The sequence below is a fragment of the Platalea leucorodia genome, assembly GCF_965183815.1.
Source record: "Platalea leucorodia genome assembly, chromosome: 5".
Lineage (NCBI taxonomy): Eukaryota > Metazoa > Chordata > Aves > Pelecaniformes > Threskiornithidae > Platalea > Platalea leucorodia.
In genome coordinates, this window is record NC_138827.1 from 43,326,235 (window position 1) to 43,397,721 (window position 71,487).

Below are 71,487 nucleotides of genomic sequence, written 5' to 3' on the forward strand. Positions count from 1 at the left end.
GCTGTGGATATAACAATGTCACCCTCAGTAAGTTTGCAGATGACACCAAGTTGAGTAGAAGTGTCGATCTGCTGGAGGGTAGGAAGGCCCTGCAGGGGGACCTGGGCAGGCTGGATTGTTGGGCCGGGGCCAACTGTATGAGATTCAACAAGGCTCAGTGCCGGGTCCTGCACTTGGGTCACAACAACCCCATGCAATGCTACAGGCTTGGGGAGGAGCGGCTGGAGAGCTGCCTGGCAGAAAAGGACCTGGAGGTGCTGGTCGACAGCCACCTGAACATGATTCAGCAGTGTGCCCAGGTGGCCAAGAGGGCCAATGGCATCCTGGCTTGTATCAGGAGTAGTGTGGCCAGCAGGACCAGGGAGGTGATAGTGCCCATGTACTCAGCACTGGTGAGGCCACACCTCGAATCCTGGGTTCAGTTTTGGGCCCCTCACTACAAGAAGGACATCGAGGTGCTGGAACATGTCCAAAGAAGGGCAACAAAGTTGGTGAAGAGCCTAGAGCACAAGTTTTACGAGGAGCGGCTGAGGGAACTAGGGCTTAGTCTGGAGAAGAGGAGGCTGAGGGGAGACCTTAGTGCTCTCTGCAACTACCTGAAAGGAGGTGGTAGCCAGGTGGGGGTCGGTCTCTTCTCCCTAGTAACAAGTGATAGTACAAGAGCAAACGGCCTCAAGCTGCGCCAGGGGAGGTTTAGGTTAGATATTAGGAAAAACTTCTTCACTGAAAGAGTAGTCAGGTACTGGAACAGGCTGCCCAGAGAAGTCTCCATCCCTGGAGGTATTTAAAAGACAGGTAGATGTGGTGCTTAGGGACATGGTTTAGTGGTGGATTTGGCAGTGATAGGTTAAAACGGTTGGACTCAATGATCTCAAGGGTCTTTTCCAACCTTAACAATTCTATGATTCCATGATTCTATGGAGAAGCTGGCATTGTAGTGAAATGTAGGCATTTCCCGATGAGACCCCAGTGTGACTAGCAGATGCTATTTCAGTGAGGGCAAAATAGGCTTTATATACTAATATCTCAAAGAGTGTAGTTTTCTTGCTTACATATTCAAAATAGGATCCAGATCTCTGACTGACAGAAGTGTGCTACATGCATGTCTAGAAGTGGGAAAGGCTGGTTGATATTAAGCTACTTCCAAACCTCTTTTATGCTGGAACTGACAGGCACTGACCTATCTTACAGGCTTAATGGTATAACCTGTTTTCATTCCTGCACTATTTTTGACATATGGGGATCACCTGAATGGAGCCATGCCTTTAATGCTGCTATACAGGAGGTGGCTAGTTGAGTATGCATGCTTTGTCTGCTGCAAACAATTAAACCTTATTGTAGTTAACATTTCCCATAAGAAGATGGAAGACTTACTGCAGAAATTAAAAAGTGTTTGTATGAGTTCATGGAAATGGCAAATGGTAAGAAAACAATTAGCCCACGTGAAAGAATGCTGTTCTTTTGAAATCACTTTGAGAAGATCATCAGTGAAATGGCGTCATCTTTTCAAAGCCTAATGGAGCTTTTGGCTAAGAGATCCAACAGTGTGGACCAAACCACTGCACTTCTTAATACAAAAAGGGGAAAAGACGGCAACAGAAATCAGAAATAATGCCTATGGAAATAAGTAAGGTCATCTCATTTTTTAGCAACAGTTGCAGAACAGAAATGTCACCCTTAATTCTAGATGCAGTTACAGCATAGAAAAATAAATTCTAAACCTGAAACTAAAAATACTATTCTAACTAATCATGTATGACAGATACACGGAAGGAAATATAAATCTCAATTAAATATATCAAATCTCTTCTCAGTACACTTTCCACTTTTGGCAAAAATCTTTACTCAAAGCAGTCCACATCTGCATCTATAGAGAATGTATACACGCACAGCTTCTAGAATCATGTGATATTCTCAGTATTAGTAGAAAGAAGTACTGCTGAGTGATCTATGTGGATTTTTATAAAATATAACTAGTCTATATATGGTAACAGCTACGATGCATGTAAGAACAAGAAAGAAAATACCAATTTTTCATATATGAAAATGCTGCAGAGTTCTATAAAATGAAAGAATAGCAACAAAATGTTTACAGTACAGTATCATTTGCAATTAAGAGTCACAGCATCATCTAGTGGTCAAACATGAAAAGCAGAATTCTAAGTGTATTATCCATTGTTTTGGTACTTTATTCAGACAGAAAAATTAAAAGCATAAAGAAAATGGCTACTTACACTTGAGGGAGCATTGTAGGCAAAACCCAGGAAAGCAGTTACCTGACTTAAGGCTTTCTAAAATATCTACTTTCTCTTTTCTTTTCACAGAAAAGAAATTTAATAAAGCACACTAATAGAGGAGACATCATGTACTCTTACTGGCTTTTTCTTTAGCTGTATTCTTTAGCTGTATATATACTCTGAATGGAAATAAAATCCTCCACAAAATCTACAAGTCATGTGAAATGACATTTAGCAATCAATCTGCAGTCTCTTTGAGGTTATATGTATGCTTACATAGTACCTAACAAAATACAGCTCTTGTCTCTGCCTGAAGCTTCTGTAACATGTATACATGATACGAGCAGTAACAGATATCATGTTGTCAGCAGTATTCTGGTCCTTCTGTGATCTTATTTCTAAGGCTACTTTGTTACACTACACTAGTCATATTAGTATGAAGAAAGTTACAGAACTGCCACCATGAAAATCCAATTTGTCCCCACCAGTTTTGCCAGTTATGCCTCAAAGCTGTTCTTGTGGTTTTCTTTTTTTTCCTTAGTAATTAAAACATTATGTAATACCACCTATACCTCCTATATTTTTGATCTACAGAGTTGTTATTGCAATAATGACCTGGTAATATACGCTCTTACCCTGTAGGCCAGTAAATACAGTATTGCCATTACTAATAATGAGCCACAGGCTTTCACTGAGTTTGCAAAGCCTCAGGACTGAGGCATGTCAGACTTGCTTTGCTTGAATTCATCTAGACCTGTCTGGAGCTTTTTCTTAACTTGTTTAGATGTAGCATCAATTTTTCCTATCAGGTGGCTATGCCTAATTTAATTTACTTTTGTTTACCTCTGTACTGAAAAATAGATTTGATATAAACTGTAGTAACAAGTAGTCATTCTGTATAGAATGAAATATTTATCACTCTAATGCAGAAATACAGGCCTAGTATGACAGCAGAGCCCTTGAAATCAATGAGGTGTATGGAGACATTCTTATCAACTTCTCAATTTGTCTGTAATTGTATGAAAACATACAAGAGCAATTGTAGAAGCTTTGTAGAAACTGGAGTGCTACACAGTATTTGTAACCTGTATTTTGAATCTATCAAGGAAAAGTAAAAGCATATTTCACTGGGAGAACCAGTTGAACAGTCCTGGCTGCACATTCTATAGTTCCGCAAGTCACTGTTTGTATAGTTAAAGATCAGCTGTTTCATGTGGAGTTTGAGAACTAAGATGGAACCTGTACTTTGAAATTATATTAGTCTTTCTTTGACACTTGTCCCAAGAATAAGGCTGAGTACCTAATGTTGGATATGCTTTGATAGAAGCTTCTACTTGTGATGAAGGCATATTTGAGAACTATATGGTTTATTTTCCCATGAGGTACCCATGCTGTTCCACGGAGGAAATATATTTACTTATCAGCCAATTCATAGAATCTACTCTGTACCATGATCCACAGAGAAGTTCTGCTTTAAAGGATGCAATTGCAGAAACAGCAAAGTCAGTACTGATAACATCCTAAAGAACCGCTAACGATGAACAGGTCAACATTTTTGATATTTTGAGAAAATCCATGTATCAGCATACAATTGGAATGCAATGAAATTTATGTATAGCTTTGAATGTCTTTGGTTTCTTGTGCCAAACACTTGGTATGCAAATATTAAAGTCACTAGACACTTTTAACACTGAAGTCAGAGAAATGATGTCACCAAATCCTACATGATGAATTAATGCTGATTCACAGGTAATAAATGTACTATACTAGACAGTCTTTGATTAAACCAAGTCTCTTTTGATGGGTTTTGAAATAAGGCAGAAAACATACGAATTAAAAAAACAGGATGAGAGTGAAAGAATGAATTTTGACAAGTGCCAAATTTGCAACTCTGGAGAACTAAAATGATATTCCTGTGGATGGTATCATTCTAAAAGCCATTTGCTTGTTATACATTCCTCTCTCTGAAGGAAAACAAAGATTCCCCCTCCCCCAGCTATTTTTTGTCACCTATATCTATTTCTCACATATCCATAGATATCATTCCACAAGGCAGGAGGGACAGAAAGAGGGGAAGCTGCAGATTGCAATTGCCAGATCTTGCGGTGTCAAACAGCTTGCTGAAAGTAAAACATCAATTACTTCTGGAATAGCAGTGTATAACTGAGTGTACAGGCTCTTCATTTCAATATAAGGCAGCATGTCTGAAAACTCATAGCCCAATGATCTAGAATGAAGTTATACTTGCATATAAAGTATTGATTGTATTTGGTGGAAAAAGACACTAAGTGTCTGACACAGAAGTATAAAACACAATAAGGCATTGGTCCTGAACCTGACCCCTGTGGGTAAAAAAGACAGGCACTCATCTTATGCACAGGCATATTTTATGCTTTCACCAGAAAGGTTGTTGACACTTGCTTTAAGATATGCAATACATCACCTTAGCATTAGACATGTAACCTGAGAGCTGACTTTGAAAACTGATGACATGCAGCATGTAATTCTTCACCTCAACATATCAAGTGAAAGGTAATTTGTTTTGACTGACACTTCATTGTTAAAATGTAGCACTTTATAATAAAGGGAAAGTGTTACACTGAATGGTTTCTTACTCCTGTGCTGCAAGACATGCTTAAACATGCAGATGCCATTACAAAAATTTTTATTCAAACAAAGGCTTGGAGGAAAAGCAACCAGAACAAAACTACGTAGGGAAAGAAAGGCAAAAGGCACCACTGTTAGAACAAACTCTGTGAACTTTGTTTAAAAAGTAAAGATATTATTAGAACTTGCTGCTGAGGCTTCTCAGTGTGCAGGGATAAATCTTTCCTTATTGTGATACTGGAATTCCAGTTGCCACAGTCTGGATAATGTTACAGAATATATAGAGAGTACCAAAAGTCTTTCATGTGTTTCATTAAAGGCAGAAAAACACCCAAGAAAAACAATTGTATCATTTGAAAAAAAAATAACTGAGGAAAGCATTTTTTTCTTCCCTTTAGTGAAGAGATTGTTTTCTTTAAAAAAGCCTTTTCTGACAGCCTCTCAAATTATATTAAAAGTTTTGACTGTTCTTTCCAGGGGAAGGAACTTGAACTAAGGTTATTTGGAGTTGCTGCTGTCATAATCTGAAGGTTTTTTCTTGTATCAGTAAAGGATGAATGCAAAACCAGAAGAGTGAGTAAATTCAATTGTACGGTCTTTCTGTAGAGCTAACTCTAATATGTGGTTTCATTAATGAAAGAATGTGACCCCATTATACAGTGCTATGTATTCTGTGGATTGTGCAACCAGTTTTGGGGGCCATTTATAACTCTGCTTCTGGTGGCCTTTCTAGTCCTAGCCATACAAGAGAGTTCCAAAATATTAGGTTGCCCTTGGAGATTCATTTAAGTACATGGGTATACAGTATTTTGTAGACAAGGCAAAGCAAGCCATAATACCTTGGGCTTATCTTCATGCTAACACAGCTACTTGTGTCCTCACTCAGAGCTTGCTTGTGTCCAGCCAACTGCAACATCTACTGGAAACAACAGAAAATACCTAGAGGCCTATTAAAAAAAAACAAAAACATAATTAATCATGATGATAATGATAACAGCAGGGTCTAGAAATCCCACACTGCAGCTTTTCTTCAACATTTAGCCTCTTTCTGGTCTCACTTTATCAGGATGGTGATCTACCAGCATCTTGTGTATCTTAATTGCTCCAAGAAACAGTAGCATTGCTGCTCTCATAATAATGCTCACCTTTCCCTGTTTAAGGATACAGATAAGTACTTTCTAAAAAATTGTCAGCCTGCTAGCTCATGCCATCCAAAAGTAACTCATCTATTTCAAGTGGTCCCTTACATATTGTTTTTTATAAATTTAAATAAACCAGTTATCATTCAATGTGTCATTGATTTGCTGCTTTCATAAATAACTGTAAAGGACAGGCTGAGTTGGACTTCTATTACTTTGGACAACTGTATCTGCCCCTGGCCACTGCTGATTTGATGTCACTAATGGACAACTTTATGGAGTGGGTAATGGATAGTGTGCAAAACATCAGGGTATTCTACAAAGCTTGCTTTCTTGATTTTTTTCAAACTTGTATTTCTTACCAACTCAATAAATTTTAATTGGGAATTTGAAATTTTGTCTTTATGAAGTTACCACACATGATACTCTGTTAAACCTCTGCTCTAGAGATGTTCAGCTTCAAGGGCCCAGTCCATCAGGACGAACAGAGTTTTAAAAAGTTTTTCTCTTTCTTTGAGGGTGATTCTGTGCTGAGAGGGACAGGTGGGCTAAACAGCCATGAGATATTAGAGTTGTTTCCAGTGAAATTGTTCTTGTCACTTTAGTGTTCAACATCACTAGAAAATACATATTTTTCTCAGCCTACCCTGACTGGAACTGAGAACAGTGTTTCTTAGTTCTGAGGGGAAAACATATTTGAAGTTATATCATTATTTCACCATCTGGTGACTGATGTGCAGATTAATAGTTGGAATGTACTAGAGAGCTACAAGGGAAACAGGGAAATTTGGTTTGCCTACAAGTTTCATGGACCTGCTGCATAAAAAGTTCTCCTATGTCACTACCCAGGAGTGAGCTCAAAGTCAGGCCAATTTAAACAGGATGCAGCAGAACAGCCACCACAGACTTGCTTTTGCAATCCTGATGCTCCCATCTGCTACAGTTGCATGTTGACCAGCATATGCCAGAAAGTTGTCTGGACTTTATACAAACCACAGGCCACACACGGAACTTACTAGACTGGCCAGTGTTACTTTTAAAGTTTCAACAGCCTCAGAAAAAACAGTACTGCTGGTATCATCAAGAAAGTACACTGCTGTATTTGCATACTGTGCCAATTCTTCCACCCATTTCCAAGTTCATAGGCATTTACTAGTTTATACTAATGACAGCAACAAAAATGCAGGAATGGATCCCGTAAGAAATTGCTGCTAAATTTCTGATTTTCCCCTAGACCCCTTTTGAACATCCTGTGCTTCCCCAGTCTTTTTTCCCAACTCCTTCCCAAACCCATCTGGATGAACTTGGACTGTCATCTGATCTACCCAGTGAGACCACTGTGACCACCCACAATGGCCAGATCTTGCCCCAAACTGTCCGTGTTCGGTCACAAAATGAGCATGGCTCAAGACCCTTCAGGTGTACTGCACACACAGTGCCAGGTCCATCATGACTCTTCAAGGAAAAGAAGCAGCCTTGGGGACTTTATGGACTGAAGGCCATACTTGTTCTATTCAAAGATGCAATAAACAATCATTCCCTATTCACCAGGTACACTGCACAGCCTACAAAACATTTCTTCTCTGTGTCTGGTTTCAGTCCACCCTGGACACCAGTCCCAGAGCTTGGATCTCCCTCAGTGGCACGGCAAGTCCTTCAGGCTCTGCACGATGGTATCAGGTGCTATGCCTCTGTCCGACCCAGAGCCAGTGGGAACAGTGATCTAGGCAGGCGGTGCTTTTGACAGCCAGCAGCCAGCTAATTAGATATTGTAACACCTGAGATTTCATCAGCCAAGTTTGGGGATTTTTTTTCCTCCTTTTGAGGTCACAGCCGCTGGCCTGTGAAAAAAAAGGCTGGCTCTGGATCAGTCTGTCTGGTTTCAGTAGGAGCTGGCTGGTAACTGCCTCTGTACTCACTGCTCACGCTGCAGAATCCCCTCGCATGCCCATAATTACGGGCTGCAATTATGGCTGCGCTTCACCCATGCTGCTTGCCTTTGCCAAACACTCAACATCTGCTATCCTGAGGCAGCATATTAATGTCTATGCCAGAAAGACCTTAATACCTTGCTCTTCAGGTAAAATGACAGGAGAAAAAGAGCAGTCTCTTCAGCTAAAGGCTGAATGAGAATGGTATTTTGAAAACAATACAACTTCTTACAATTCAGTCTGAAGACAAGCTCTTAACTGTTAAGGGAGAGGAAGAGGGCAAGCATCATCTCTCCCTTTGGAGCATTATTTCAGATTTGACTACGGCAGATTTTGTACATCATCTGTCTAAGGCATCACCTGACTGAGACATGGCCCTGGAAGAACGACTCCCGGGCAGCCCACCACAGCGCACAGGGCAAGCGAGACCGAGGGGGCGGGCAGACCCCGACAGCTGCCCCAGGCTGATGCTCCGGCCGCCGGCCCGCCAGCACAGGGGCCAGAGGAGCCGCAGAGCCAGCCGCAGCAGCTTACCGCGGCACCCCGTCCGCCCCCAGCTGCCGGCAAACCCAGCCCGCCGCCATCGCCCCCACCCGCCCCAACAACCGCCTCGCCGCGCGCTTCCCGCCCTTCTCGCCAGCGATCGCACACCCCGCGGCCCCGCCAGTCTCGCGAGACTTGCGGACCAAGTCCCCGCCTCCGCTCTCGCGTGATTTGTCCCTTTGCTTCCGGGTGCGCGCGGCCGTGGCTCCGGCCGTACGCGCTGCAATGGCGGCGCCGGGCTGTGAGGAGGCGCGGGCGGCCGGCGCTGGGCTGGGTGCCGGCCCGCCGCTGGGTGCCGGCCCGCCGCACCCCGGCGTCCCGCCGCACCCCGGCGTGGCCCGGCGGCGGGGCCGGACGCTGCTGGTGCGGCACCTGCCCGCCGAGCTGACGGCGGCGGAGAAGGAGGATCTGCTGAAGCACTTCGGAGCGGTGTCCGTGCGCGTCCTATCGGACCACGGGCGGCTGGTGAGGGCCGGGGCCGGGGCCTGGGGCTGCTCCGGCGGTGAGGGCGGGAGGAGAGCCCTGCCGCCGCCCTGGGCCGTCTGCCGCGCTGCAGGGAGGTGGTGAGCCTGTTTGCCGGGCCAGAGCTCTTCCTTCTCCCCGCTGGGCCCAGGCGGGGCGCGCCGGAGAGCGGCTGGCACCGGGGTGCCGTCTCCCCGCCGGCTGCGAGTCCCGTGCCCTGGGCCGCAGCTTTGGCCTCGCTTGCTGTTAGGAACAAGGCTGTGGAAAAGCAGTGCAGAAGGGTCTGTTGGTAGGTGTAGGGATGCAGTTTCACAGGTCTATCTCTTGAAATCGCTATTTTATTTTTTTCTTTCTCCAAATTATAAAAACGTAGTATCTGTCTGGTGATGAATGCTGTTTGGAAAGAGCCTTGCAGTCCTGCAGAACTGCAGATAAATGATGTCTGCATCTTGTGTCAGGGTCATGCTTTCTTTTATAGGAGATTAAAAATACTGACTTTGTTACAATGATTTTCCTGATAGGTGCTCTTAGAACAGTATTAATGATTTGGGTTTTTAATATGGAATCATGTGGTGGCAAGATGAAGTAATAAAGCTTGAACAGTAATGAAGATGAACAAATTTAAGATGAACTGTGTATTCTGTGAGGACTTAATCTAATTTGGAAAGCTTAAGGTTTTTTTTAAACTTATGAAGTAAGGGAAAATGTTAGTTAGAAACCATCCAAACTTTCAGAGCACAACAACAGTTACGACTTTTGTAGCAGGAAAAGTATTAATTTTAGGAGTTGCTTTGATGAAAATGTTCTGCTGAGAGGTGCTGAAATAAATTTCCTTTTCTGAAAAGAGGATTAAACTTCTTTATCAATACGTACTTTCTTGTAGTTTAGGATGGCTTTTGCTCACTAGAAAAAAATACTTTGTATTCCCAAACTGCTGAGTTCCTATCTTAATTTTTGACTGCAGGAGGTGCTTGTCTTAAATTCTTAAGAAAAATGATCTCTAGTCCTTCACCTTTGCCACACATGGGAGCTAGGTGGCTACTATCTGGAAGCTTTCAAATATGTAAACATGAACTTATGAATTACTTGTGGGTATATGTTTTTACATGCAATTTGTTATCTTTTTGATTTGAATTCAGTATGACAATTTTTTTTGTTTGTTTTCTAGAAACATACTGCTTTTGCTACGTTTCCCAGTGAAAATGCAGCTGTGAAGGTTTGTATTGAGTTTGTTGCTGAATATTTTAGCAAAGCACTTTTCTGAATTGCTAGTTGTGCTCTAAAATGTCTTACACATTATCTAGTACTCGGTGTCAGGAAAAAGGATTCTGAGTGATGTAATATTAGAGTTCTGTTTCAAGAGGTGCTTGAAGGATTTGATAAAAGGAACGCTTCTGTAGAGTCATAAGAAAGGTGGGTTGGAAGGGGCTTGTGGAATTAATCTGATCCAACCTGTCACTTAGAGCATGGCAAATTTACATGAGTTGAGACTGATCAGGGCCTTGTCTAGGATGTGTGTGCATTTATATATAAACTGTAAACCAAAAAGAATTTGTCTCCTGCATAATTGCATATTTGCCATAAAATTCAGACATAGTGATGTACGCAATTCAAGACTGCCTTGAATGCCCAACTTTGATAAGAAAAAGAAAACTACCATGTTAATGGGGGACATGGATGCCAAAAAGGTAACACTAATAATGCTTTCTAAATATGAATCTGGTAAAAAGCCTGTGTCCTGAATTTCTCTCTTATGCCCTGTTTTTTTTGGTGTTGCTTTTATTTTTTTTTAGGCCATGCTGTAAAGTACTAGTCAAAAAAGTTACAAAGACCATGTGAGGTGAACAGTGCTGAATTTAGGTTGCTTTGTGTCAATTGTTAGCAGCCTATCGGGATCTGGACTTATAGAATGCTGGAGCTTCCTAGTGTTACTGTTAAGAATCCCTATTTTAAAATTCCCAGCTATTAGTAGTGGACTTCAGCATATTTGTAGTTCATGAGCAAGAGGTTGGTTACTTGAAATCACAGAGATTTACTAGGCTATGTAATAAGTGTCATTGTTAAGGCTGCAGTCTTGCTGCTGTGTTCAGATGACCTAAGTCTCTGCAGTGGTTCTGGCTGTGCAACCTCGTCTTTTTCCTTCCTGCTAGCAGGAGAGAGGCTGCTAAAAGCAGGAATGTGAAGGCAGGGATGGTGCAGAACTACCAGTGTCTGTAGTGGCACAGACTTAGCTTAAAGCAGTTGGGACTGCATCTTATGGCTAGTGTACCAGCCAAAGAAAAAACAGTTATGCTTTGAAATAGTTCTGATGTTTTTTCCTTTTCCCTTTCTTTCTTTTCTCCATTATAATTATTTGAAGGCTTTGTCAAGACTGCATCAGCTGAAGCTTTTAGGTCACACCTTAGTTGTTGAATTTGCGAAGGAGCAAGATAGTGTGCAGGTACTTAGCCAGCCTTCTGTCTCAGAGAAGTGTAAAAGGTATGTGCATAATAATTTAGTTTCTGTGTTTGTGGTCAAGGAAAGGAAATTCCGTATTCATGATCCTTTCGTAGTACTGTTAAGTCAAAGGATAAATCATAATCATTTAGAAGTGTTAACAGGCAAGTTCAGATCTATAGATAAGTGACTGCATTCCTCCCATTAGTATTGTTTCATTCAGTATCACCATGAAATAATTCCCATCCTTATTCCTATAGTTATTAATATCTTTAATCAGCAGATGGTCCTGTTTGTTCTCATTTACAGAGCAAGACTCCAGTCTGCGTAAGCTGACCTCTGTGTTGCACAGGTTCCCTGTGTTTAAAAAAAAGACTCTTCTACTTGTCTTTTGTGTCAGGATTATAATTTTCTTTTGCTGTTAAACAGTGCATGCAATGCTTTCCTGATGTTTCTTTCTAATCTAATCAAGAGTCAGGCAGAATTGACACCTGCTAGCACAATTGTATAAGACTATACTATTATAGCTACTGGCTTCTAAGCTGGAGCTGATTTGCATGTATCTAGCTTGAAGCATGAGCACAACAAACATAAAACTGTCCAAGTCTCTCTTCAAATAGTTAAAGAATATGTAATATTTAAAAATAAATATAAATAATAATAAAAAAAAAAAATCAATGAATCCTAATGCTAGTGTGACCAAGAACTGTGATAGTTTGGGTTTCAATTGTCTGTCAGGTGCTTAATTAAAAAAATAAGTTGCATATTTAGGCTTTCAAGTTTACCTGTATATTATGTAACTAAGTGATAGAAGCTATGTGATAGCGCTTAATTAAAATCAACTAGAGAGGTTTTAAGTTATTTATTCCACTCTCTGGGTATGAACAAGTTAATAATTTAATACCTTTGCTTTTATACAGTCTCTGAACAGAGAGTAACATGAAATAATTTTAGTTCTTTTCCTGTAAGTAGATTTAAGTCAGAAGTGTTTGAGTATGGGAGGACCTACTTAAAACTGCATAAATATTTATTTTAGAAGTCTGGCTACTATAATTATCCACATGTATTAATTCCTAAGAATTAATAATGGCTGTAGTAATACCATTGATGAAAGATGTTAAAAATACTATACTAATCTATTGCTTATATTTTTAATAGATGAATTAAGCATATTTCATACATTATGTAAGACACGTAAATTTTGCCCTGTTTTAATTAATGCTAAATTAATGTTCAGTTCAGAAGAACCAGTGAAAGAAGAAGAGAAGAAAGAACCAAGTTGTGTTAAAATAGAGAATGGAATTGCACCCAACCATGGGTTAGTGGAGTTTTTTTTTTAACTATTTTATTCTGTTAAAGTTTATTTTGAAATAAGTGTTACACACTATTGAACAAGAGAGACTGCAGTATGCTGCATTCTCTCTTGTTTTGTTTCACAGTATGCTACTGTTCTACATGCATAGCTGTAGGAATTGTCATAAAGATGAAATTTTAGTTCTTCAAGTTTAGAACTCACAGTTGAGTAGTGACTGGTGCTTTGAGCCGTGAAGTTGTGGATCGCATAATAGCCTTCTAGCACTATGCATTGCTTTCTCAGGAAGAGTTTGAGGACTGGGTAGGTTGTCTCAGTGTTAACAGCAGAATACTGTTGACTTTTGTTTGTCCAGAGGTTTCTTGTTCTTTTATTCCCCCATGTGCATTTTTGCATACATGAAGAATAACTTTCTTTTGGGGCTAACAGATCTGGCACTTTGAGCATTGAGTTTATGATGTTTGTACAGCATGCTATGCTGTGCTTTTGGTTTTGGACAAGTTGATTGTTTCTGTGTACTTTAGGCTTTCTGCATGTGTTGGTACTTTCATTGTGCCCAAGCCCAGTAAGTCTGCCATGCATTAGGGGACTGCTCCCTGGTGTTAAAGACATAATGTAAGTGGCCCAAAACTGTTCTAGGGGAAATAATAATATTTCAGTAATACTTCAGATGTAATGAATAGTTAAACTTCTAGTAATCATTAATTGTTATCAGTCATTATGTGGCAGTGGTGCTAAGATGTCTTGTTTTTAATCTTTTTTCCTCAGCCTCACCTTTCCCATCAATTCTTGCCTAAAATATTTGTATCCACCACCTTCAAGTACAATTCTAGCAAATATAGCAAATGCCTTGGCAAGTGTGCCCAAATTTTATGTCCAGGTAAGTAAAAAATGGCAAAAAATGAAATTATAAAAATAAAAACGTCTCCTTTTTCATCTTTTAATGATCCACAGAAATAATTTTGTCATAGTAAATATTAAATTAGTTTTCCTGTGATAGTGTTAACCAATGTTAATTTTTTACGATGTTGAGATAATAAGATTTCATTGACCAGAAGTAACTTACTTCATATCCACTTAAGTCTTCAGTGTCAATGATCTTCCTAATTAGATGTGACTTGAGTACTTGGAATTTCATTGTGAGAAGATGTTTTACTTTTTTTGATTAGCCTTTTTAGGGTGTTGCTCATATTTACTGTTAGTGTTGGATCTCAAGTGCAGGCTTTCACATTGTTTAATAGCCAATGTAGTTGTGTCTTCATTAAAACTATGCTGATTGACACCTGCCAGAAGTTATCGGCTATGATACCTAGCAAGGAACTATTTTTATTGATTGATTTATTTAAAGGAAATCTTACTTATCTTGAATCATTTCAGGTACTTCATCTTATGAATAAGATGAATCTTCCTCCACCTTTTGGACCAATTACTGCTCGCCCTCCCATGGTAACTTTTTTAATACGTGTTTTAAGTACTGTAAAACAGATTCACAATTTAAAATGTTAGCAACATCGTAGGAGATATAAGTTCAAACTTCTAAAAGTTGGAGAAATCTCTAGAGGATAGCAAATACTGCTCCATTTCATTGGGCAAGATGTGCATGTTAGTCTTCTAAAGAAATCTTTATAACTGTACTTAGAACAAAGATATATGTGTGTAACAGTAGCACTGGAATATTTAAAACTGAGTATTATAAAAAAGGGACGTTATAGCATCATGTTACACATACAGGAAATAAAGGATACCATTAGCCCGTTGCCTTACAAAGATGTGTTAAGTTCTTTGATCTGTGTGTTTCTTTGGAGTTCTGATTAGATTCAAATTGTTAATGAGATTATGCAGCACTTCTGGATTTAACTTGCTCTGTCTCCAGGATATTTTTGGAAAGAGGCAAGATGGAGGGAAACTGGCAGAGGCTTAAGGGGAGCTGTTTCTGAAGGGAAATAGAAATACCAGCTCTGTGGTCTGAGTTCTGTGTTGCTGTGGTAGAGTAGTTTGACTGCCAGTGGAAGATAGAGCAAGTGAGGATTTGCATTAATAATGATAGCTGCAGTATTTGGATATAGTGAAGTTGTGCTCCACTACACTTTCTGTATGCCCTAACAGAACACCTGCTTCTAATAACAGGGGAGCTAGCTGGTAAAGAAAACTATGAAATAAATCTATCAAATAAATGAATGCACACTGATTTTCTGGGAATAATTTTATTTGTTGCCTGGCATTGGGCCAGATTAAGCACTGTGAATTTAATGGTCATGCAAAAAAGAGTAGTAAGGTAAGAAGCTAGTCCTCAAAATTCCTAGAGCAGTTTCTAAAGGGCACAGAGTATTCTTGATGCCAGAAGACATCAGTGCCTTGTGGAACTGATGGTACATAAAAGTAGCTGTTAAGTGTAGTAAGATTGTTGAAAGTGGGGCTAGAGATGATTTTGTACATAGGGAGTTCCTTATATGTGTTTTTTTTGCAGTCTCAATGAAAAAACTGAGTCCTTTCATGAAATCCTCACTCCTTACAGAAATAGAAATGCAACTTTGATAGGTGGTGGAAGGTTCAGTGTAGAAATTGAGATGGCTTGGGAGCTTAGGCCTCCTCCCACATATTTTGACCATATTCTTCTCTGGCAAAGTCCTTAAAGCTGAGTGCAAAGTAAAAATCCAGGGCTATGGCTGCTATTTTTTTTTTTTTTTCCAACTCCTCAAATTAAAAGAATGAAAGCATTTACTATTACGCTTCAGAAAGCACCAATTTTTTTTTTCTTGTGGAAAGTTTTCATTAGTAATGTAATTTAGCAAATTAGCATCTAGAATCCCTATAAACATACTTTAAAAAATGCTTCTTGTCATCTTCTAATTTATTGATTGTTTTTGTTATGTAAAGGAAAAGAAGATATGCAATTTTTTTTCTTAAAGTGTTACTTTTTTTTTTTAACTTTTTCCCCATAATTAGTATGAAGAATATTTACCAGTGCCTGTGCCACCTCCCCCAATCCCACCTCTGCCTCCTGAAGAGCCTCCTTTGCCTGAAGAGGAAGAAGAACAAGTATCTAGTGGAGATGAATCAGAATATGAAAGTGATAATGAGGAGGAAAAGGAGAGGTATGCATTTTACAGTCATTTGCAAGCTTTGGGGCTCTTTTAAAGTGGTGTCTTTACTTTTCTAGCTTCTAGTTCAGCAAATGGTGGAATCTGTTAACGTTTGCAGTATATAGATAATCTTCCCAGATGCTAAGGAAGCTCCAGAGTGACAAACACAGAAAGACAGTGCTGTTTTGAATCACAGTAAGAGAAGGAAAATGGCCAAATGGTATGCAAATTATCATTTGTTCCCATGTCCAAAAAACAAAAACCCAACAAAACAAAAACTCAGAATGAAGAGAGAGTGCAGATATAAGGAAGCAATAATTAGTTTGTTTTCTTCATTTTTCCCCATCTTTACTGAGTAAACTACTCAGCCTGAATCATGTGCACTCTGACTTCCAAAATGTTCTTTGTACCTGTGTGTATTGCTAGCAGTAATAATAATGGGAGGTTGTGTGTGCTGAGGATTTTCTTGCAGTTTTGGGACTGAATTACATCATAGCTGTTTTTTTAGATCTTTAATAGTAAATGAAGAAGCAATTTTCTTTATTTGCTATTTAAGCTGAAAAGTAAATCAGAAAGTCCCTATGCTATATTCAGAAAAATATATGCATTTGAAAAAAGGCAGTCCTGTTGAGTGGAAATAGTATTATTAAAAAAAAAAAAAAAAAAAAAAGGTTTAGCTTGGGGCTTCTTAGCATTTCTACAGCTTCAGTGTCCTAATTAGGTGCATGCTTGGGGAGGGAAGGGGCGCCATTGAACTCATTATGATTTTGGTGGGTCACTTAAGTGCTCTGTGTATATCGATTTGCTATGTGTTATAGTTTATTAATGTAGTTTTGGTCTTAAGGTAGCTAGGTTTATAACCATATTCTGTAAAGTTCTATTTCAAGGGCTTTAAGGAAGGGGTTTTCAAAATGAGTATTTTCAAATAAACTGTAAACCATTTTGCTTCTCTTTTAAATTTTGTTTAAAATAGAATGACCAAGTTGATGGAATTAGCAACCCTTCAGCCTAAAAGACCAATAAACACAAAGAGGCGTGGTGTTAGAAAAAAGCAAAGAATTAAAGACTTATTGAATGTTCCCGTGTGTACTCCTCACAGGTTTGTATTATTTCTGTGGTTTTTGTACTTTTTCAGAAGATTATTCCTTTTACTAAATGATGTTCTCTCTCTGTTTGCTTTAGTGTTGCTGTTTTAAAAACAAGCATTCTTCACTGATAGGTAAATTTGGTAGTGGAGTTGGTCTTCCCTTATCCTCATGCTTGGTTTTATTACTCTAAAGGTCCAAATTTTCATGTAATTTGAACTCAAGTCTGCTCAATAACCTTAATCTGTAAAGTGTGCCTGGTTCAAGCTCTGTGTTTCTCTTGCTAGCAAACTAATAAAAATCACTTTTTCATGAAAAAGAAAAACTATTTCATATCACAGCCCTGACAGAAGCCATCTGGATTTATTGTTTGGGATACTTCTTAAAATAAAATTTTAAAATAAAAAAAAAGAAGGATGATACTGGAAGAATAAAAACTGATTTGGTTTGAAATAAGTTTGGTTTTTGAAATTGCACTGCTATGGCACAGTAGACACCAATGTAGTATTTCTATGTAGTGATGACCAATTGTGAATGCATTTTTACTAATAGCCTTCCTTCTCCTCCAAATGATTTGCTATATTTTTTGAAAATGTGGTGTATTTTATACACTATGTGAGAGTGGCAGCAAGGCCAGTTATTTTTTGTATTTTAAGTTACTGATGAAGTTTTTCATAAGTGCCTGTCTATACTGTAATGCAGTATGTAATTCTTGGTTTTGCTCTCACTACCAGCCATGCCTACTGTATTTGCAGTGTTTTAATCAACTTGAACTGTATTGGGTGAAATTTATGAAATGGAGAACTCATGTACTTGTGGTAAAAAGCAGCATAAAATCTATCTGGAAGAAATCTTGTATTTGACTATGCACTCATCAGTGTCTGAATCTTTAATTAACATGTTGTTGTTTTAAACAGTAATTTGCACCCTGCACTGTCACCTTCAGATGTCTTTGAGCAGCCACAGCATGTAGGTCATAAAAAAATTGAGTTCCATATTACTACTGACATCCCAGCTGTTCTTCAGATAAACTCAGAAAAAGAAGAAAAAAATGGTAAGAGAGTCGTACTTCAAATGTATTTAATATTAAATTTGTGTGGTTTCAATGTGTAGAAGGCTGCTGAAATTTAGGCCAGGGAATTCTTTTCTTCTTTTGTATTGGAGCTTTCATAAATAGTATACATCAGGGATTGTTTAAGAACACCAACTTGTGTCTTGTCTGCATTTGCTGTTTTTCCCATGTTAAAGCACACAACTGTGCTTTGGTACGGTAAAGGATCTAGAGGAATCTAAAGGTCTCTTTCTCTCCTATGTGATCTGTGTATTTACAGTGAATTGCACTGTCTTTTAAATGTTAAGGTGTTTTTGGCAAATATTTTACAAATGCATTCTCGATATTATATAGTGCAATTGAATATATCAGGCTAATTTCAGATTTTCCTTTTCCAGCTCTTAGAGAGCAACATGCAAGTGATTGCCAACTCCTTCTCTGTGATGCACTGATTATCTGCTATAAAAATGCTGGGCGATAATAGCAATGAGGTGTGATGGTTTCTTAGAGGGTTATGGTCAGTCTGTGTTTCTTGGTACTTTACAGTAATGTACAGTTTCTTTGAATGAAAATTAGGTAAACCGTTGAAATGGATCCAGGCTTGAGCAGCAAGGCTAGTTTTACCTTAACTGGCATGTGCTGTCGCTTTTATTTGTAGTACAGTTGATTTTATATGACCATATATAGCAGGTGTGTTTGTCAACCCAGGGATTAAGACACATTTCTTTAAGGATGAGTTCAAATTGCTTTACAAAGTCTACTATATTAAAATGTTACTGGAAGGAGTATACTTTTTTGCTTGCTGTTGATCCTCTTGTGAATAAACATACAAACTACTTCTATAATGTGTTGAAATTTCAGACCTTTATTCAACAACAGAAGAAATCAATAATACAGGCTTTGGAAGGATTTTCCCAGCTCCTAGCTCAAATGATAAAATGGAAACTGAAGAGGAGGATGATGAAATACCATCAGAATTCATTTCTAGAAGGGATCTAGAAAAAAACAGACTTTCTAGAGAAGGTATAACTGTGAGAATAAATTATCTAATAATAGCTATTTGATTTGTTGCAACAGATAGTTTAAATAAGTATTTCCTTTATTAATTGATCATATATTACATTTATTTATTTATTTTATACTGAGCAAAAATACAAAGTAAGTAAATGAGCTAAAACATTGTTTTTTTGTCTTCAAGAAATGGAAAAATATTCTGTTTTCAAAAACTATGAGCCAGGTGATCCAAATTGCAGGATATATGTGAAGAATTTAGCTAAACAAGTTCAAGAAAAGGTAGGTAAACAAGCAAATTAAATATTTATCAGAAGAGCTTTTTATCAGCTTTCCTCTTATACCTACCCTTTAATTTCAGGATCTCAAGTTCATTTTTGGAAGATATGTTGACTTCCAGTCAGAAGTGGAACGAAATATGTAAGTTACTTTGGTACTTGGTTAAAATTAAGCCTTTTTATGTTAACTTCAATAATACTGGTGAAAATTGTGATTTAAAAACTAGTCATCTTTACTTTTTTTCTTTATGCTTCTGCATAAAGAAAAAATGCGTTGCATCTGAAAATCTTCATTTATCACAAGTACAGAAATAGTATTATTTTTTGAACAGTGTCTGAAGACCCTACTATTTTGCCCATATTTTTTCATTACCAAATTTACTGTTTATTGGCTGAGCGACACAGAATGAACAGTGTAGATGATTGTGTTTATCTGATTATTTTGCATATGTCATATTTACTACAGTTGCACATCCATTTGCTATCCTGCAGTCTAAGGTCACTTTTTACTAAATGGTTCCCCCAGGCAAAATGGTCTCCAGTGACATAATTCCTGCTTGTAGGCTCTGCTCCCATTTCTGCTAGTTTTCCAACTCAAAGCATGATAATTATATTTCTACTGTGAAATATGAAAGTGTGGTTAAATATGAGTAGTTCCCAATTCTCATTTTTGCCTCTAGGTTTGATATACGTTTGATGAAAGAAGGCCGTATGAAGGGACAGGCTTTCATTGGACTTCCTAATGAAAAAGCAGCTGCTAAAGCTTTAAAAGAAGCAAATGGATATGTCTTATTTGAAAAACCCATGGTGGTTGTATCTTTTTCTTCAAACATTTACATTATATTCTTTGTAATCCGTCTGTCAATCTCTAGTTTTGCTGTCATAGTTTTCTACTTACTAGAAATTTGTGGAAAGAGGAAGTACCTTAAGAAGACCAGGCAGCATAGCATAGTGCACTATTGTTAATTTTATGATAACTGAAAAATATATTGAGGCACCTCTTCTGAAATAGGAAAGTTAAATGTGCTTCATTTAAGACAATAAAATTGTCTTCTCTGGTCTTAGCTCTTTGATCCTGTAAACCCAATACAAAAGGTAATTTAGCTTGTATGCCCATTGTATTTAAATTAAGTAGGCTTTTTGACTTGGTTAAGCCTGCGTTTACAGAATTAAGAACCTAAAGAAATGTTCCTGTCAGGGTCAGTGGTCTCTATTGAGACTGCTTCTCCAGCTGGATCTGTCAGTTACTTTTTGGGCCTGTGTTGGGATTTCTACACTTTTTGATTGCATTGCCCTGTTTTTTGTCTGTAAGTCCTTTCTTATTTTTCACTTAAATATTTCATAGTTTATTTCCTTTTCTTTGTACTCCTGTTCACTGCAACCTCTGTTCCTTTTAGCTTTTTTCCTCCCAAATAGTTACTGAGACATCAAAGTTATGGAATTAACATGCTGGGATGGAGGATTGTAAATATCAAGCATTTATCCTGCTGTAGTTACTCTGTTTGCACCTAACCCTTTCCTGGTTAGTCGTATCTTGGACAGGCTCTCTTAAAATTTTTTGTACTGCACATCAGTGAGGTCCTAATCTTTGACTAGTAGACGCTATTCTTATAATATTTAATACTGCAGTAGAATTGATTCACGGATAAAGGCCACTTTTTAAACTATCTTTTGCTGAAATAATGCTTCTTTTTTTGCTTCTGGATTGGCTTCTATTTATCATTGACACTTGTAGTCCTTAACAGAATCTCAGCAATTTGCTCGTTCAGCTAGACCAAAACAGGATGCCAATGAAGGGAAAAGAAAAAAGTAGAACACTGCACAAGGTATGGATTCTCTGCCCGGAAGTAAAACTAAATAGGCTGGGGTTTTTTGTTCATTTGTTTTGTTGGGTTTTTTTGTTTGTTTTTATTTATTATCTTTTTAATGGCTTCTTTAGGAATAGTGATGGTGGAGGGGAAATGTTCCATACAATTTTCTTTTCTTAAATGTGGACTTAGATCAGAAAACCAGAATGCAAGGTATATCGTTGTTGCAAGTTTAAAATGTTGCCTCTTCCTCTGTTTAGAAACTCAGAGACTGTCTTTTCCTTAATCCTAATATCCTAGGGTAGTTGTCAGTTTCTCTAATCCTTAATCTGGGGAGCTAAGAAGAATAAGTCTGTGGAATCGGACCACTTACCTTTTAGTAACCTTCTGGGGTTTTGGCTTTGAAAAGAGTTGCCTCTTTTCTCCTTCCCTTTCCTCTCCACCACTGTAAAGTGATCCTGAAGAACCGTTTCCAGCAATAAACTCACTTCTGCTAGCTCTGTAAAGGACCTTTGGCTTTGCTAACTTTGGAAAATGAGATCTTAGTGCTGTTGCAGCATCCTTTAAACCTGTCTGATTTAGGAAAGGATATTGTGTCAGAAAGTGCTACTTAATGTTGCGTTGATCAAGTCACCCTTTGTTGTGGAATGCATAGGTCCTGGTTTTTGGCATTATTGTCTAAACTTGATGGGAAGGTAACTTTTAGCAGAAAGTAATCACCATTTAACTTTATTTCCTATCATATAGCCTTGCTTTGCTACTGCTTACTCTAAGTATTTGCTTTACATGAGAGTAACTCAAGCAAAATCAGCTCTAATTTAACTGTGAGGGCTTTCATGGCCTAAAAACATTTGAGTAGTGAACTGTCTCAAATTAGCATGTGAAGTAACTGGTGCAAGAATTAGAAGCACTTGTTTTTCAATCTACACCCTCTGATAGATTGGCTAGCTCAAATTTAAAGGGCATTTAAGTTAATTACAGAATACAGTTGCGCATCGCTCTGGTTATGCCTCCACCTAAGACCAAATGAACTCAAAGCTTAGGCTGAATGCTTCCAAAAATTCTGCTTAATCCATGATGTGTTTTTAATCTGGATGTTTTGATCATTCTTACTTCGGAAAAACCCGTGAAGCTTGAAATAAAGGATGTGAACAGCAGTTTTTGATTTTTAAAAATTGGTAGGAGGCCCCGCAGTATGGCTATTGTGAGGGTAGTATTTCTATTTATAACAGTTACTTCAATTGTAGGTTTCTTCTGTCAGTTGTCTAAGGATTTTTTCATCAGATTATATTTGAGCTTGTTTCCCTCATTTCTGAGAAGCTATTTGGTCTTACCAGTTCCTATTTTGAGTTATTGATTTGTGATTTGCAAAATCTGTATTTTATTTTATCAAATTAAAGATCACTTGTACAGACCTTCTTCTGTATTGGTCATTGAAAAGAGACAAATGAGCCTTGGCTAAAGTATTCTATGAGGAACAAGGGTTTATGGGAATGTTTCAATCTTGTTTCTTACTCTGTCCTTGTTAGGAAAAAAAAAACAAAAAAAAACAAAAAAAAAACAAAAAACACACAACTAACTTGTACTTGTATTATTTTATCCAGTGTCTAATAAGAAGAAAATTACTAAGGTTTCTTTAAATGCAAAAAAGAAACCTGAAGTATTTTAGCTATTGGAAAGCCTTATAAATGAAGTCTGAACACTTTTATTCTTTTAGGAATTCCATGTCTTTCCAACTAATTTTGTACATTAAATCTAATTCTGACTTCACTAAACATGCTAAATAATACTTGAATTATATAAAGAAAATAACGAGGTGCTTATTTGGTTGTTAATCATGTTGATGGTTTACCCAGAAGCTTTTTTTAGAGTGAGCAAACACGTACTTATGCAAGACTTATTTGTGCACCTGAAAGTCTCACATGAGTTACCTTGGTGTCATTGGTTTAATGTATCATGGGGAGAACTTCTTCCTTACCTTGACCATTTATATGTAAGGGTCACAGAATGTGACTAATACAGATTTCTAGGGATCCATGAGGTTTAATTAAAAATATTTATTTCACTTCCCAACTAATGATGAAACTGAACCCTATTTCTGCATGACTATGTTTTCCTGTTGCTGCTGGAATATTGATGGATGCTGATTTATGATGCAAAATTCCACGATAGAAATCTGAGTCTGTAAGGAAGAACAGTGTCAGAATCTCATTTGAAACATAAATATGCATATAAACAAGTTTATGCAAACATTTGAGGGACTTCAAATTTGATCTGTATCCTGTGTCTCAATGTTGTTTTGTTTGTTTGTTTTTTAAACAACTAAATTGACATAAGTTAAACTCTTGATTATTTTTAAACAGGAAGAAGCTATGTTAAATTCATCAATGTTATTGCAAATATTTTCATTGTTTTTTAGTATTTTCTCTACAAAGGTTTTATCCTTTGTAGAGAAAATAATACATATGGTTTATAAAAATACTATGCAATTCCTTGCTGGCTGAAATGTCTTTTTCTTGATGGACTGGCAAAAATTTCAGTTAGTATTTGGGGTGACTATTTTTTCTGTAGCTAAAATACAGCTTTTTGGGAGAAAGGTTATGTAGAAGAAACTGATGTTGAGAGGTCTCCAGCTTCTTCATAGGGAAGAAGTGACTTGAAAGCCTGCATTGAATGGAAACATGGTTGGGTTTTGGACCTGATGGAAAAAGTGAGTCTGTAAAATGGCAAAGACTTGAACGAGAATTAATGAGACACAAAAATCTGTTGTTGTCCTGGTAGTTCAAGTTATCAAAAGATGTATTTAGTTTTGAATATGGAGTTTAGTATTGGTGGACTCATCAGCCCTCATTAAATCTCATAAGGGGTCAAAACTGTAATTTATCAGAGAGGCGTATTTGCTTTTGATAGGTAGCATAAAGTTATATGTATGCAATACTGAGAATCAAGTAAAATTAAACCACATTCTGCTGTTCTTCTTTAGAAACATTCCTGCGTAAATACTGCAGTAATACTGTCATGCAGAGTGTATCCTTTCTTGTTGTATCCTTTTTTTGTGCAATGTTTCCCGTAGCACTCAACTACATTTAAGTTTTCGTATAGAGTAGGTGTGGGGAGGAGTTTACGTGTGTTAGAGCTTGAACTAATTCGGGAATTTTAAAAGCAAAGGGCACTTTTTCAGGGGGAAAAAAAAAAAAAAAAGAGTTGTCTGTGTTGCGTGAATAGACACAATGAAGGTTCCTAGTCTTAAAAGGTGGCCTCCACCTTCTTCCTCAAAGGTCATATAACTTGCTAATTTGTGGTCCAATTCCTTAGCTCGCATGAGCTAGAAGTGTTCCACTGACGTGCGTGGAGCTGTGCTGAGCGCACACCGAGGATATCTTCTTGTTTTTCTTTAAATAAATATAGTAATAATAATATGTTGGTTAAAATATGTTGCAGAGCAATTCTTAATAATATTAAAGGGTTGACCAGTATTTTAGATGATTACTGTTGTCCTGGTATGTGAGAAACAATCTGTAGGTGACTGTTTGTTGTCCTTACTTTTTCTTTTTTGAGTAGAGAAGAAAATCCAACAATATCTCGCAATGAAGTATTTGGAATTGAACTATTAATCACTGCTACCTTTTTGTTGGGTTGGTTTTTTTTTAGATTGTTCTCTGCACTGAGGTAGTGTTGTTGCCAGTGTCTTATATTTTCCTTGTGGGTTTCATATTACGTTAATGTTTAACTTACTGTAATATAAAGTTAATACAGCCTGTATCTATTGTCAGATTTTTTTTTTTTTCCAGACATTCAGCACTTTTCTAAATACTAAGCATCTTTCAATTTAGTTGCCAAAAGAAAGCGTAACACTACTATTTTCTGGTTGTTCTTACTTTTAACATGCCTTTGTGATGTTCCAGGTCCCTTTTGTGTTCCATCTCTTTCAAGTATTATCAAGCTGAGGGAAGAAGCAGTGTAATCATCGGGACTCTTGAACTGTGCGTAGTAGCATTTCTAAAGTATTTAAGGCAGAGTATAAATTTTCTCATCTTAAAGATTCCAGATATCTTTAAACTGTCACGAGACTTACATGATAAATGTATGTTAGTTCGCTTGTGAAATCTCTAATAAATTATTTCCTTTCTCTTCTTTTTGCCTTATTCTCTTCATTTTGACTTTTGTTTTGTTGTGGGGTTTGGGAGTGGGAAGGAGGAGGAAGGCAGTGAATTCTTTCCTTCTTGAGTGTGATGTTTAGCTGTTAGTGTTTCAGGGTAAAAAGATAAGAAAATCTAAGGATAATCGCATTTTAGTGTAAATCTTTTTCTTATCTTGGGGACTAAGCAGGTCTAGTGCACGAATTGCACTGTGAAATTGGGCACTGTTTTTTCCTCAGTAATTAACTTTCATTGTTCATCCACATCTTGAAAAATATCGCTAGTGAGACTAAAGTCATTAAAACAAGAGTAGCAGTTAAGACAGTGTTAAACCAGCGTAGGTGTGATCCTTGCCCTGTTGAACTGTGTTTAATAAAAAACAACGCTGTGGAGATCACACAGTAAGATTTGTTACATACTAGGAAGATTAGTGTAACTTTCTAAAACCACGTGGGAAACATTGCAATGACATTTACTCGGCAAGAGGGTCCAATGGATTTAAGGAGAAACTTATTCCATAAGATACTAATTCATAGTTGATGGTGTGGTAACGGGCTCTTGTTTTGTTATCATTCCAGCTGCAAACAGCCTAAATCACTAGTATTGATTGCTGGATAAGTGTATCTTTGCTGTTTTTTCAATATGAACTGGCTTAGCAGATTACTTTAAAATGCTTTTACTGGAATTCTTCTTAGCTTATTTGGTGTGTTCCCATGTGGAATGTGTAGTTGTTCGTTAGTTTGTCTTATCTGTATTTGGAGTAGTAGGCCAGGAAAAATACACTGAGAGAGGATGTTTTATGAGAACTTCTGAAGGGTTTATGACGCTTAGAAGAGAGAAAAAAGTGGCTTAAAAAAAAAAAAATTTTGACTGTTCTGTTGCTATTCCATTATGAATAAAGCTCAAGCTGTGTTCTTGATGGGGTTGTATTATTAAAGAAAAAATAAAACTTATTCCCTACTATCCTATACTGATAATCTATCAAGGAAACTTCTGCAATCACCAGTTGAGAGAACTTTTTTTAAGGTCAGAAGGCAAAGCTTTCATTCCCTTAAAACAACTGGGTTTTTTGTATACCTGTTTCTGCTGTTTTTTTTTTTTGTTTGTTTGTTTGTTTGGTTTTCTCCCTTTCCCTTGGAATGTCTGTTCTGTTTGATCTGATATTTCAGGTCAAACAACTTTTTTTTTTTTTTTTTTTTTTAAACAAGTCATTAGGGCTGGTTTCTGAGATTGCACATAAGCAGTGAATGCTGGCTTATTTTACAATTTTTCTTCATTGGCTAATGGCATATAGACACAGCAACATTTCTTACTTAATTAAACTTTTGAATATACTCATCACTATAATTTTCAAGGTGAGGCTGACTCAGATAATCTAACAATCATGAATTTTACTATAGTGCTCTTGTATAAATTGACTCCTTGATACAGCAAAGATTTTGTGATAGCAGAAGCTAAATTAGATTTATTTTCTATATATAAATGTGAGTTGTGTGCCTTGTCAGAATTTTCTTTGAAAGCCAAATTCAGAAGGTCATTTTAATATGCTTTTAATTCTAAGGAGACAGATTTTAAAAAAGCATGCACATTTCTCCAGTGTCCTCAGTGTGAGTTTGATATATAAGGATCATTTTCAGTTCCAGTCTTTTGGGTGTTTTTTTTTTTTTTTTCCCCTCAAAAACTTTGAATTTTAGGGACTTCACTATATGGTAGTGAAATTTTGGTTTTGAGAAGGTAAAAATAATAATATTATCTGCAAAGTGGAGTTAATGTGCATTCAGAAATGAACAGTTTCTAGCTAAATTATCCTTATAACAACAGTAACTTGGAAAATTCACTAAGTCATTTCACATGATATGTAGTTTGCATCTCTCTCTTCCCTTCACATCTTTGGAAGTTGACAGCTAAGAGAGGACCTAATGTCAAACAGAATCACTTTTCATTTAGTATTTTCTAGGACATTTCCAACTGCTTCCAGTTTTTCCTTAAATGTATCTTCCTACTTGATCGAAGACTGAAGAGAACACATTTGCCACTGTAAATATATTGGTTTCCTTAAGTAGCTTATGTTGGAGCTGCTCCTGTTGTAGGACAAAACATTTGAGGCCTGTGACACCTGCCTGAGTCTTTTACTCCAGCCTAGCAAGCAGCTTCTGGCATGAGATCCTTTTATGTTACATACAGACAAATATTTACTCTAGTTGGGGTTTTGATTGTTCCTGGAGAAAAGAAACATTATTCTGATAATGACAGGCTCCATTTGCTAGTTCGTATGGCACAGCCACTGTGTAGCAACATTAAAGTAGAAAACAGTAGTTACTCCACTGTAGCCTTCAAATATCATAGAATCATTTATGTTGGAAAAGACCTTTAAGATCATCAAGTCCAACCCTTAAGCTAGCACTGCCAACTCCACCACTAAACCATGTCCCTAAGCACCACAGCTGCCCGTCTTTTAAATACCTCCAGGGATGGGGACTCAGCCACTTCCCTGGGCAGCCTCTTCCAGGGCCTGACTACCCTTTCAGGGAAGAAGTTTTTCCTAATATCTAACCTAAACCTCCCCTGGCGCATCTTGAGGCCGTTTGCTCTTGTACTATCACTTGTTACTAGGGAGAAGAGACCGACCCCCACCTGGCTACCACCTCCTTTCAGGTAGTTGCAGAGAGCACTAAGGTCTCCCCTCAGCCTCCTCTTCTCCAGACTAAGCCCTAGTTCCCTCAGCCGCTCCTCGTAAAACTTGTGCTCTAGGCTCTTCACCAACTTTGTTGCCCTTCTTTGGACATGTTCCAGCACCTCGATGTCCTTCTTGTAGTGAGGGGCCCAAAACTGAACCCAGGATTCGAGGTGTGGCCTCACCAGTGCTGAGTACATGGGCACTATCACCTCCCTGGTCCTGCTGGCCACACTATTCCTGATACAAGCCAGGATGCCATTGGCCTTCTTGGCCACCTGGGCACACTGCTGGCTCATGTTCAGGTGGCTGTCGACCAGCACCCCCAGGTCCTTTTCTGCCAGGCAGCTCTCCAGCCACTCCTCCCCAAGCCTGTAGCATTGCATGGGGTTGTTGTGACCCAAGTGCAGGACCTGGCACTGAGCCTTGTTGAACCTCATACAATTGGCCTCAGCCCATCGATCCAGCCTGTCCAGGTCCCTCTGTAGGGCCTTCCTACCCTCCAGCAGATCAACACTTGTACTCAACTTGGTGTCATCTGCAAATTTACTGAGGGAGCACTCAATCCCCTCATCCAGATCATTGATAAAGATATTAAACAGAACTGGCCCCAGTACCGAGCCCTGGGGAACACCACTTGGGACCGGCTGCCAACTGGATTGAACTCCATTCACCACAACTTTTTGGGCTCAGCCATCCAGCCAGGTTTTACCCATAGAAGCATATGCCTGTCCAAGCCATGAGCAGCCAGTTTCTTCAGGAGAATGCTGTGGGAAACTGTGTCAAAGGCCTTACTCAAGTCCAGGTAGACAACATCCACATCTTTTCCTTCATCCACTAAGCGGGTCACCTTGTCATAGGAGGAGATCAGGTTAGTCAAGCAGGACCTGCCTTTCATAAACCCACGCTGGCTGCACCTGATCACCTGGTTGTCCCATACGTGCCACCTGGTGGCACTCAGGATGATCTGCTCCATAACCTTCCCCAGCACCGAGGTCAGGCTGACAGGCCTGTAGTTCCCCAGATCCTCAGTCCGGCTCTTCTGGTAGATGGGCTAACCTCCAGTCAACTGGCACCTCCCTGGCTGGCCAGGACTGCTGATAAAGGATTGAAAGTGTCTTGGTGAGCACCTCCGCCAGCTCCCTCAGTACCCTTGGGTGGATCCCATCCAGCCCCATAGACTTGTGAGAGTCTAAGTGGTGTAGCCGGTCGCTGACCATTTCCCCTTGGATTATGGGGGCTTCATTCTGCTCCCCATCCCTGTCTTCCAGCTCAGGGGGCTGGATACCCTGAGAACATCTGGTCTGACTATTAAAGACTGAGGCAAAGAAGGCTTTAAGTACCTCAGCCTTTTCCTTGTCCTCTGTCACTATGTTTCCCCCCACATCCAAGAAAGGATGGAGATTCTCCTTAGCTCTCCTTTTGTTGCTAATGTATTTATAGAAGCATTTTTTATTGTCTTGTACAGCAGTAGCCAGATTAAGTTCCAGCTGGGCTTTGGCCCTTCTAATCCTCTCCCTGCATAACCTCACAACATCCTTGTAGTCTTCTGAGTTGCCTGCCCCTTCTTCCAAAGGCTGTAAACTCTCCTTTTAGTCCTGAGTTCCAGCCAAAGCTCTCTGTTCAGCCAGGCCGGCCTTCTTGCCTGCCGGCTCGTCTTTTGGTACCTGGGGACAGTCTGCTCCTGCACCTGTAAGATGTCCTTCCTGAAGAATGTCCAGCCTTCCTGGACTCCTTTGCCCTTCAGGACTGCCTCCCAAGGGACTCTGTCAACCAGGCTCCTAAGCAGGCCAAAGTCTGCCCTCTGAAAGACCAAGGTGGCAGTTCTGCTGACCCTGCTCCTTATTTCTCCCAGAATCGAAAACTCTATCATTTCATGATCACTATGCCCAGGATGGCCTCCAACCATCACATCACCACCAGGCCTTCTCTGTTCACGAACAAGAGGTCCAGCGGGTGCCTTCCCTAGCTGGCTCCCTCACCAGCTGTGTCAGGCAGTTCTCTTCCACTCACTCCAGGAACCTCCTAGATTGTTTCCTCTTTGCTGTATTGTATTTCCAGCAGTCACCTGGTACGTTGAAGTCCACCACAAGAACAAGGGCTAGCGATCGTGAGACTTCTCCCAGCTGCTTATGTGGAACCCTTCCCTGTGCTACTGCACTTTTTAGTCTGTATCTGGATGGAGGCACGTTACAAAGCTTTGTGACTCTGTTGCACATAAAAAGGTATATAACAGAGGAAACATGCAATACAGCCCAACACCCACGAGAACTTAGAAGTACAGGACCAAGCTATTAAAATATTGCATAAAAGGCCAACTAAGTTTTCAAAGCAGTGAAGCAGGGTAACAGCAAGGTGGCGCTATACTCAAAGACAAAAATACTTTATTTAAAAAAAAGTGAGGTAAGTGCATCTGCATATATGCAGAGAGATTTCCTTTCTCAAATCTCGCGAACAAATACATTCCAGGCTGTAGTTTTATCTTGAATCAACATAATCACGTATAACACAAAGCTTTTAGATAAACCGGTTTATTTTACCGTGTAACAGTTATTCGCTGGCAGGCCTGGCGCGGGGCTGGACCTTGCTTCCCCAGGCGGCAGCGGCGCGGGGCCCCGCGGCCCCGCTCCCCTCCGCCCCGCCCCGCCCCGGCGGAAAGGGCGGGGCCCCGTCGCTGCCGCGCCGGCGGCGCTCGGCGGACGGGGTGATGCTGCGGGAGTCCGCCGGAAGTGACGCAGGCCTGCCCCGAAATGTGCGTATGGCGGTGCGCTGCTGGCTGTGGGTACGGTTACTGCCCGGAGGCGCCGCGGGGCCCCGGCAGGGCCGGCGGTCGGGTGAGGTGCTCCCGGCGAGGGCTGCGTGAGCTGCGTCCCCAGAGGAGGTGCCGAAGCGGAGCTGCTTCCTCCCTATGGAGCAGGCAGCTGCTGAGGGAGGCTCTGTGGGAGGCACTGGAAGTTCGCATGGAGACTGCGTTCCTCTCTCAGTCTTTAACGTCCGAAGCTTCAGCAGGCCTGCGTCAAACCTCTCGCAAATTTAAATATTGTAGTGTTTTGGAGATAGCAGCTGAGTTTGGTACCTCAGACTTTAACCCAGCAGAAGACAAGCTGACCTGAGTTCTCAGGTTGTCCAAGGCAGCAATAGCATTCTTCAGAAACGATTCTCTCCCGTCTTCTTTGAATTACAATCAGTTGTGTTCTCTTTTCTTCCATAGACAAATATAGGCCTCTCCTTTTTTTCCAAGTTTCAAAAGGATTTTGAAGCTAGAGCCTTCAGAGTGCGTTGGGGATTTCAACATCTCCATTCTCTTAGTATTGCTTGTACTGAAGCCAGAGCAGCTGTAAACCTATTTCAAAGAAATGAAAATCTGTGTTGAGTCTTCTCTCCAAGCACTAGGCCTTGGAGCTGGTTGGGCCAAAATATGTTAATTCTTACTGCTTTGTGTGCTTACTGCTGTACATAAAAATTGCCAATCCGATAAATGGCTTCTCTCATCAGAGAAGATCGAACTTTTCTTAGCTCATTTTCTGTTAATGCATACTCTTCCTATCAGGGCAAATAAGCATTCTTTCATGAAAATGGAAGCACACAGAACAACTGCTTACAGCTGAAATTTATCTGTATACTCTACTGAAAAGCTACCAGTAAATAAGTTCATTAAAATTGTTTTGTTCACAAGCAGAAAAACAAGCTAAATTTATCAAATGATTCATTCGAAATAACTCTGGCTGCCTGTGAAGTACAGTGACAGCTGATAGCAACAGGCTCTGGAAGGCAGGTTCTACACTTTATAAACTGGCATATTTTGTGCTTGAATTTGCTCTAAAGAGTGCAGCTCCACTGACTCTGAAATATGGATCGTCCTTTCTCTGAAATAAAAATGAGAGAGGGAGGGTTGTTTTGTAGAAATCATGTAAGATTTTATATAAACTTTTTTTTTTTGTTATCTGTATCATAGCAGGTTGGAGTTTTTAGCTATGCACTCCTAAATGTGTATTAAATCAGGAAAGGGTGCAGGTTTCTTTCATGTAGCAAACCTGAAGGCCCATGTGTTCATGTTTAAACTTTCCCTGAAGTGCTGTGACAGCAGCCAGGGATCTCCTTATTACCTCTTTGCCCTGTGTTGTTTATGTGTTACGATAGCTTTTTACAAAGGCTAGATACTTAGAAGAAAGTAACAAGATTCTGTGTTTTGTTATTTAAGGGAAGTAATAGTTCAGCCTTTTGTTTGCAGAAGATCTCCTTGTAGGACTGCTTTGTATCGCAGACTCTAAATCAACTTCTAAACATGAAGAGTGAAAAATGAGATCCTAAATAGTGTAATGTAAACCTTGATAGTTGTTTAACTTCTGGTTTGTTATAAATTGTGTAGTTGTTTAGATGAGAAAAAGGTGAGGCAGTTTTAATAGGCTTGTCATCTTTGTTCATATATAAGTAAATACGTATACAATACGAATGGGAAAGTATAATTCCTAGCCTAGCTTATCAGAAGGTAATGCAGCTGGTTTTCCTCCTTTGGAATGCTCCTTCAGTGCCTTTGCAGAACTCTGTACCTAGTCATGATATATGCCATGCGTGTCACGAATGACAGACTCACATATGTTAGACCTCCAAAATACCTGGGGTTTTGTGGCAACTCAGGATAAGAAACGTGCTGCTTCTCCAAGGCCCTGTCTAAATATGCACAAGTCATAGTAACACAGATTGAAAAAAAGATGCCTCTCGAGGGTAAATAGGAATGTAAAGTATTATACATGAAAATGAGAAATTAAATGTCCATTTCATTCTATATAAGTACTCCTTTGCCTTTTGGGGTTGTTTTTGGCTTTGTACTAATAAAAACACAACTTTTGGACACTAGAGACAGCCTGTATTAGACAATGGCTGAATTTTAACTTCAGAAAAACAAAGTTACCGTTAGTATGGGGGGGTTGATATAGCTTAGAACCCAATTCTCAAACAAAATGATGATCAAATAAAGTTAAATAAATATGATGCCAGAGATGGGCATTTACTTTTAAATGTGTATTTTGTAATGTGTACTTTACCCTCTTGCAGGAACATAAATAGGCAGTAAGAAGAGAGCGACTGATCACAGAGCACAGGATGGGTATCTGTTTTCTTCTGTTAATTGTAGGGTTTTGCTGGGCGCAGCACAACCCCAGTACTCTCTCTGGGAGGACGTCTATTGTACATCTCTTTGAATGGCGCTGGGCGGATATTGCTCTTGAGTGTGAACGCTATTTAGCTCCTAATGGATTTGGAGGAGTTCAGGTACGTCTGTTCCTATCAGTAGGTAGTAAAATTGCTACATAGATGATAATCTGTTTTTCAGAGAAAATGTTCAATTCACCAAAGGACAGGTACTGAGAAAGAAAAATAGAAATTGGTAATGGAAGTAGTAAATGCTGACAAATATATTCTTCAGCCATCATCATGTAAGCGTGAATTTATTTCATCGCTCCAAAGTGCATGTTTTGCGCTCCGTGCTATTACATTTAGATGAATTAGAATTGCATATCACTGGCTAAATCTTTTTTTTACTGCTGTGAAGAGTAACCTACGTTTATCTGCTTGATATTATTTAAGTCAAGGGAAGCTGTTAAGAGCTAGGTAAACATAAAGTGAAACTATGACTGAAAAAAAGGTCTCCCAAAGAGAATACCGAAGCGCTAAAGGTTTTAAATAAATAGATATAAAAGGCTGCTAATTGTGTTCACCCAAACTGGCAAGTTTCTCTCTGTAAAACCTAGTGTCGGAGTAAGCCGTTAAGAGACCGTTCTTTGCAGGAACCTGGGGTGAGCAGGCAGAAATGAACTGAACACAGGTTCTGGTGGAGGTGTGTCGATGTGAATCTGTTTCGTCTGAACAACAGACACTGTTCCTGTGGAACCAGTAGTGTCAGATGGGTGGGGTGGTACGGCTGGAGAGCAGTCACCTATTAAACTATTTCAGTTTGTTTGTCAGATTGCTCAGGAAAAATCGGTGAGAGAAGTCTGCCTGTCTGTCTCTTGCAGCCCAGGAGTTTGCAAGTTGGCCTGAGTGAGAACTTTCCCATAATTTTCAAATAAGACATATTTTCTCTGCAACCTTCTTTGCAGGCACAGAGGCCTGATTAATTTTAAACTGATTTCTCAGACGTTGGTTTGGATGTCTTTTTAATCCACGCTTTGACAGGGTCGCAGAAAGAAAGTTTGTTGAGATGATTTGCTGAGCTGGTCAAAAAGGTGTGGCAGCTAAGCAGGCTGCAGCCTAGGGGTCTTTGTGAGAAATGGTGGGATTGGGCAGTTATGCCCAGAGACTTGGAGGTAGCAGCTAAAGCTTGTGGCCTCAAAAGTATCCTGGAAAGAGTCTATGAAAGGAAGAGGTATAGCTTATCTGGAAACTGTGACAAGTCTCATGTCGAGAATGCTTTTATCCAAAACGTTACAAAAATAGGGAGTCGGATCAATTTTAAGGGCAGGATGTTACGTCAGTTGTTCTGCAGTCAGTTTCTTCCTGATTCTGGGCTATCTCTGCTGACCTAGTCCTTCAGATTTCAGACCCTTCTTTTGATCTTTGAGGCCTGCATTTGCAAAGATAATTAGGACACTATGTCCATGGACATAATTTTTATAGTATGTTTCTACCTGCTGAAGGTCCAGGCCCAAGTCTTTTATTTCCAGCCTGCTATAGTGTAAGCAGAGGATAGTGAGGATCTAAGTGGGTTAGGTATTGTGAGCATCTTCCATTAAAGGGACCCAATTTTCTGGTTTTATGTTCTTTCTCTAACAATACTGAGCAAACAAATAAACCATTATCAGTATCCTGTTACCAAGAGACACCATCTTATTCACAGATTTCACCTCCAAATGAAAATGTTATCATTACTGACCCCTGGCAACCATGGTGGGAAAGATACCAGCCCGTCAGCTACAAGCTGTGCACACGATCTGGAAATGAAACTGAATTTAGAGACATGGTGACCAGGTGCAACAATGTTGGAGTAAGTGCTTTGAAGACCTTCTGGTGTTAACAACGCAAGGATATAGACAACTGGTAATTTAGAAGGGAAGACGTGGTAGCACTGGAGTGAAGATGGGGGTTTTTTCTGCCTATCATCTGTTGAGTTGCATGTTGTATCAGCATTGCTATATGTTAATAAAAGAGGAATATTTTAAATAATCGCAAGCAAGCAGAAATAGGGGGATAGGGCAGGAGGTAAGAGAGAGAGAATGTTAATTAGTGGTGCTGTGGGAAATAGCTTTCTCAAATTGAAATGTGAATACTATTCTCTAGGTACATATTTATGTGGATGCAGTAATCAACCATATGTGCGGAGCTAATGCTGGTGCTGGCGACCATGCTACTTGTGGAAGCTATTTCAATGCAAAGACTAAAGATTTTCCAGCTGTGCCATATTCTGGCTGGGACTTTAATGATGGTAAATGTAAATCTAGAAGTGGAGACATTGAGAATTATCATGATATATATCAGGTAAACCTAGAACTATAAATGTATTTTTCATGTACATCTGTTCCTGGGCTGTGGTTTCTTTGCTACTGTCAGACATTTTTTAAAAACAAAACAAAAACCCTCATGGAAAACCATCCAAATTGATAATAGAGGTTAGTGTTGCTATAACACCCACTTCTTAAAGGGATAGCTCTACTTCAGGCAATGGCTTAATTTCAGATTTAGACATATGTGCTTAGGTACTTTATAAAGACAGTTTTAAAGCTCATAAAGTCTATCTGAGGATTATCTTGGGGGGGGGTTTTGTGTTTTAAAAGAAGTAAGAGTTATTTTTTGCCCTTTATGGTAATTTGGAAATTTTCTTTGGTCTCAATTTCAGGAGAGAGAGATTAGGATTTCATAAAGAAAAACAGTAATGCTAAAATCTTGAGAATCAGCCTTCTGTTTAGAGATTTCTCTTCCTAGGAGTCTATCTGTTGCTCTTTATCAGATTACGAGGTCAGGACTTTAAAACTACCACAGAATGAAAACTTGTTCTATAAAGATAAATATGAATAAAGTCTTATGCCTTTCAAATGCATTCGATCTTTCCTGAATCTAAGTTGAGGGGAGAAGGGTTTTGGAGAAATGGCAGATGAAGGGGAGACTTTAAATGTCCCTGAATTCTTGAGCTGTTCTTTTTATAGCCAATTCTTTAGTACAGTTTGCAACATAGGCTGATGCACCTTGCTCTCTCCAGGCAGATGTGCATAGCCATGGAAATGCATCATAAGAATTATTAAAAAAAAGCATTTCAGTATATTCAGTGTATGTTTACAGTATTCTTTTGATGAAAATCGATGCCCATCATTTTGTATTTACAGGAAACAGGCAAAAAGGGGACAGAAAACAAGAGTTTAATGTTTCATAAGGCTATAATAACTCAAGATTTTTAAAAGATTTAGAAATATAATTTCTAGAAATCTTTCCTACATCAGAGAAGAAATGAGTGCACTTGAAATAGTAATGAATCTGTTCCTTAATACACTGGAGTAAAAATAATTTATCATATTTTTACCCCATACTTGCATTAAAAAGCTGATTATATATTTAATGGTTTGACACTCTGTTATAATCCCTCAGCACCTACAGCTGTGTAAGCTGGGTGAGTGCAGACTTCTTAATGCTCATTCTGTGTAGATGACTGTACAAGATAACTGTCCAAGGCAAAGATATGCATTGTGAACAATGGCTAGTAAAGGTTTTATTTTGGCATTGTGATGTACATAACAAAATTCAAAATGTACATAGAACACTACATTTAGTTTATTAGGTGAAAAATGTTTCATTTCAGAATTTTTATATAGGTCCGAGACTGCCGCTTGGTTAGCCTTCTTGATCTGGCCCTGGAGAAGGACTATGTACGCTCAAAAGTTGCTGAATACATGAACTACCTCATTGATATTGGGGTAGCAGGCTTCCGGATTGATGCTGCCAAGCATATGTGGCCTGGGGATGTGAAGGCGATTTTAGACAAGCTGAGAGATCTAAATACTAAATGGTTTTCTGCAGGAACTAAGCCTTTCATTTACCAGGAGGTAATCTTTATTTTTTTTAACTGTACTTTACAAACATATTTCTTGCAGGCACAGTATAGACTCAGTCCCACACTGGAAGTGATACTTTCCTTGAGCTGGGCCTGGGCCTGGACCTGAGCAGCTTTCAGACTCAAGATCTATGGAAATCGTCATGAAGATTTAATAACCATAATTTACAAATATCTAATTTGCCCACAAATGGTCATTGACAGGCAAAATACCCAGTTGTTTTGAATCTTCTGGAACTAGGTAACCTGGAAATTTCACTGGAGATGAAATTTGCTGCATCGAAGTTAGTGTGAAAATTCTAGTGGTTTAAAAAAGACATTTCACTCCCTGAATTTTAAATTCTGGGTAATAAATTGCATCAGAAGATATAAGCGGTGATTACGGTCTGCAACTTTGTTTTCCAGTGGCGTAACCAGTGTTACTTGACATTCCCAATTTGTATTTTGCATTTGAATAACCAATCCTAACAAGACCCAAGAAGCAGGTAATTGTTGGTTTCAGTCAGCAGAAACTGAAGTTGTTAGACACGTTTTATTAAATCTGTATGTTGCCTGCAAGGCCTAGGGCAAATAGTGAAATGTTCTTTAGCTACACAGTGAAATGAGGTTGCCCATGTGCTGGAAGCAGAGGCATTGGTGACTAGACTAAATGTAAAGTTGGTACAGCGCAAGCCTTAATTATGCCGTAGTGATCAATCAGGCTAAGGAGATTTACGATGGAGATGGAAAACAAGTTCACAGCTAGGCCGAGGTAAAATGAAGAAAATAGCTCTAAATACCATTTTGCAAGTAAGCCAAATAATATACTTAGCTCAAGTAGTCCCTCTTCCTTAGAAGAATGTCTAGTGCAATGCCTTTTACTTGTTTGGTTTTTTAAGTAGAAAGGAATACTCTGTCTTTCCTCTGCCAGGTGATTGACTTGGGCGGAGAGCCAATCAAAGGCAGTGACTACTTTGGAAACGGGCGAGTGACAGAATTCAAATATGGTGCAAAACTGGGGACAGTGATCCGCAAGTGGAACGGAGAAAAGATGGCCTACTTAAAGTAAGGATGAAGATCCTGTGACTTTTTTGGGATGTGCTGGATGTGCCAGTTGGCAGGGTAGCTTCAAGTCGTCTTTGTGTTTTTGGCTAGGAACTGGGGAGAAGGGTGGGGCTTTGTGCCTTCCGACAGAGCCCTGGTCTTTGTGGACAATCACGACAACCAGCGGGGGCACGGGGCCGGTGGAGCTTCCATTCTGACCTTCTGGGACCCCAGGTAAGGGATTGCTCTTGTCTGGGTGACGCTTCTTCCTTTTGCTTGTTTGTCTGTCGGTTCCCTGGCATGGTTTCTCTTTCCACATCTCATTCCTTTTTTTGTCTACCGAACAGGCCTTACAAAATGGCAGTTGGTTTCATGCTTGCTCATCCGTATGGGTTCACACGTGTGATGTCGAGTTTTCGCTGGCCGAGATATTTTGTAGATGGACGGGTAAGCTTGTAATGCTGAAGAGCAAATCACGGTGAATAAGGATCCGAACAGGTCCAGAGAAGCAGTCCAGTGCATTTAAATTTGTTAAGAGATTTCTCTGTCCCGTGTTGGATCTAGCAGGTGCAAATTTGATGCTCCATCTAGCTTTTCTCTACAGATGATAGGTTCTCTGCATTTTCAGTAAGAAGTTTTAATCTTCTCTTTTCAATTACAGGATGTCAATGACTGGATGGGACCACCAAGTTACTCAGATGGATCAACAAAGCCCGTTACAATCAATGCAGACACTACCTGTGGCAACGACTGGGTTTGCGAACATCGCTGGCGTCAAATAAAGTAGGACGCTGTGGAGAAAAAATAAGTGAAAGGAGTTGCTTTTGCTTCATGTTCCTCGTGGCTTTAGAGCCCTTGCAGCCACAGTGACAGCCATTCCTTGCATTTTCAGGAACATGGTTATCTTCCGTAATGTGGTGGATGGTCAGCCTTTCTCCAACTGGTGGGACAATGGCAGCAATCAAGTAGCTTTTGGCCGTGGTAATAAAGGCTTCATCGTTTTCAATAATGATGACTGGTAAGTAAGAATGGAATAGATTATAATTCTTCTAGTTAGAAGAGAAAGCTTTTAAGGTGTTGCGAGCTCCAACAGAACTTTGTAACAAATGCTTCCTCTGTCTCAGTTGTTCCCTGCTTAAACTTAAGCTTCTTCAGTCTACCAGGAGCACTCTTCACTGTCCAGGGTTAGGCCTTGTGCTGTGCTATTGCTGTTTCCCAGTTCCTGGAGTTGGCTGTACCAATGAAGAGCATGGTCAGCCAGCAGCATCTGAACTTATAGAAATGAGGGAACTTGGCGACTAGGGGATCTAGTCTAAAAGTGGCAGTTTTAAAAACTGTGTTGCAGTCTTGTAAGCAAGATTGAGGTGATTTAGGAGACTGGGAGTGTGTCAGGGCTGTAATAATGAGAAGTAGGTTGGGGTGATGAGCAATTTGAAGGATGTAGTGTTTGAGTTCTGAGTAACTTTGTCTTCCAGCCTACTGTGCTCTCCTTCACAACAGTTCCTTTTGGACATCCTGCAAAGACTTGAGAGGAGTTTTATTAGGGCTGACAGGTTTTTAGGCTCTTTTGGTATGTTCTTCTAGGGTACTGTGATGTCAGGAATACAATATCTGTGTGGAATCTGGCATTTCTCAAGTACCTTTAAGCTCCTGAAAAAATAGGTTACTAGCAGAGACATTTCTGAGAACTTGTAATGGGATGGTCTGAAAAAGCTAACTGGGTTTGGTAGAAAAAAATGAAAATTGCACTAGAGAGCAATTTGAAGTTCTGGAGTTCAAGTCCTAAAGTTCCTGGAGAATGAGAACACCCAAGCTTCCTGTCATTGCTGGTGAATACTTAAATACTACTATATTAATTTATTTACGTAATTATTTTTCTTCATTGTAAAGGAGCGTAATTCTGTGTGATTAGAACCAAATTCCTTTAAGTGCCCATAAAGTAAAAGAGCTCACATGAAAAATTATTATAACTAGTGTGTGTTGACCAGCCTTATGATGCCTGAGCACAGCATGAACCTTTGGTGGTTTTCTAGGCTCCTCGCTTGGTAGTCCTAGAGTATTGTCATTTTGTGGGAGAATAGATTCTGGAGGGTCCAGAAGAACTCCAGAATTACCTAGCAGCTTAGAAGGCCTCTAACATGAGTTGCAAAGCATTTGAGAGTCCAAATAATCCTTATCGCATTTCAATATTTTCCAAAGGTCTTTGAATGTAGCTCTGCAGACTGGTCTGCCTCCTGGCACTTACTGCGATGTCATTTCTGGGCAAAAGAAAGGTGACTACTGTACCGCGGTTGAAGTTCATGTTGCTGCTGATGGCATGGCTAATTTCCTGATTAGTAATGAGAATGAAGACCCATTCATTGCAATTCATGTTGACGCTAAATTGTAACGAGATCTGTTGTGCACGTGTTGATTGTTCTCTTCTGTATTTTTGCTAATGGCATACAAGGTGGTCTGATTCTCTTGGCTGTCCAGCACCAAATGAACCGTGGTAGAGCAAAGTGTATTAGCTTATATTAATGAAATACTGAGTAGCTGCTATATAGGGACAAGAGCTAGTGGTGCTAGTGTAGATCTGGAAGAGGCAGTATACGCCTGTTTGCCTTTGTAATTGCGCTTCATTCAGTTAAAGTACTAATAAAAAATGAAAGGAGAAAATTGAAATTACTTAATTTTAAATTGTGCTGCTCTGTGCATAAGTGGAAATGTCGTTCTCTTTATGGGGAAGCTGGAATTAACAGCATGTCCGAAAAGCAAAAGAAGACACCTTTGGGCTGAAACATGGTGCAATTCCAGTTAATGCCAAGTTATAACTCAGTTGAAAATGTGTTTCTTCCATTGGTCTGTATATTTACTGTTTCCCCCACATGTGATTCCCTGGTATTCGAGCATGAGTGATTCTCTGTAGTGAATAATAAATGGCAATCAAATTGAAAAGTGATGTTTTTTCCCTTAATGAGTTGGACTGTAACTTTATCACGTCATAACTAGTGGCAATGCAGCGGTGAGTTTTAAGGCAATCCAGCACTCCATTTCCCACATCACAGAAACACAGGAGAAAATAAAATCAATCAAACAAACAAACAAACAAACAAACCAAACCCAACACCTAAGTTAAAATGCAATGTTTCCAAGGCCGGTACATACACACACATCTGTATCCCAGAGCGGCCACATTGAGGGCAGTCACCTATGAGCGGTGCCCACGCACGCAGACAGTTTATCCGTTTCTAGTGACAAACCAAAGCCGGGGTCTGGGTCATCAGAGGAAGCTGGGCCGCACCAATCAATTATTCCAGCCTATGATACACCCAAGCGAGCGGGTTGCCTGGTTCACAGTCAGCTTGTGCCTGTACAAATCAAAACCACAGATCTTCCATCGTTAACGCCAGTGTCTTGCTGCAAACTAGCGTTCACGGTGGCTGTTCCAAAGGCGTCTGAGAAATGAGCTGTATAGCCAAGCATTGCTTAGACCTCGTGACAGAGGCTGAAGCACAGCATATTCTTGTCTCTGTGGTGCGTTAGGCTTGCTTATTCTGTAATAGCTCGGAGAATTACGCAGATGGAGCACCGACTTGGCGGCTTTCCCAATTTCATTGTCAGTCGTGAGAAAATGCCGAGGTAAATGTGAGAGTGCAGCCCTTGTGTTAAATCAGGATGTCTGCTTGGCCAAAAGTACTCGTTGCGACCCGTTCTGGAGGGGCAAATGGAAGAGGACCGCTCGGATTCAGTGTTTTTGAGGTCAAGGTGTACTTTTTAGGGCTGTTTCCCTTTTGCGATGGGAGAGAGAGCGGATGGGTGCTGGGGGCGGATATTGGCTGTGCGTGTGCCCGAGGGCTGAGGGTGCCTGGCAAGGCGGTGAGGGTGTGGGAGGAAGGGGCCAGGTAGCGTCCCTGGCCCAGAGGCTGGACCTGCCATCGGTCTCCCTTGCTCGCTGTGGCCAGCTCCGCCGTGCTGAGGGCAGGGGGCCTGCTGGCAGAACGCAGCCCCTGGATCTGCTCACTGGAGCGGTGTCAAAGGTTGGGAGACCCATGTGGCAGGAGGTTAGCAGCCATTGCAAACCTGTTGGCTACCCCAGGCTCAGGTCAGGGAGCCCTCCTGCCCCGTTGAACCAGACTAGCTCCACTTGTTTGTGCAAACTGGGGTGACAAAGGAATGGGTTCACATCCCTGTTATGCTAGAATGTCTCTGAAGTCAATTTTCAGGAAAGCTGGTTTAAAAGCATGATGTCTCATGTAATGCCTGATAGTGGCAGTATCCTGGCTGCTGAAAATTTACAATCAAGATGATGTATAGGTCTCTGCTGTGGAAACTGGCATAATTTCTTAGGTCCTACAGCTAAGATACCTTAATCTTTTCTTGTACTGGCTCTTTCTCTGCTTCTCTGAAACCACTGTTGGCCACCCTTCCTGGGATTTGCAGTGGACTTGCTATCGGAGGTACCACTGAAATTTGAGAACTGTTTCTTTCCTGAGAGGAGGACAATCTCAACTTTGTAGCATGTTATGATACTCACCTGTCTGGTGAGTAGCAATAAATGTAGACATGTTCTTTTTTTTAAAGATGATAATTCAAGTCTAATATTTCTGAGTATCTTTAAGACTGTCATCTCCCTTAGTCTTTTATGTTGTTTTTAATAACTTGTCTGGAAATGGTTAAATTCTGCGTTTAATACACAAGTACACTTAACTGCATTTTCATACCTTTCAAGCCATTTTTATGACAGAGCACAACAATATTGGTTATTCATTTGGTCAAGCTAAATAGCAGCGAGATAAATGATTGCATTGAGATTGCTCTGACTATATCAGAGTCCAGTACTTTCTGACCAGCTTCTTTTAGATATCCCACATGTGGAGGGTGTAATATTTAATGTCATATTTACTTATTTGAAGATAGTTGATGCTAGATACTTTTTCTGACTTAGCAGAGTGGTACAAAATATACTGCAATCACAATACAAATGTAAGTAAGTTACACTTAGCAAAATATAACAATTGCAATATGCAGTTCAATCACAATATCGACATGATCATCTCCATTACTGGTGTCTACAATATACTCACCAGCAGGATGCAGGGTGTCCCCAGTCACTGGAAAGGAATATGTGGGTTGAAACCAGCTAATGCCCGTTGCTATCTTCAAAAATCTTTTGTTCATTCTTTAGTTTTTATAATCTCTGTTGTGCTGAGCCATGTGTACACTCCTCCCCATGCTGGTCTGCCTAAACCAGGGAGACATTCACACTCTTTCAGTTAACTCAGGGATAAACAGTTATGCTACAAGCTGATGCACTCAACTGACATAGCTGTTTATCTAAAATAAAGGCCACCCTCCAGCCCTCTTTGTGTTGAGATAAAGTCAGCGTTCTTTGCAATACCTGTGGACAGTTACAGCCTGCATTATTCCCTGAGCTTCACGGGCAAGTCACTCTTGCCTGTCTCCTCTGAGCCTTCTTCCTTTGGAGGGCTTTATTGGTCTGTCACATGCTGGTAGGTCTTGAGTACGCATTGACACCACAGCAGTGTATTGGGAAAATGCTGCCGTTGCAGCATGGTATCGACTGTGTATTCGATTGACAGAGCTGTGCTGTGACCACATAGGGACATATAAAAGCAGGCCTGCTTTTTTAGGTTTGCAGTGTAAAAGCTTGCAAATAAAAGGGTCTAGTTTCGATGTCTAGAAGCCACATCCTCCAGTTCTTCACAACCAGGTTTCCAATGATACTGGGGGATCAAATGAATTAAAACACAGGATTTCAAAAGAAAGCCAAACCCCTCCAATGTCTTGTCTGCCCAAAGCTTCAACTCCTCTAAAATTCCCCTGGAAATCAGAACCAATTTGTTAGGCACCTGGCATTTTTACCGTACCAAAAGAGATGCTGTGTTTGAAACTGCACATTAAATACTTTCTACTTGGGGTTATACTTCAGAAAGACTCATAAATCGTCAGTGCTGGATGGCCACCTTCTCTCCTGCCCTCATGCATTTCCTCAGCATGCTAAAATACTGCAGCCTCTTCAGCTTGAGCTGCTGAGTAGCCTGTCACGTGAGGGCTCCCCGTCTCCTGGCCAGTGGGTTGGCCATCCATTGCATCGGGCTATCAAGGACGAGTTTTTACTCTCCTTGGCTGATAGCAGTGTGTTTCAGTGGAAAACGCATGTCACTCATTGGAAACTGAATGTTATGCAGTGACATGCCATCACATCAGTGGAACCCCACAGGGAATGGTGATGTAAAAATTAATGTCAGGCACATCTGGTTGCTCTCGGTAATACTGAGGAATGGGGGGGTTGGTGCTTACTGAATTGGTAGTCACGAGGTGCAGTCATCTCACTGGTTCCCTGCTGTTAGCGAGTAGGCAAGGTCAGTCACAGTAATTTACTATTTCATTGTTGTAGTGGAAAAAGAGACCTTGATAAGGTCTGTGATATGAAAATGAACAGGTGGGCAAATGAGACCTGCTTCTGTGTTTCGTCCTTGAAGACACATTCTGGGAAAGAGAAGGATGCATGTGACATATTCAATGGCATGGCTAGTTTCAGAAGGAACACACTAGAGGCAGTTCAGGTACAAAGCGCACTGCGGTTTCGTTTTGCTTGGAGTGGGTGTGCTCTTTTGTGGACTTCTTTTTTTTCTCACAGATATTCATCAAATATCAGGGATTTTCTGGTCTTCGTATTCTCTCAGAGTGTTGTTTTATCATTGGCATGACTCGAGCTTATTCATGGAGTGTTGTTGTTGAGACCTTGATCTTATAAGTCAGTTCCAAACGAAGACCTGAAAGTATGTCATGAGCAAAAATGAGAAGGTCGTTTTGAAGGAGGAAATTGTAGGAAAAGCCAGAAGGGGCTTGGTCAACAGCTCTGGCTTTCAAATTCAGTTTTATGTCAGGCAGCTAAAACTCATCTGCAGTGTCACTTTACATCTGATTTTGGGTTTCCTTCCTTGACTGAGATGAATCATTGGTCATTTAAAGTGAGATGAAACCTTGTGCAGAGTCTCTGTTGGAGAGGAAAACGCTTGCAGCTTTGATCACTTTCAGTCAGGTAGAGCAACAGTTGCTCTGCACGACTGTGTGAAGAAAACCAATAACAGTTCCTAGCAGGGACTGGGCAATGACGCTAGAAAAACTTCAGGCATGAAAAGGGGTCAGTTTCCAGTTACCGGTGTAATTCACCTGGCGAAGACCCACGACGTGTTGTGTGACACATCTGTTATTGACTGAGTGTGGCTGATCAGGTACCTTGGTTTGAGCTTGGACTAATCCTGGCAGCTAGATGCCTCTGAATGCTAGCAAATACATTCATCTTTGTTTACATGATTGGAAAGAGTACAATTCTGTATTTAGGTGCACTGCCCACACACTGATTGGTTTATGATAATTTATAATCATTGTGAAAAGGTATTTTATCTTCAGTTGTTGGGCAATCCAGGAAAAAACAAAACAGAAGAATGATATTGAGCTAGTTAGCTAAATAATAACTGATAGCATTGATCTGTGTGAATTTTGACAGCTGGAATAGGAACTTTGTCATCTTGCAGGAGTATAAATTGCCAGTGGAGAGACCGCAGCCTTATACTGAAGGCATCATGCAAGTCCTCCTCCTACTCGCAGCTGTAGGGTTTTGCTGGGCGCAGTACAACCCCAATACTCTCTCTGGGAGGACGTCTATTGTACATCTCTTTGAATGGCGCTGGGCGGATATTGCTCTTGAGTGTGAACGCTATTTAGCTCCTAATGGATTTGGAGGAGTTCAGGTAAGTTGTTTCCTGTGAGTAGGTAGGAAAGTGGTATTGTAGCATTTGATTAATAAATCAAAATGCCTGAATCGGAGACAGCCAGCTGCAAGTAACTTTGGTGATGGAAAGGGGAGGATGGAAGTAATAACTGCTGTTAGACACAACCCTAGATCCTGCAGGGCCAATGAATGATATTGTGTCTCTAGCAGATCAGTTACGAAGGGGCACACTTTCCTCTGAAACATTTCCCCTGCAAACCTGTTTTCCTCTTTACCTTGTTCTGAGGGAAATGCGTAAGCATGGCATTTTGGCTTTCCTAAGGATGTCACTATTCCAGGTAAAAATAATTCCTGTGGCTTCAGCCCTCCCATGTGCGTGTCCTTGAAAGCAGGCCCATGCTGGACATGGGCAGCCCAGAGGAACAAAAGAAAACTTCTTTCTTGCCAGTCTACAAGACAGGCATCTCACAGACCTAAGCTTATGCTGTGGGAGAGAGAGACTGGCTTGGGTGCCAGCCTGCCTCTGAAGGCAAAGGTGCTGAGCGCAGATTTTGCCTTTAAAACATTGAAATAAACCCAACTGATTTCTTATCAAAGTACATCATTTCATCTGCAGGTTTCACCTCCAAGTGAAAATATTGTCATTACTAACCCGAACAGACCCTGGTGGGAAAGATACCAGCCCATCAGCTACAAGCTCTGCACTCGGTCAGGAAACGAAAATGAATTCAGAGACATGGTGACCAGATGCAACAACGTTGGAGTAAGTGCCTTGAAAAGCTGTATCTGATACAGCAAGAAGTGCTGTTTCAGTTGAAGGAAGTTACTGCTGCTGTCCTCAAAGGAGGCATAAACTGAGAATAAACTGAAAGGGAAAAAAAGATCAAATTAATACGGATATGGTAAAGCTCTGGCTATTACTTCACCATCATTACAAAACATACTGAAATGCCCTTATGACTTTTCCAGGTTCATATTTACGTGGATGCTGTTGTCAACCACATGTGTGGGGCTGCGGGTGGTGCAGGCACCCATTCTACCTGTGGAAGCTATTTTAATGCTGGGAACAGGGATTTTCCAGCTGTGCCATACTCTGGCTGGGATTTCAATGATGGCAGATGTCGAACTGGAAGTGGAGAAATTGAAAATTATGGTGATATGTACCAGGTAACATTCTCTGGCAAAAGTTTGAAATCTTTTTCTTTTTTTTTTTTTTTCTTTTAACCTGTTGTGTAAACATTACAGTAAGGCAAAACTACAAAGGGAGTAGTTTCTCACAAAACTTGTGCTTAGTCACCTGACAAGTGAATGAAGTAGTGAACATAGGTACAGGAAATGTACTCGTGGTGCAAAATATTCTAAGTACTGAGAAATCAAGAACCCTCCCCACATGTTTTCCATGGGTGTGTGCAGGAGTTTGCTCCTGAAGTGATCCCAGTGTACTTGGCTCAGCCGGTGAGCTCTTTCTTACCGCTTGTAAACACAGCTGATCTTGATAAGGAGCCCCCTTGGAAAACTGACAGCAGTGCAAGGTGGTACCCTGGTTGAATGACTTACTCTTTTTTGTAGATGGAATGTGCAGCAGTTCTTTCTCAAGGTTATGGCTCTTCCTTTGGCCACTTTGCAACAATACACCATGCCGTTTCTCATCCTCAATTCTGACGACATCTGCGCAGGGAGGTGATATCCTTCACCAACTGTCCTAACTTGAGTAGTGAGCTATATAGTAAATTTATCTATGTCTTGGTGCAGACCTTGGCATAATTCTCTTCTATGCAAATTATATATCCAAACAGAATCATTTTATGGCTCAAAACATGCAAACTTTTCATTGAAAGGTTTTACAGGCAGACAGAGTGGCACCTCGAAACTTTATTTTTTTTTTCATTACACAGGTCCGAGACTGCCGCTTGGTTAGCCTTCTTGATCTGGCCCTGGAGAAGGACTATGTACGCTCAAAAGTTGCTGAGTACATGAACCATCTCATTGATATTGGTGTAGCAGGCTTCCGGATTGATGCTGCCAAGCATATGTGGCCTGGGGACATAAGAGCATTTCTGGACAAGCTGAAAAATCTAAATACTAAATGGTTTTCTGCAGGAACAAAACCTTTCATTTACCAGGAGGTAATCTCCATGTTTTTTCCTTTATGTTTGTCTTTGTCTTTGGTATCTCTTTTACCTTCCTCCTTCAGAGGAATTGCGGTAATACATCTTCATCCAGCTTTACCCCAGAAAGAGCTAGCCGTTTCTTTGGAGCAGCCCTGCAGAAATAAGTAGTTTTGCTTTTTAAAAATGGCTCCACAACAAATTGTCATTCAACTTTACCTTTTCTTTCTTCAATCATGTTTTTACATGTATGCATCATGTATTATACCGACTTTGGGTTGATCTACACAGCAGAAATAAACATACTTTAATATTTTCCCTCTCAGTGTAAAGCAAGAACTAATGTTCAGGACAGTACACTGCATTTTTTGTTTCTGGGAGATGTGAACAGATGCACAGTTTCTCCTTTGTCTGCCAGGTGATTGACTTGGGCGGAGAGCCGATCAAAGGCAGTGACTACTTTGGAAACGGGCGAGTGACAGAATTCAAATATGGTGCAAAACTGGGGACAGTGATCCGCAAGTGGAACGGAGAAAAGATGGCCTACTTAAAGTAAGGATGAAGATCCTGTGACTTTTTTGGGATGTGCTGGATGTGCCAGTTGGCAGGGTAGCTTCAAGTCGTCTTTGTGTTTTTGGCTAGGAACTGGGGAGAAGGGTGGGGCTTTGTGCCTTCCGACAGAGCCCTGGTCTTTGTGGACAATCACGACAACCAGCGGGGGCACGGGGCCGGTGGAGCTTCCATTCTGACCTTCTGGGACCCCAGGTAAGGGATTGCTCTTGTCTGGGTGACGCTTCTTCCTTTTGCTTGTTTGTCTGTCGGTTCCCTGGCACGGTTTCTCTTTCCACATCTCATTCCTTTTTTTGTCTACCGAACAGGCCTTACAAAATGGCAGTTGGTTTCATGCTTGCTCATCCGTATGGGTTCACACGTGTGATGTCGAGTTTTCGCTGGCCGAGATATTTTGTAGATGGACGGGTAAGCTTGTAATGCTGAAGAGCAAATCACGGTGAATAAGGATCCGAACAGGTCCAGAGAAGCAGTCCAGTGCATTTAAATTTGTTAAGAGATTTCTCTGTCCCGTGTTGGATCTAGCAGGTGCAAATTTGATGCTCCATCTAGCTTTTCTGTACAGATGATAGGTTCTCTGCATTTTCAGTAAGAAGTTTTAAACTTCTCTTTTCAATTACAGGATGTCAATGACTGGATGGGACCACCAAGTTACTCAGATGGATCAACAAAGCCCGTTACAATCAATGCAGACACTACCTGTGGCAACGACTGGGTTTGCGAACATCGCTGGCGTCAAATAAAGTAGGACGCTGTGGAGAAAAAATAAGTGAAAGGAGTTGCTTTTGCTTCATGTTCCTCGTGGCTTTAGAGCCCTTGCAGCCACAGTGACAGCCATTCCTTGCATTTTCAGGAACATGGTTATCTTCCGTAATGTGGTGGATGGTCAGCCTTTCTCCAACTGGTGGGACAATGGCAGCAATCAAGTAGCTTTTGGCCGTGGTAATAAAGGCTTCATCGTTTTCAATAATGATGACTGGTAAGTCAGTGGGAGAGACCGTGTCCCCAGAGAGAAATATAGCATCCCTCATCAGCAATACTGATGCGAAGGCGAGTGTCCGCTTCTCCTTACAAGAGCAGTCACTACAGCCTGAGCTAGAGTCATGCCCTTGCATGCCACATCTAGAGAGCCAAAACAGGAGTGTAGGGAGCGAAGCAGGGATAGGATCAGAAAGCTCACACTTTACATTGCCCTTCAAAGTAAGGGTGTAGCATCAGGTTCAAAAATCCTACACCCAGTTTGAAATGTCTGTTTTGAAAACAATGGATAAATAGCGTTCACTTATATTCACATAGGAATATGAACGTCAATTTGCAAACTGGACTGCCTGCTGGTACCTACTGTGATGTTATTTCTGGACAAAAGGAGGGCAATAAATGTACTGGAAAACAGGTGTACGTTTCTGGTGATGGAATGGCTAATTTCCAGATTAGTAACAATGCTGAAGATCCATTCGTTGCAATTCACGTTAATGCCAAGTTATAAATCTCCTTCTCTGTATGATCTGTGCATTGCTGTTTCCCCCACATGCAATTCCCTGGTATTTGAGCATGAGTGATTCTCTGTAGTGAATAATAAATGGCAATCAAATTGAAAAGTGATGTTTTTTCCCTTAATGAGTTGGACTGTAACTTTATCACGTCATAACTAGTGGCAATGCAGTGGTGAGTTTTAAGGCAATCCAGCACTCCATTTCCCACATCACAGAAACACAGGAGAAAATAAAATCAATCAAACAAACAAACAAACAAACAAACCAAACCCAACACCTAAGTTAAAATGCAATGTTTCCAAGGCCGGTACATACACACACATCTGTATCCCAGAGCGGCCACATTGAGGGCAGTCACCTATGAGCGGTGCCCACGCACGCAGACAGTTTATCCGTTTCTAGTGACAAACCAAAGCCGGGGTCTGGGTCATCAGAGGAAGCTGGGCCGCACCAATCAATTATTCCAGCCTATGATACACCCAAGCGAGCGGGTTGCCTGGTTCACAGTCAGCTTGTGCCTGTACAAATCAAAACCACAGATCTTCCATCGTTAACGCCAGTGTCTTGCTGCAAACTAGCATTCACGGTGGCTGTTCCAAAGGCGTCTGAGAAATGAGCTGTATAGCCAAGCATTGCTTAGACCTCGTGACAGAGGCTGAAGCACAGCATATTCTTGTCTCTGTGGTGCGTTAGGCTTGCTTATTCTGTAATAGCTCGGAGAATTACGCAGATGGAGCACCGACTTGGCGGCTTTCCCAATTTCATTGTCAGTCGTGAGAAAATGCCGAGGTAAATGTGAGAGTGCAGCCCTTGTGTTAAATCAGGATGTCTGCTTGGCCAAAAGTACTCGTTGCGACCCGTTCTGGAGGGGCAAATGGAAGAGGACCGCTCGGATTCAGTGTTTTTGAGGTCATGGTGTACTTTTTAGGGCTGTTTCCCTTTTGCGATGGGAGAGAGAGCGGACGGGTGCTGGGGGCGGATATTGGCTGTGCGTGTGCCCGAGGGCTGAGGGTGCCTGGCAAGGCGGTGAGGGTGTGGGAGGAAGGGGCCAGGTAGCGTCCCTGGCCCAGAGGCTGGACCTGCCATCGGTCTCCCTTGCTCGCTGTGGCCAGCTCCGCCGTGCTGAGGGCAGGGGGCCTGCTGGCAGAACGCAGCCCCTGGATCTGCTCACTGGAGCGGTGTCAAAGGTTGGGAGACCTATGTGGCAGGAGGTTAGCAGCCATTGCAAACCTGTTGGCTACCCCAGGCTCAGGTCAGGGAGCCCTCCTGCCCCGTTGAAATAGATTGGCACTGCCTGCTCTTTCTGGGTTACTGTACCGTTGTTTGTTTAAGCCATGTATTCTGCTCTAACCCTCAGAAACTATGATTCTATGCTAGCTGTTATTCAGACCTTACCTAATCTCAAATGTAACAGTCAGTCTACCCTCAAAATTACAAATCCTCCTCCAAGCCCCCCAGCTGTGGTGGCAAATGTTTGAAATGACAGACATTGATCTGAGGTGTCCATAAATAAACAGGAGGTGCTGAATATGGAGAAGGATATGTGTGTGCCTGTGAACATATGTGGATCCACTTTTCAATTATGCTGGAGTGCAGTGAGGGTTTTGCCTGATGTAGATTCAGTCGGCTCTGCATTTAACAGGGGAATGAAATACAACATGGAGAAAAAAAACGAGACAATTTCCTTCAGTGTAAGCAAAACTTTGTGGGCCAGATGTTCACTGCTTTGAAAGGACCAGACCTGCATCCAGACTTTGTTTTTTGTTCCTTTTATTTCAAGCTTTTTGGCACATTGCCTGATAATTTTAGCACAAAGAAGATGCAGAAAACAACAGTGTCATTCAGAGCAACACCAGGTCTTTCTGATGAGTCATGAAACCCAGAGTTACAGTCAGCTTTTCTGTTGATTTTTAAGTTTTTCAAAAAATTATTAGCACTAGGAAATTTTTATCATTATTTTTATCATTTTTATTGCTACTCTTATATGGAAAGTGATGTCACTAAGGTCTTAATTTTGTATGCCAGTAATGAATGAAAATTTGAAGTCCTGTTATGAAATTTATCAAGTTTAAAGTAAGGTATTTGCTGGGGTGCAACACGATGTCTAACAAACAGATTTGCTGACGGGTAAGATTTTAGAATTTTGCGGACGTTATGCAATATTTCATTTTCTGTTGCAAAGTAGTCCTCACTTTCATTGGCCAAACGGTGAGTTTTGAGTAATGTCAAAACCTGTTATAGGCTGATATTCTAAATTTTGTTGCAATATTGTCAGTCTCAAGCATTCCAAAATAATATCTCAAACCCTAGAAATCTGAGATTTGGTTTGGAGTTGTTTTTTTATTTTCACTCCAAGTTTTGCATCTTCCAGGTACACTCTCTTCTTGTTTTTATATTTTATTTTGAAATTTGATCTAGAATTTAAGCATGGAAAAAACTTCCAAACTTAACCAGTGGGGATTAAGCACAGAAAAAGAAATATTTCCATTTTTAGGGATATACCATGTAGCTGATGATTGGAAGAACCTTGACTATGAGCAAAGGTAAATATTGTTACCTTTTTCACATAGTATGAGGTTAACAGACTGGTTTTAAAGTGAATGGAAGAAAGATGATAGATAGTAATAGATTATTCTTCCTTTGGGATCTGTGAGATTTCTCTTCCAGAGAAATTTAAGTAGTTCCGTTATACAATTTCTTTTTCAGTTCCTTCACTGCGGAAGAGAAGTTTTGCTTTTCCTGCTCTTCTGCCTCTTTTTTCACATGCCAAGTACCATTTCAAATCTAGTCAGCTCTTCCTTTGTGCTCTATGGAGAGCTCAGAGGAACTGTGTTAGATTCAGGCAGCCATGAAGAGGGAATGCTCTTCCTATTTGTTTAGTTTGTGAGACAAGAAACCCATATGAAACGTTGCAGTCCATATAAGGGGCATTTTCACCTCCACTGTTTGAACAAATTGATTTTTTTTGTAGAAATATAGTGTCCTCTTGGATAATGTAGAAAACAAACAATCCCCAAAGCAATGATGATTTTTATGGAAGCTTTTGCATTTATGGTACACCAAATGGTAAAGTAACTTGGCTACTGATGGTGAGTGTTGAGGAAACCTTTAAATAAAGAACAAGCCAGATATTTTCTTTATATTGTGCTGAACAAAGAATGGAATGAGACTGTAACTACTGTCCTGTAACTACCTTCTTCAAGCAATATGAAGCCTACAATGGTATGATTTGGAATAGCTACATTTCATAGGTACCATAATTCAAACTAAGCAGAACTTTCTATATATCAACATGTTGTTCAAGCATGGTTTGTTTTGTGCCATACAACATATGGAGGCATTTAAGGGAAGTAGACTGGAACAGAAGGAGGATCAATGAAGAGAGAATTAATTTGCAGTGTAGGTATGAGAAAAATTCCTTGACTCATTTCACCCAGATGGTCTATAAGTACCCATTGTTGGCAATGATATCACTTACAGAACATTTTAGGGACAGTAAATGGTTTTACAGAGAAAGTTTAAGACTTTACCAATTCTTGTTGTAAACTTTATTATGGTCCTCTAGTTGACCATCTTAACTTCTGTCGTTTCTACGCTAAGAAAGTTTTGGGGCTGGTGTTAGCTCTTGAACAGTTAACACTAGCAAAATCAATGAGTAATAATTTATATTTGTCTCATTTAATTAGTTGTACTTGTGTATAATTGGGTGAGAAAGAAAGTACCGATGTCCTTTGCTTTCTAAATAAATGCAATGAGGTGCTTTAATTGCAGTGGGGTGGGAAAGGCAATGGAATGTTGTCAGTTTTGTAAATATAAAACACTTATTGTTCACTTAAGCTTCTCACAACCAAAACACGGAAAGAGGACAAAAAAATGAAGGATAGCAATAAATGTCATTTTCTTGTTATGTCCATTTGTTTTGGCCATGTGTTCTCTGAATATGTGTAAACACAGCACGCTGCACTGAATTAAGGAGAACACAGTGTTTTACTAGTGGAGAAGCTATCTAGGTAAGTTATAAATTAGACATCTTTAATATTATATTATGTGAGGAAAGTAGAAAATAGAAATGTCCTCACAAAAGGGAAGTTCCTCAGTCCCCTTAGAACCTAACAAACATGAAATGTTGAGCCTAGAGCTATATGAGCTATTATGCTCTAAATTGTCAGCTATTGTGTTGCTTGATCTGGTCACAGCAGTATTATATTTTTGGTGAATATGGTATAATACTTTTACTTATGCTGACTAAAACAATAGTAATCAAATTGAAGACATCAGCATCTGCAAGCATTTCCTTTAGAACAGGGAACAATAATTTACTACTGAGCTGTGCAACTTTTCTGAACTACCTGTGTAGCTTTCTGTGAATATTGGTTAAACATATTCTCAGTAAGGTCAGTTTTAATGAATCAGTGTCAAATCCCATATTTTATCTGACTACAAGGGAAAGCAAAGCAAAGTATTCCATGTGGCTCAAAGACAAGGATATGTCTCAAAGAAAATGTGGTATAATATTTCACCTTTCTCTATTTGACTACTATGGCATTGTTTATACCCATACAATTAAAAAAAAAAACTTAAAAGCATGTTTCCTGTTCCTTTTTTATAACCAAGAAATGCAAACCTAATAAAACCAGCAGACTTAGCATCTTGGTGGCCATAACTACATCCCCAAATGAGACTAAAAGACCTGTTAAAAGCATAGTGTGGCATTTTATTGACCTTCTGCATATCTATTCACCCAAAAGCAGAAAATGAATAGCTCTTGAAAAAATATATCCTGTCAAAAGTTTCACCTACTTTGAACCCAGTGAAATGTTGCATTCTTGAAGTAAAAGTCAGTGAAAAAATGCCACTTGCTATATTTAGCCAAGAGCTCTTCAATTTAAGTAGCCATTTGACCATGGCAGAATCTCAGAGCTGGAGATGGCTAGTTTCTTTGTTCATTCAAAAATATATTGCAAGTAATACCATAGAATACAAGTTCACAAACGTTATTCATTTCAAATAATGTATATTTCATGGCTTCATTTGTTACCCTGTGCGTTGAACATAGTTGTTTCTTGCATAATTTTTTATTACTAGTTTTCTGCACACAAAAATCAGATTGTTGTAATCACAGAACATATTGGTAGTCTGAAAGCTCACACTTTAAGGGACTGACTCCAGGCAATAAGAGTTTTCTGATGATATCTTTTATCTTCTGTAAGGCACAATAAAATCACCAGCTTTGTAGGTGAATTTCTTTTGCTCCAACTTTTCAGTTTTAAGAAAGTTATTTGGAGCTGATTTGCTATGCAGTGTATGAGCGTGCCTTCTCAGAGCGTAACTGTAATGACCCATAAGTAGCAGTCACTGAGAAGAGATTAAAGGAGCTAAGCAGATAAGTAGATAAACTGGAGAAATAGTTGTTTCAGTTTAAATTAATCTTTGATTCTATAAATGCATAGTAAGTTTGTAAATCTGGTCATACTTCTTTCTTTTCCTTTTCCTCTTTCTTTTTCTCTTTTGTTACCTTTTTCTTCTTTTTCTTTTTCTTCTTTTCCTTTTTCTCCTTTTTCGTTTCCTTTTTCTCCTTTTTCTTTTCCTTTTCCTTTTTCTCTTTGCTTTTTCTTTTCTCTTTTCTTTTCCTTTTCTCTTTTCTTTTCCTTTTCTCTTTTCTCTTTTCTCTTTTCTTTTCCTTTTCTCTTTTTCTTTTTCTTTTTCTTTTTTTTCTTTTTCTTTTTCTTTTTCTTTTTCTTTTTCTTTTTCTTTTTCTTTTTTCTTTTTCTTTTTCTTCTTCTTCTTCTTCTTCTTCTTCTTTTTCTTTTTCTCCTTTTTCTTTTCCTTTTTCTTTATTTCTCACTGTAGTTCTGTCTCTATATGTAGCTTTCAGCATAATAGTGATCAGAATTTAATGGAAGTGATGCAAATAAAGCAAAAAGTGAATGGCTATGTTGTGTGTGCAACTGCTTATGAATACTTAAGTTATATATAGAGACACATCCAGGCAGTAAATACTTTCACAGTCACCCGATCAGAAAAGAGAAATGATGGGTCTGATACACCACAAGATGATTTGTCCTTTTAGTGGTTTTAATCCACAGAGTTAAAATTATGTATTTGTCAGACAAGGTGAAATAAACAGTGTATTTAGAAAAATCGTGAACTTCTAATGGATAGCCTATGAGTGGACCAGAAGGTTAAGTTTACTGAATTATTTATGGAAATTTATTTTCTCAGCTCAATGCAACAGCAAAAATGGAAACTTTTGTTCAGCTCTGCATGCCTCTGTATCAGCTTATTATTTCCCTGAATCACTGTTATTTTTCTAGCAGAAGAAAGAGTTCTTTAAAGGGAAGCTAGCAGTCTACTGTCTTTTTTATAGAGACTGTGAAAATGTTATTCAAGTTATCATTTTGTTTTAAAAGGAAACAAATGAAAAACTCAACACATCATAACACTTTTTAATTGCTGATCGTGTGCTTGGTTCCTTTGTCTGCAATCTGTGTTTTTAACAGTCTTAGTCTATTAGTCTCATTGCACAACATATTCTGAACAATATACAGATATTTCCGTCTCAAATGTTTTCATGCCATGGCAATCTTCACTTTGCCTTAAATCAGAACGGTAAGAAAGAATGCTACTAGAAATAATGTTACTAAATATGTTGCCTTTCAGATGACATTTAATACAAAGGCCTTGGTCATAAATATTCCGGTGACACTGTTTGAGATGATAGTGGTGAATTATCTCCAGTTACTAGAGTCAAAGTGAAAGTGCTGGGGTTTTCACAAAGGAGGCACACCAAGTGCTCTGGGATAAATAGCCACAGCATTTAATGTACAATTAAGAAAGCGACTGACTTACGCCCTGTAGGTAAGCAGTAAAATGTGAGAGATTCTGTGGCACTTGTGAGTTGAAATGGAAATACCAAACATTTGTCAGAGAATGAAATTCCATTGTCTTCCTTGGTCCTAAACTAAGAATTAGACTGCATTATCAAGCCACCAAGACTGAGAAGTAGCCAGCTTAATTAACTGCATTATACTTCCTTATTATTCCAAGGATTATTTTTTTTCTTCCTTTTTTTTCCCCCCAGAAAAAAAGAAAGAGTGATGTCATGGTAAATATACACCACTACCATCATATTTTACTTTTCATTCCAGTTGTGAAGAAAGCCTTTGGACGCTTAGCAATGTCTGTGTGTTTGTAGTTGACAAATGGTAATAACTGTGGATGCTAATTTCTGCAATGTTCTCAATACTCTGTGGAGCATGACGTCAGTCAGAAGACCCTTGAAGAAAGTTAACCTTTAGAACTTGGGCAAGATGACCACAGGGAACTCATTATGCTTACCATCATAAACATTCAGCTATTGGCCTAATTTACATAGGTATTATTCCTGAGCTGTTCCCTTACAGTGTGTGTGGGAGGCAGTCACTAAAATTTTGATTCATTATCTTAGAGGATCTCGTGGTGTATTTTAAGTATTGGAATTCATCTTTATTTAAAATGAACTGTTTGTTACACCACTATTGTCCAAAATCTTCTGTCTTTAAGATTTTTAAGCATATCTGTGTTTTGGGAATTGTCAAGACTAAGCTCAAATAATTGCTGCCTGAGCTCATAGGATAAAAATACTCACTTGCAGAATAGCCATTGACTGAATTTAGGTCATTTAGATAGTAATCAAGTTGAATCTCACCAGCCATAATGTTTAGCAACAACAAAAAGAAGAGGAAAAGAACATTGAGCCAGCCAGATTAACACCAGTGCAAAAAGAGTAATTTTGGCCTTTTTTTTTTTTTTTTTTCTTTTTTTTTTTTTTTTCTTTTTCCTCCCCAGGTGTTTTCTTCTTGTCTTTTCCTGTGTCTTCTTTTCTGGCACTAAAACCAAAGGGAATGTAAAAAGCCTCTTGTACAGCCCTGGTTAGCAAGAAAAGTGAAATAAATAAGCATTTGTTAAGATGTCATGGGGACAGAGCCCACTGTTAAAAGCACAACAGATGCAGCAGCAGCATTGGTCTGTGGGCCTACTAACGCTCCCACAAAGCAATACAATTGCAAGAATAGCATTTTCCTAAATGGAAGTTTCTTGGAAATGATGGTAGCTTCACAAACATATATCCACACCTCTCTATGGACATCTGAATACCTCTACATTTGTCTTTTACTCTCCTGCTTTTCAGCATTTGTAATCACCATTTTGATTGTGTTTAAACATATCTAATTTGCATGGTCTGGTAGAAAATGGCAGGACAATATCTTACTGTGAAGCTGCAGCAAGGTAACAGAGGGATCAATAGCACATCAGAACCTTTCTAGAGGTTGAGATAGACTGTAGGATGGCTTAACTGGCATAGAGTTAATGTGGATTTCCATGAACTAACCTCACTGCAACTCAAACAAGATCCTCTGAACCCTATCAGGACAGATAATGGGGTATAGCAGTAGCTAAGGCAATAAAGGTTAATAACACATAAGGAGAAAAAAACCTAGCTTTCTCAGTCTGAGTTCTATGCACTTTTCTGCCTTCGTATAAATACTCTTTGAACCTACCCTTACTAGACAGTGCAGTTAGCAACGGACAGCTGATATGCAGAGTGATGACAGTGACAGTACAGAGTAGTCAGTGGCGGACAGAGAGCATGACAGAAGAATTAGATAGGTGGTAAGCCAGAATGAATACAAATGTTGACAAATATGATATTGACAAGATGACTAAACAAACACAAATGATAGCTAACAAGATAGAACACAAACAGAGAATAGGCAAACTCCTTCTGGATGACTTGTCTAGAGCACCAAACTGTGTACCCATGAGTAGGACTTGCAGATGCTTGAAACAACAAAAAGATAGGACTAAAGCAAGTGGATCAGCAAGCACCGTGTTTATGTATTGTAGATTGGACTTTAAATGGGAAATTATATCTTAGAACAGCTGTGACAGAACTTTATGATGCTGTAACCTGTAGCAAATTGTCTATTTACTCTGTGAAGATAAAAGGAATGACCTTGTGCTGACAAACAGACTGCCACATTTTGGTGTCAGGATTGTATGCTGTGTTAGAGGAATGGGATGTTAAAACCTCTTGACAGGAGAGCTGAGATGGTACAAGGCAGAAGGAAATGTGGCAGAAAAATTTGAGCAGTGGATTTGGATCTAGTTTTCTACTTTTCTTTGGAATCCATTTCAGTATCTGCTTCTACGGATTTTTTTAATTAGCCATCTTTTACATATAATAGCTGCCACATTCATCGCCAGCCTCGATATCATAAATTAAGTTGTGGCCTCTAGATAAGTATTCTGTTGCTTGCCAAGGGAAGTAAACATGGCAGTTCTGCATAAGAAGCCCCTACATATGCAAAAACAGAAGTCAAAATAGCTAAAATAGAAATCACTTTCCTGATTTTCTACATTGTGGGAAAATGCCTTCTACCCTTCTTCATGAGGAAAGCCACGTATCGTCTCTCTTGATATTCCCTTCACTGTGTGAGTATCATAAACTCATTGTACAACCAGTCAAGTCATTTTCTCACCCCACATGAGATTGGAGGAGGTTTGTCTCAACAAGTCTGCAGCTTATTTACAAAGCTGACAAACTGGAGAAGTGATGTATCTTCACTGGAAGGCTGTGTTTTTCTAAAAGAAGGAAACATCACATAATCCAGCCCTGAATTACTACTACTATCTTCCCATTTGTCGTGGATGCAATACAGTTTCTCTTTCCATGTCTGCTGACTTTGGAAAAAATTTATCTTCTAGTGTCACAGGTGGCTTTCTCTTCATTCGATCTTCACACTCAAATGCCATGTTCTCTTTATCCCACACTTAGAGATCAGAAGGTTGGATAAGACCATTGGGGCCATTTCAGTTGCACCGTAATTACAAGATGATCCTCTCCACTTAGCTCTTAAGTGTTTTATCTGGTCTGCTTTGAACATAGCTTTGTTGATGCATCAGTGACTTCTTTTGAAAAGCTACTCTACTGCCTAGTGGACCTAATGGGCAGATTTCTTTTTCCCAGTAAGCCAAAATTTACATTTTTATATTATAGTTCATTACTCTTTAATCACCTTAAATAATGCCTTGTCTTTCCCCTGACAATATTTCCTATCAGTAGCTGAGAAACTAAGTGTATGCTGAATGTCAGTGTATGTTAGTGGTGTGTAGATTAATTAGAATTAAGTCCACTGTCACAAGATGAAAGCCACTTTCATTTTTCCCTTCCTCATTTTTCTCTAGGTAAACACAAAAATATGGTAATAGAATTTTTTTAATCATGCATGATTCAGTAGATTTTTAGCCTCACATGATCTGATACTTATACACTTACAAACTTTAATCTGTAATCATTCTACCCTGAAAAGATTAGGAAACAAGTGGTCTAACTAATAGCAAACCAAGTAGCATATAAGAATGTGCACACATCTATATGTATATATATTTTTTCATTCCTTCTGCCTGCAGGACATCCCTTAGGCACTTAGCTGGAAATTATATGAAATATTTATAGACCCCATTATGTTCAATGTCTGCCATAACTGTTTAGGGATCTGAATTAGCAAATAAGAGTTTATTCCTGGGATCATCAATGGTCCAGTCTCATATGTCTTGTGCATCCAGAATTTTCATTGAGATCAAGTAGACATCAGTATGAAAAAAAAAAATAAACCAGCACTGAGACCAGAATGATCAGATACAGTAATCTTTTGGGTTTATGCATATTTCCCTTAAAATGTTTGAAATAATGAGCCTTATTTTTACATTGAGTTCTAATCTCAAATTTTAAGATGCTTGTATGATTTTGCAGCGAGATGGAATTTTAATTCACCCTTATCCTAACAAACAAATGAGTGAATAAGTGGACAATTTTTTACTGAAGCCCAACACCCTTTACATAGTAAAATACCTGCAGTCTGAACTCTCCCTACTCCCTCTTCTATTTTTCAAAAATGACAGAAATGGCAGTTCTTTTTCAAACGTGTATTTATGGGTCCTTTAAACAAATCTGGTTTCTGTCCTTCTCCCTTCACTATTTTGCTGGTATACACTCTGTTTCTACATGGCTACTTGAAATATTTACTGTGGTGGGAGGTTACTTCAGATTTGGAAGAAGGAAAAGAGAATAGAAAGATGATTTTGCTCGCCTTCTGTATACTCTGATGGCAGACACTTAAGGATCTGATGGTGAAGCTGTGGTATCATGAGACTAGTCTGAGACATAGACCGTGCTGCAGGATGCTTTTGAGTTCAGGGATTGCATTAGGAGACACCATCACTACCATAGCACTAAGCAGCATCATGGCTCATTCTGGTGTGCAGCCTGGAGCCAGGGAGTTGCTTTGCAAGGGCTTATAATGCCAATACTGTGGTTGGGGAATAGCACATGGAGCCCATGTGGAAGATTCTCATAAAGAAAGCATGAGAGCTGACAGGTCTGGTGTCTGATTACAAGGCGATCATGTATGGAATGAGATAATTACTTTAACTAAAGTAATACTTGTCCTAAACTGAGTTCAGTTTAAGGCTGAGAGTTGGATAAGGCCACTTTCTTTTATCTTTGTATTTATGGCTTATCCCTTCCTTCTCCTCCTAATACATAAATATCTGAAAAACATGAACGAATTCATCGTCACGGCAACTTGTGTTGGGGTAAGATTTGTGTTACAGAAGGGTAACTAAGGCATAAACAGCCTGAACCTGCCTGGTCTTCAGCCTGCCAAATTAAAGACTTGGTCAGGACAGACTCATGAAGGAATAGGGCAGTGTCATGAAAGTCTTAGAACAGCTCACTAAGGCACAGAAAATTATTACCTGTGCAGGAGCCATGGGTGTTTCTGTAGGACAATCCCATGCTCCTGAATGTGAAACTGGGATCCACACATCTCTTCCCAGGAGGAAACACTAGGCCAAAATGTATTTCCGAGGGAATGCCCCAAGTGAAGCCAGAGTCCTGGAATTCCTCCTTTTAAAGGAAACTGCTCTTTAGCTCATTTAGGCACACAGTCTTACTCTTGCTTAGTTTATCTCTCTGTTGCTGAACTTTGGACAGTCAGTGGCACAGTTTCAACAAATGCTAAAGGACACCTTTCCTGCCCCTGCCAAATAATCTGCAGCCTAGTAGAGCAATATCTTAAAATACAGGAGCAGAGAACTGACACCCCTCCAAGTCTGAAACAAGCCTTAGACAGGGCTACACCACCCCCCCCCCGCCAACACCTCCCCCCCCCCCCCCCCCCCCCTTACTTCCTTGATGGATCCTCTAATCACTCATCTCATGGGTCCTCTAACCACTCATCTCATGCACCAAAGGCACATAGCAACTCTGCTGCTATATCCTGCATTCAGAAGAAGACCTCGGATTGAATGAATCTAAGCTCAGGATGGAGGACAGGAACAAAAACCAGTTTGTTTTGAGTCCATCTTGGTGGCTAAGTTGTAGCTATGCTTAGTCCATGGCTTTCTGGATCACCTAAGTATTTTTGTTGAGTGTCACCTACTGTTTGTTTAGGTGCTGTAACATCTAGTTGGGGCACTTAAAACAGACAGTCTGAGTCATGCCTAGACTGTATACCTGAGAACAAACAATGTTGCAGGCCTGATTCACATGTTCCCTTTTGAAAATTGTTAAGAATTGAGAGTGTAAAATAATGTTAATGTTGTTGTATCAATTTTTCTTTCTTATACTGAACCCACTGCTCTCATGCAATATGTGGAAGAGAAGATATTCGATAGAAAGGTTTTCCACTGTGCGTGTACCCTGTTTTAAAATGGAATGATAAATAACACAAAATATTTTACGTCTTCAATGGCAAGATATTAGCAATATTAATTTCAACAAAATGTGCTTTATTTTTAGGGGATAAATGCTCAGCAAGTTGATCACAGTGATGGATAAAGCTGCAATCTAAACGCCAAAGACAGCAATAAAAAATAAACATCAACTCAACATCAAGAAATTAATCTTATGAGAATGAGACCGTTATTTTGTCACAATAGTCTGTTCTCGTGACTTCATTGCTTTTTGACTACTTGATTAACTACATATATAATCTCGTGTTCTTGTTCCCCTGTTCTTAACAATGCTTCAAAACACTGTGCCTTTATATGTTTTAACTGTTGTGCAATAAAGTGTGTATTTTCAAACCAGATTTAGAGTAGACCTAATGAAAAAACTTCAAGGAAATCTACAGCTCAATTCGTCTGTTATTGAAAAGCTGTCTTCTGATTGAAAATAAAGATATTTTATTGGCATCTTCACCCACTAGAAAATGGATAATTAATAAATCTATTATTTTACAATTATGTTTTATAAATGAGCTAGGTGAAGAATTTTGTCCCCAAGCAATTCCTAGGAAACACTACTCATTTAGTTTAGGTGTGAGCAAAGTGACTGCTAATTAGTATTTGCAGACTCATGATAATATTATTCAGCTGTTCAAAAAACATTTGTGCTGCTACTAATTAAAATTACTTTGGAGTTTCAGGAATGTACTGCTGTAGAGCACATTGGCAACACCTCTTCAGCCTATGGTTCTATCTTTTTTTCTATCATTCCTGAAAAATAATAGGCATTCTGCTCTCAAAAAAACAAGCCATCAAAAAAAAAAATTCCTTGTGTCGTGTCATTAGAAAACTATTTTGTTCACAACTATTTTTAATTATTGCTATAATAGCAGTGATTACAAGAAATTAAATCTGCATGGGATTTCCAGTCTACAGTATCTCAAACATGAACTGTATTTTCTCAGTGCTATAATATATAAAAAGAGAAAAAAAGATACTCTCTACATTCATGACATCTTTTACTTCTTTTTAGCTTGGAGCCATACCACACAGCTCCGCAAATGTTTGTATCAGCAAAACTGAGGAATTCCCAGACTTTTAATATGAGGGAATAAACAAATTTTCTAAAACAAATATCTAGAGATTCTAGAGAAGCTCTCTGTGCTCCCACTGAGGTCATGGTCACGATTTTGCTATTTTAAAACATGCTGCTATTTACTTTAGAAACAATATGCACTAAACAAGAAATAGAGAGTGTATAAAACTGCAGTTCTGCTGCAGTCTAATTTTGAAAGTATTTAAATTGTGCAAAATAAATATATTCTTACCCTAGCTACTGATGTGTATATAGTGTATATACACACACATATATACAAAGGCAGTGTTGTATCTATATTTATAATATAGATGGCATCATCTGTATGTTCAGGAGACACTGCATTTCTATAGAATGTAACAGAATTGTAAGCTTTGCTAAGTGTCTCACTGAATTGAAATAAATAGCTTAGGATCTTCAAATTCCATTTTTATGCTCAACAAGCTGTCACTGAGGAAGTAGTTTTGCATGGTTTATGACAGCTTCAAGAGATTTGCAGTTGTGCCCTGAATGCATTCAATTATACTTAATATCAACCTTCAAAATTACTTTTTACCATTACCTGGACAGCTTAGTGCAGAGGAAAGTGCTTTGTTCAGAGATAGTATGCTAATGTCATCTACTTGAACATCTGATATAGTCAAACAAGCCATTCTGTATGGAGAAAAAATTGCACCAAGTATATATTAAATATCATAGGCCTTTTTTCCCCAGTATTATCCGGCTGAGCAGTTCACTACAGTGATCGGCAAGAGGCTGAGGAGACAGGCTGAGCCCTGGGGAAACCCCTGCTGCTGTGAGAGAGCTTGGGCCCCAGGGAGTGCGCAAGGGCCTCATACACCAGGACCTGCCTCTTCTTTGTCACTTGGCCGTCGCTCTAGTCTCTAGAAAACGTAAGAGAAAAACAGATTATTAAAACACCACCTGAAAAAAACATCTAGGATTTCTGCCTCCCCCTGCTTTGGACGAGGTGGATGGTCTCTCATCGTCTGCCTCTCACCGTGGACTCTGGTCAGAAACAGCTCCACTGCTCCTGTGCATTGGGCCTTACCAGACTAACCTCACGTGAGTAACTGCCCCTGCAAGAGTTGCTGATGACAGTCAGTAAACATCTATACTTATTTCACATGCATTATTAAGCCGTCATCTCTATTCTGTGTTTGAAAATGTGGAAGGCCTGGAACTTTTTAAAGCTGAATACCGGATCTTCTATCCTTTGGTCTCTGAAGCCAGTCAGTAGCTTTGAGCTGGCAAATCGAAATATTAAAACATACACATTGTTATCCTGGGTAGGAAAGCAATGCCTTAGAGTGTGTATTTTAGGGTATATCACTTAAAAGGACTCTAGTGAGTGTCTGTGGCAAGGTGCCAGCAGCAGCAGGGCTGCAGGGGTGGCCTCTGTGAGGGGAGGCCAGGGGCTGCCCTGTGCTGGGCACGGCCGGTTCCACAAGGGCCCCACAACAGGCACAACTGAGCCTGTCAGCGAAAACCATTGGCACCTCTTTGAGAGCATATTTAAGAAGGGGTAAAAATGCTGTACAGGCAGAGGAGTGAGTAAAAAAGCATGAGGAAAGAGCCCTGCGACCACCAAGGTCAGACAATGGAGGGGAGCAGGTGCTCCAGGTGCCAGAGCAGAGGATTCCTCTGCAGCCTGTGGAGAGGACCGTGGTGGAGCAGACATCCGTGCTGCAGCCCATGGAGGACTCCATGCTGGATCAGGTGGTGATGTCCTGAAGCTCACTCCCTGCCTCAGCTGCATCCCAGCCATGCCCCTGGCCGGCCCCACACCTCAATGAGCTTCACCCCAACCGGCCGACTCAGCTGGCTGCCTTGGCCGCAGCCTGGCCGCCTCACCAAGGACCTGCCTGGCCATACCGGGCTGCAGTGGTGGCTGCGGCAGCTTCCCTGGTCAGCCCTGCCCTGCCCTGCCCGCCTTGTGCAGGTACTGCAGGATGGATCCCACCTGGCCTTGCCATGACAGGCAGTCCTGCGGGTGGACCTGGTGAGTGTGCTGTGGTGAGGAGTATTTTGAAAGAGACATGGTAAATTCATATGAGAGAAAAGAAAATTGCTTTCATCGTGAGTAAATATCATGCTTTAGTCTGTTACCTCTGCTAATCTACAGCCTAAGTTTGCATGTAGTAAAGCATAACTAGAATTTTTTTTTTATTTCAAATCATCTCTAGTCCTTGAATGCAATCCTATGATTGTTCAATTAAAAACATAATTTAACAATAAAAAAATTTCAAACAGACCATGTGTAATTCAGAGATAAGGCCTGAGTGCTAGGTCTTTCCTGGAACACAATGTGATGTCTCAGTAAGGCTAATGAGTCTCTAACAAAAAAAAATTTGAAAAGACTGTCTACAAAAGAGCAATCTTATGTAGACATGCTGATGTGCCTAATTAAAGAAGCTGGATCATGATCATCAGGATAACATAAGTACTAATAATGTAATAGTTTAGCTTAATCTAAATTGGACTGTTCTGGAAAATAACCACTAATTGGTATAGAGAGATTGATGAAGTCATGTAATTTTTGCTGATAATATATACTTAGCGGACAGAAACAAGTTCACTCCAATGCTAGATGAAACAGTTCTAGTGAATTGCAAATAAGCACATAACATAAATGCTGCCTTTTTGCTAAGTGCTAACCATCAACAATGTTCTGTTATCTGCAGCCTCAATTAGAGAAAACTTTGGGTTTTGACAACAGTAACAAAACATTGTAAGAGCTGGCAGCAGTCTGCAGACCCAGGTTCAGCTGGCCTGAGCCACAGTAACACATGGGGTTTCCTGCTAGCGCAGCTCCTCATGCAGCCTGAGCTGGGGGATCAGACCCTAATGATTACTGGCTCTGGCAGATTTCCTCCTATGAGAAACTAATGCTTTATTAAAGTCTTTACGGTCCTCCAAAGCTTCCACCTTCTTGCTAAAACTAACACTATAAAATTCTGCAAGGCCAGTGACAGCTGTGCAAGCAATATAAAAGCCCATCACCTAACTGAAATGATATGATAATATCCTGTTCTCTAACATTTTTCTTTTCTGTTAGTGAGCACTGAAGTCATGTGAAGGTCCTAAAATCTACTTCTTATTTTCCCTCATTTTGGCAGGGGGGGAAACAAGAGAAAAAGTAAAAAATTGAATGTACTATTTTGTAGTTTGAGCAATTGTATTAAAAACCAGAACACTACAAAACTAAGTTTCTCATATTAAATGCTAATTTGGCAATTTATTGTAATATTGTATTATATTTTATATTTATGCAGTGATAGAATCTTTCTGTGTTATTAAATGTGTACCCTGAAATATAAAGAGAATACAAGTTCAACAGTTTCATTGCAGACTTTAGCATCATCTTGAGGAATATTTACGTATTTTAATTTGTGTGTCACTGTGTGTCTTATAGGTGTCTGATTCTGTATTATATAGAGTGACTGTTTTAAGCAGTACACCTAATTTCATGCCTTTTAGTTATGGATAGAGTTTAAACATTTTAATTGTCATTCTGCTTACTACAACTCCAGCTGCTAATTTTGACTCAATCAGTATGTACCCACTTCAGGTCACCATCATACCTACAGATGGATACCATTAAAGATTTTGTTTGTGTTAAGCGAGAACAAGGTGCACAAGACAGGTGATCTTTTGATTTAGCTTTTAGAACAAGATCTTTGCTGATGACAGAGCAGATGGTCAACTTTGTTGAAATGGAGAATTAAAATAACTAGATAGATTTTGGCAGATGTTCACTACATTCATGCATAAATAAACATAATCCTTATCCTTTATCTCCCCAGTCTGGACTCTAGGTGTACAGGATGTGCATGTGTAGTGTCTTCTGAAACCTGAACCATCGTAACTCTTCATTTTCTAGTATCACTACAGTGAAAGAATGACGTCTTTTTGTTTTATCCATCAGAATACATAAAGATTGTTAAATCTCAATTTATCTTCATATATTTGCTTGTCGTGGTTTAACCCTAGCCAGCAGCTAGATCCCCACACAGCTGCTTGCTGACTTTCCCCTGGTGGGATGGGGGAGAGAATCAGAAGAGTAAAAGTGAGAAAACTCGTGGCTGGAAATAAAGAGATTTTAATAAATAAAATGAAGTAAAATAGTAGTATTAGTAATAATAATAATAATAAAAATAATAATAATAATATACAAAGCAAGTGATGCACGATGCAATTATTCATCACCCACCAACCAATGGCCATCCCGTCCCCAAGGAGCAATCACTGCCCCCCAGCCAACTCCCCCTGGTTTATATACTGGGCATGACATCACATGGTATGGCATAGCCCTTTGTCCAGTTTGGGTCAGCTGTGCTGGCTGTGCCCCCTCCCAGCTTCTTGTGCATCTCCAGCCTTCTCAGTCGGTAGAGTATGAGAAGCTGAAAAGTCCTTGACTTAGTGTAGGCACTACTTAGCAACAATTAAAATATCACTGTGTTATCAACATTATTCTCATCCTAAATTCAAAACGCAGCACTATACCAGCTACTGGAAGAAAATTAACTCTATCCCAGCTGAAACCAGGACAATATCCACCCCTTTTTCTATACCTTCTATGTCTTGCCCATGTCCTACCCTTTCCAATACATTCCAATTAATCACCACCACTTTTCCTGTCTTTTGATATATACAAAGAGATATAATTCCCTTAGTCTATGGACCATCCCTCTAAAATGTCTGTTGAGTTCATTTAGTCCATGACTTTGGGCTCCATCTGTCATAACAGTCCTTCAGGGCAGGAGAGGTGGTGTGTGGTGGCAGATTGTTGCATGCTGATGCCAGTTCTGGTTCCATCACTGCTGCACTCTGCTCGGTTTCATCAAAGTTCATTCTTCATTAATCTGGATGATTCTTACTGTAATACCATTGATATGGCATATAGCAACCATAGAAGTGATGACGTGCAGTACTATATAGCAAGTAACATCATACAATTCTGTTCATTGTCTGTTTTCACCCAAAATCAAATCCCCTTGAGGTACACAGTGGACTTCCCCATCCTTTCACATCAATCACCAAGTGCACCAAGATCCTTGAGCAAAAGCAAGCCTACAAATGGGTTTGCCTTTGCCAGGAATAACCCAGACTGTCCTCCCCAGCATATTTCTTATGTGTACTACAGGGACTTTATCCCCCTCTACAGTACATAAAAGCTTTGACTGGGCAGGGCCGGCTTGATTGGCAGATCCCCTGGTGTTGACTAACCAGGTGGCCTTTGCTAAATGTGTATCCCAATGTTTGAATGTCCCAGCACCCATTGCTCTCAGTGTAGTCTTTAACAGTCCATCGTATCGTTTGATTTTGGCAGAGGCTGGTGCATGACAGGGGATGTGCTAGACCCACTCAATGCCATGCTCTTTGGCCCAGGTGTCCATGAGGTTGTTTCAGAAATGAGTCTCGTTGTCTGACTCAGTTCTTTCTGGGGTGCCACGTCGCCATAGGACTTGCTTTTCAAGGCCCAGGATAGTGTTCCGGGCAGTAGCATGGGGCACGGGATATGTTTCCAGCCATCCAGCGGTTGCTTCCACCGTTGTAAGCACATGGCGCTTGCCTTGGCGAGTTTGTGGGAGTGTGATATAATCAATCTGCCAGGCCTCCCCATATTGATATTTCAGCCATCATCCTCCATACCAGAGAGGCTTTAACTGCTTGGCTTGCTTGATTGCAGCGCATGTTTCACATTCATGGATAACCTGTGCAATAGTGTCCATGGTCAAGTCCACCTCTCGATCACAAGCCCATCTATATGTTGCATCTCTTCCTTGATGGCCTGTGGTGTCATGGGCCCACCGAGATAGAAATAATTCATCCTTATGTTGCCAGTCCAGACCCACCTGAGCCACTTCAATCTTACCAGCCTGATCCATCTGCTGGTTTTTTTGCTGTTCTTCAGTGGCCCGACTCTTGGGTACGTGAGCATCTACCTGATGTACTTTCACCACCAGGTTCTCTACCTGGGCAGCAATCTCTTGCCACAATGCAGCAGCCCAGATGGGTTTGCCTCTGCACTCCCAGTTGCTCTGCTTCCATTGCTGTAACCACTCCCACAGGGCACTTGCCACCATCCATGAGTCAGTACAGAGAGCGAGCACTGGCCACTTTTCTCATTCAGCAATGTCTGAGGCCAGCTGGATGGCTTGCACCTCTGCAAACTGACTCGATTCACCTTCTTCTTCAGCAGTTTCTGCGACTTGTCATATAGGACTCCATACAGCAGCCTTCCGCCTCCAATGCTTTCCCAAAAGACAGCAGGGCCCATCAGTGAACAGGGCATGTTGCTTCTCATTTTCTGGTAGTTTGTTATACAGTGGGGCCTCTTCAGCACACGTCACCTCCTCCTCTGGCAATATGCCCAAATCTTTGCCTTCTGGCTAGTCCATGATCACATCCAAGATTCCTGGGCGACTGGGCTTTCCTGTTCAAGCCCGTTGTGTGATCAGTGCGACCCACTTACTCCACGTAGCATCAGTCGCATGATGTGTAGAGGGGACCTTCCCTTTGAACATCCAGCCAGCGCCAGCAGTCAGGGCGCCAGGAGGAGCTGTGCTTCAGTACCAACCACTTCCGAAGCAGCTCAAACCGCTTCGTATGCTGCCAATATCTCTTTTTCAGTTGGAGTATGGTGGGCCTCGGACCCTCTGTATCCCTGACTCCAAAACCCTAAGGGTCAACCTTGAGTCTCCCCTGTTGCTTTCTGCCAGAGGCTCCAGGTAGGACCATCGTCCCAGCTGTGGTGTAGAGCACATTTTTTACATCTTTCCCTGCCCAGACTGGCCCAAGGGCTACTGCATGGGCCATCTCCTGTTTAATTTGTTCAAAGGCTTGTTGTTGCTCAGGGCCCCGATTGAAATTATTCTTCTTCCGGGTCACTTGATAGAGAAGGCTTACGATCAGACAGTAATTTCGAGTATGCATTCTCTAAAAACCCACAACGCCCAAGAAAACTTGTGTTTCCTTTTTACTAGTGGGTGGAGACATGGCTGTTATTTTGTTGATCACATCCATTGGGATCTGATGACGTCCGTCTTGCCATTTTATTCCGAAAAACTGGTTCTCCTGTGCAGGGCCCTTGACCTTACTTTGTTTTATGGCAAAACGGGCCTCCAGAAGGATTTGGCCTATTTTCTTCCTTTTCTCAAAAACTTCCTCTGCTGTGTTGCCCCACACAATGATGTCATCAATGTACTGCAGGTGTTCTGGAGCTTCACCCTGTTCCAGTGCAGCCTGGATCAGTCCATGGCAAATGGTAGGGCTGTGTTTCCACCCCTGGGGCAGTCGATTCCAAGTGTACTGGACACTCCTCCAAATGAAAGCAAAGTGTGGCCTGTACTCTGCTGCCAACGGGATTGAGAAAAACACATTAGCGATATCAGTTGTGACATACCACTTGGCTGCCTTTGACTCCAGTTCATATTGAAGTTCTAGCATGTCTGGCAGGGCAGCACTCAGCAGTGGTGTGACTTCATTCAAGCCCTGAGAGTCTACTGTTAGTCTCCACTCTCCATTAGACTTTCGCACTGGCCATATGGGACTGTTAAAGGGTGAGCAAGTCTTGCTGATCACTCCCTGGCTCTCCAGTTGACGAATCAGCTTATGGATGGGAATCAGGGAGTCTCGGGCAGTGTGATATTGCCACTGGTGCACCGTTGTGGTAACGATCGACACCTGTTGTTCTTCCACCCTCAGCAACCCCACAACAGAAGGGTCCTCCGAGAGACTGGGCAAGGCGGACAGCTGTTTAATTTCCTCCGTCTCCAAGGCAGCTACACCAAAAGCCCACTGGTACCCTTTTGGGTCCTTGAAATACCCTCTCCTGAGGCAGTCTATG

General features: G+C 40.2%; 3 protein-coding genes across 4 annotated transcripts; all 3 read left to right on the top strand.

Moving 5' to 3' along the window:
• Positions 1-8,682: 8,682 nt before the first annotated feature.
• RNPC3 (RNA binding region (RNP1, RRM) containing 3) lies at positions 8,683-25,046 on the top strand (the record flags this gene model as incomplete). Of its 2 annotated transcripts, none has more annotated exons than XM_082313068.1 (15): positions 8,683-8,922; positions 10,088-10,135; positions 11,279-11,397; positions 12,593-12,673; positions 13,436-13,547; positions 14,045-14,113; positions 15,614-15,762; positions 16,724-16,849; positions 17,753-17,889; positions 18,748-18,909; positions 19,085-19,179; positions 19,259-19,317; positions 19,856-19,988; positions 20,929-21,001; positions 24,889-25,046. In XM_082313068.1, 14 exons carry the CDS (start codon positions 8,683-8,685, stop codon positions 20,986-20,988), a joined length of 1,590 nt encoding a protein of 529 aa, XP_082169194.1. In that variant the 3' UTR covers positions 20,989-21,001; positions 24,889-25,046. The 2 variants fall into 2 exon arrangements, with proteins under 2 accessions (XP_082169194.1, XP_082169193.1); XM_082313067.1 differs by lacking the exon at positions 24,889-25,046 and adding an exon at positions 23,967-24,100.
• Positions 24,888-40,763, top strand: LOC309591142 (pancreatic alpha-amylase-like). The gene is made up of 11 exons (XM_082313069.1): positions 24,888-24,966; positions 32,852-33,067; positions 34,632-34,778; positions 35,072-35,269; positions 36,595-36,825; positions 37,744-37,877; positions 37,968-38,090; positions 38,204-38,303; positions 38,518-38,639; positions 38,749-38,874; positions 40,056-40,763. The coding sequence occupies exons 2-11, from the start codon at positions 32,900-32,902 to the stop codon at positions 40,243-40,245; spliced, it is 1,539 nt and encodes a 512-aa protein (XP_082169195.1). The 5' UTR covers positions 24,888-24,966; positions 32,852-32,899; the 3' UTR covers positions 40,246-40,763.
• LOC309591143 (pancreatic alpha-amylase) lies at positions 38,663-49,258 on the top strand (the record flags this gene model as incomplete). The annotated part of the gene is made up of 10 exons (XM_082313070.1): positions 38,663-38,874; positions 45,401-45,616; positions 46,214-46,360; positions 46,567-46,764; positions 47,493-47,723; positions 48,124-48,257; positions 48,348-48,470; positions 48,584-48,683; positions 48,898-49,019; positions 49,129-49,258. The coding sequence occupies exons 2-10, from the start codon at positions 45,449-45,451 to the stop codon at positions 49,256-49,258; spliced, it is 1,353 nt and encodes a 450-aa protein (XP_082169196.1). The 5' UTR covers positions 38,663-38,874; positions 45,401-45,448.
• Between the last annotated feature and the right edge of the window lie 22,229 nt (positions 49,259-71,487).

What these genes read in the sequence shown, in the direction of transcription:
- LOC309591142 (XM_082313069.1), top strand. Translation starts at nt 32,900, where the DNA reads ATGGGTATCTGTTTTCTTCTGTTAATTGTAGGGTTTTGCTGGGCGCAG. An exon ending in ATGGATTTGGAGGAGTTCAG is followed by an intron (nt 33,068 to 34,631) that starts GTACGTCTGTTC and finishes TCTTATTCACAG; the next exon opens with ATTTCACCTCCAAATGAAAA. An exon ending in ATTATCATGATATATATCAG is followed by an intron (nt 35,270 to 36,594) that starts GTAAACCTAGAA and finishes ATTTTTATATAG; the next exon opens with GTCCGAGACTGCCGCTTGGT.